Genomic DNA, 70713 nt, shown 5'->3' on the forward strand with positions numbered 1-70713 from the left:
TGTACAATGAAGCCATTTTTAACCCATTGACGCCAGGAAAGCATTACCGCATTTCTACCATTAAAACCGGGAGCGCTGTTGCGTCACTCTAGCATTAAGGCCGGGACAGCGGATATGTCATTTTGTAGTATTTGTATTTTTTTCCACCTTTTTTCGGTCTCTTGGCCAATGAAATGCATCGGAATCATGATCAGAATACATGCGGGAGTGTCGCAATGCAACATCGGACTTTTCCAGAAGACGACTATAGCGGAGGAGCTCAGCAGTAAGTGACGGAAGAGATCTGATAATAATATTATTAATAATAAATATTAATAATTGATTGTGATGATATCAGAAATCATGACTGTATATGTCTTATATTACTTTATGTGTCGTTGAGTACCCTGAAAAGTGCAATATATAAAATGTATTATTATTATTTATTATTATTATTATTATTTATTTTTTTATTACAGTAGGCTAATGAGAACTATGTCTTGTTCTTCCAGTGGTCATATCATGTTTGCATCTTGCTAATGGGCATGTATTAGTATTATGCATATGATTTTTTATTCAGTCAAATGTAACATTTGCTGAGTTTGTTGATTTTTTAAAAAACTTTATTGAAGGTTTGGACAAATAAACTCAACTTCGTATGAAAGCCACCGTATAAGCTCTCAAATACTTTTTGAATTTCATTTTTATCTGCTACAGAGGCTGAAAAATCTATTATTTAGTAGGTGTTGAATTTCCAGAAAAACTTCAGGTTTTAGGGGGTCATTTGAAAATCGCCCATAGGTTTTCCAGGCATTCTTTTCCAGGCGCTTTAGGCCTTAATGGGTTAAATCAATACCCTCAGTTCTACAACTGTAAAACTTAAAAATGGTTTGATTTAATATGAAAACTGTGAATGGTATGGAGGCTGTTTACCTGCTGGATGACATAGATGGCATAGTGTAGCTGCTGCCTCTGCAGAAAGGGGTGCAGGTGGTGCAAGAGGTAGAGGAGGTGTCTCTCTCTGCTGCGGTGAGGGATGAGGATGGCCACGCTCTGCCTCGCTGTGCAGTCTGAGGGCTCGTACTCGCCCTCAATCACTCCTTTGTTCTCACTCTCCACATCCTTCAGTTTCAGAGAGGATTCAAAGGACAACTTCACAGCTCCCTCTGTAGAAGTTAACAAATAAAACCAAAAAGTCTTTGTGATTATTTTGTAATATGTACTTCATAACACAGTAGATATTACATTTTCAACTACAGACAACATGTAGTGCCTAATGTTTCTAGTACAACCCCGATTCCAAAAATAGTTGGTAAAAATGTTAATAAAAGCAAAATGCATCAAATTCAAAATAAGTGTATGTATTTACAAAAAACAACACTTTCCCTGTTCGAGCACTAGCGATCTTGTGTTTGTACTGTATTTAATTTAATGTAGGTCACAAAGGATTAGCAAATTATTTGATTTGATTTTTGTTGTGTTTTTTCACAGCATCCAATCTTTTTTGGAAATGCGGTTATATATTAATCCCTAAATTGTGGGCTTATAAAAGATAACTTTAAGAAATGTGTACTTACAAATATAAATCTCAAATATAAAAATGATAAATGACTGGCACAAGCCACTGTCTGGTTTATTACACAGCATTTACTCTACTGTTCTGTCATCTATGTTGCCATGTAGTCAGTAAAAAGGTGGAGAAATTGCAGAAAGAAACATAAACAGAGGAATTAGTCCTTTGCAAGAGGGCACCATAGTTTTCAAAAATGTTAAATCTAAAAACACAGTTAAGTCTGTCACCTTTAACTTGTAGTTTTGTGTATACTTACTTAGCAATGGTGACTCCTTTTGGCATTCTGCTTTGGGTGGTGGAGTATTTAAGTGATCGGGCGCCGCTGTCAAAGTGTTGAGTTTATCCCTCAGACTGTCCTCTTTGACAAGAGTCTGTGGCGTGGTGGATGAAGCCAGACCGGCTTTCACTGTCTCACCCGAAAAAGTAGCAATCCATGCCAGCACAGAGAGCGAAAGAAGGAGCAGCACAACATACTTCCCCCTCCGCAAACAGAATCCCATGGCTGTGAGACGGTGCTGATGCAAATCAGAAGAGGCAACTGCAGATGCTGTTAGTTCTATTTTAGGATACTTCCTCTGTGCAGGACATTCCAACAAAAATACTGACAGCCACAGTTTAACTAACTGGTCATCCCATGGTGATGAATCATGCTACCGGGGCTATACAGTGAATTAAGTCACTGTCAGTATGAAAACTTACTGATGAAAATCCATCGCTGAACCCTCAAAATCCACTTTCAGCAAGTGAGGCCAAAAAGATCTCTGACAACTGTAAATTGAATTAAAGAGAAAAGATGTTACTGCAATGAAGTGGAATATGTGCTTCATAACCACTCTCATACTACCACGTCATCTGAAACAGAGGCAGGTTCTAGTTTTAGACAGGTATTACAGGCATATCCATTGCATCTCAACAAAAAACACGTCATGAGATGTTATCTTAGAAAACCAACCAAGATACGGTGAAGTGTTCAAGCTGCTCATTGTCTTTTCTTTTCTTTTTGTGTCCAGAGTCATTTATTCGGTTACACATTACTAAAAGAAGCTTCCTGGATGGTAATCTTACCACCAGTAACTGTACACCTGCTTTTTTCTGTTCCCAAGGATCACATTGCGACCTCACCTTTCTCCTCACTTGTACTATATATCTATGAAATATTTAGGGATGCATTTGAGTAAAGAAACTGTTAGTCAACTAATCGACAAATTTGTAATTCTGAGTTTCTCCACAGAGAATCCTGCAAAAGCAAAACTTTGTCCTTTGGCGAGAAAGCATACTTCTCAAAACCGACATCAACTTGGACTTTGATTATCTGGGATGGACATTTTTCACTACTTTTTATGACATTTTATAAAACTAACAATTTATCTAAAAAAATCGGCAATTTAATCGATAATGAAAAAAGTGGTCAGTCGCAGCCCAGAATAGTATAACATGCTACAATGTTAACTTATAGTATATAGAATAGTATAATATATAGTATATAATATATAATATAATATATATAATATATAATATAATATATAGTATATATAGAATAGTATAATATATAGTGTATAATATATAGTATATAATATACTATATATATAATATATAGTATATAGAATAGTATAACTTGCTACAATGTAGCAAGTTAATAGTGAAAGGCAACGCCCCCAAGTTATCAAACAGACAACTGTGACTATCAATACTAATTATTACACCCATTTAGTATTCATTCTCAAGTCTTGGCTGCTGTCTTCAGTAGGAAAACGTGTTGAAGAATAAAGTTTTGACCATTTTGAGTTATTTTCCCGTCTGTGTGCTGGTGGCGTTAATTGTTGGGGGCTTGAGAGTGACAAGATAACGTTGGCTAGCTACAACAGCGTTATAACGTTATATAATACAACCTTTTACATAGCTGACAGCTCCTCATTCTTCTTATTGACAGTGAAAGCTTTAATTTGTTCTGATAACTGGATGCAGATGTGTCCAGATGAGCTCTATGTGCAGTTAGCTGTTAGCTAGCTGACGAATGCGGATGTGGTTATAGAGTTTTACTGCAAAGTGCTGTAAAAGTTCAGGATTAGCATCAAGCTAACAGTCCCACACCACGTAGCCTAGACACTGTTGTGATCTAATGTCAATAAAACGACATCGATCACTATTCTTTACCATATAGAGAGAAAAAAGTTACTGGTTTTGTTGACGTACCTTACCTTCGACACGAGCTGACGTTACGGTTAACGTCAACGGACCCGGAGATAAACGACAACAGAGCGTCAAGGTAGCACGTATACACAACACTTCCGCTGGATGCATTTCAAAGTAAAACTTTATAGTTATAATTTGATAATCTATAATAATCAGTTAATCTGACAAAAGCATGTAGTTAAAAGCAAGACCATTTTTGGGTTTTTTTTTAGTTAAAGTGATTTACGATTTAAAGAAAAGGCACCATACATACACAAGGCCATCCAATGGGTTTTACAGCGGCATAAAAATATATGAAAAATACAGTTAAAAACATTAAAATAGACATTCAAAGCATTTGAAGCCGCATTTGAAGCAGAATAACAGAAATAATAAGCCGTACAGGTGTATTCAGAAAACGGTAAACAATTAGAATAAGCAATTAAAGAGATTAAAAATATATATATTAATAAGAAAGGTGGAGCAAACAGTTATTTTCACCGTTTTTAATGAGCCAACATAGCATAGAACTAAATGTAGATTCGACTTGCTTGATTTTGATCGTGAGAACACTTTGTAACATGTCATCCTCAAAAGGCGATGGCAGGCACTAAATTCTGCAGATACCTCAAAATGTTATTCATCTCAAGTCGTGACATTCTAACATTACAGCCCTTCAGCGTCGCTTTGATTTTGAAGGCAACATCAGAAAACAGGAAGTCAGTGTTGTTTCTTCGTTTGGCTTATGGAGCTCAAAGCATGGTGCATGTTTTGCATGGATACTTCCGTTGTGTACTTTTCAAAATAATGGTCGCCGCTCCTGGTGTGGTTTGATTCATTAACTTTGTTTTACATCGTACTTTTGAAATAATTCAGGGTTATGAATGTGATTTATTTTTGTGGATTTAATGTGTTTGTGATCTTTTTGTTTTTTATTGTAAACATTAGAAGTGTTGGCAGCTTACATATAGTTTCCTTAGGGTAACTACAATGTATATATTCGTTTGCTCAATGCTACTGAAAAACCTAATATCAATGTCATACTGTAAGAAAGGGGGTAAGGGAAAAATGTGCACATAGTCATAACATTTTACAGCTATTTGCAGCACTAATATGAATATTTGACTTCAGCCATGTGTAAATGATATGTGTTGATTAGCCTATGTTGCACTAATATGTGTCCTGTGCCCTCTTCTCTTTCTTATCCAGGTTCACGGCTGTGATAAACATTTCTATCATGTGCTTCCTGGTAATTTTGTCTAGTTTTCTATCTCAATTATACACTGTATGGTCTCATCCCACCCTGCAGAACAAACATAGACAACATGCTGGTCTCTCTGCTGGGCCTCACTGGCTCTGAGGATAAAGATTTTGTCTTCCTGCCAACAGAGGAGGTGGTCGTCCAGCTGCTCCTCAGGTCAGTCACGATACTGGATGTCTAAGCATGTCATCCCCCTGTTGAGCGATGTAGGAAGTTCTGCAGTCCTCAAACGCCTTTTTACCTACTTTTTCTTGTGTTCTCCTGCTGCTGAGAGCTTCCCTTTCTTACATTTTGCTTTTCATTTCGCTCAAGATAAATTTTTCCTTTGGTTTACTCAATGCTATCACAGGCTGAGGCTTCAGACTTCTCTCCACCTCACATGCATGTTGTGGATTTTGCTACTGACTTTTCATTATGAATATTTCCTTGGCTGCAATTCCTCAGGTGCCGTTGTCCAGCTATAAATGCATAAACCTTACTCACATTGCATACATTTAACCATACAAGTTCCCAAGGGCCATGAATAATATTTTCAGAGCATTCACAAACACAATTACTGTAATGTTTGTCCTCTCTCTCAATTTATTTAAGTAAAAATTAAATCATACATAGCAAGTCAAATTTAATTTCAGTACAAAAGTATTATAGTAAAAATAAATCTAATGTAGATTTAGATTTAGATTTAGTCATTTAGCAGATGCTTTTATCCAAAGCGGCTTACAGGAAGAATAGAAGCAAACAATCAAGGTATAGTGCAATAAGAGCTATTAGTGCATCAATAAGTGCTAGTGACAATTCTTTGAGGGGTAGAATTATCGTGTGGTGCTAGGAGAGAAGATGCTCTCTGAAGAGCTGGATCTTCAGGTGTTTTTTAAAGGTAAGCAGAATGGCCCCTTCTAAATATAAATACTATACTATACATACTTCATAGGGCAAGAATCTTTTCTACTCAGGAAAATGTAACAGTTTCTTCACACCTGACGTTCAGACAAAGTGGGTCAGAATAAACAGTGCCTTCCTCAAGCTGCTCCTCCCTCCCCCATACTCTGACTGTGTAATGTTGGCCTATTGCTAGAATGCCATTAACATGTGAGACAGGCCAGCACTGTTTGCAGTTGTCAGAGACCTGTGATAAGTTAGCTGCAAGCAGAGAAAGTTCTCTGAAAGATCTACACCTAAACCTCTCATAGACCTCCTTCAGCATGTTCTCTTTTTTTTTTTATCAGGATCTTTTATTCAGAAATTTCGTAGAGAATTTGGGTTGTAATTATGCTTCAAAGTAATTCAAGTCATTTACATTTTACAAGCTCTCCAATTTTACTTTTTGTGGTTATATTTCAACATTTGTAATTTTAGAAAGAGACTTCATTTGGTGGGGATCAGAAAAATACAGGATACCCCCCCCAACAATCCCAAATGTAATATTACAAAAGAATATTTAAATCATGGAGGGGACACTCTTAATGTTTAGTCTGTGAGACTGTTGACAGCTACTTTTATTAAGCCAAACAAATATATCTAATTTATTTCACACTTTGTATGACCCAAATACACCCTGAATGAGGGGGAATAGATTTTCAAGGCCATGTTGAGGGACTAAACTTATGTTTCTCTTGTTGTCTCGACCATAATAAAATTTAATTACAGGGTATGGGACATTTTGTCGACTTCCTCTTATTGTGTGTTTACACTGTGACTCATACATCCTCTGGGCTTGTCCAGTCAGGCCACTCAGGCCTTGTGCTGGAAGTGGTGTGTTTGTCTGTCAGTAGACTTAAGTTTACTGTCCAAACCAAGCTTTAGTTTTTGTTTACTCTCACTCTGTACTCAGCTGAGATAGATAGATAGATAGATAGATAGATAGATAGAATAAAAAGAAGAAGGTAATAGCTCTACTTTTTTTAAACACATAGACAACTACAAAGGGCCTTGAGGATTATTATAGACATTATCTGGTGCCTCTATCTAAAAAAAAAAGAAAGTTAAGAATGTTTATAAAGAAATAACTATAAATAAGTTAATAGAATAAATGAGATACACATTTCAACCCAAGAAATTAAGCTTCCCTCTAATGTAGGACTTTTGTGATGATAAGAAATTCACAGAAGAGTAAAAGTGTGAAATCCAACCCTAGCCTCCCCCTACTGGTGTTGAAGGAAAATTTAAAAAAACATCTCTTTATGATATTTATGATAATCTAATCAAATATTACAAACTTCAATATATAATAATATCAATTTGAATATGTGATTGTAATGCATTTTTTCTTCCTCAAATTTAAATCTTGTGATTCCAAAACAAGTTTTTTTCTGATCTCGGTACATATCATGTCCACCTATAACATTTTTCTTTTACCTAAGAGAAGAGCAAAAACAAGAAAATGCTGATTTATGGATACGAAACAAAAAAAAAAAGAGGATTTGTTCATATATCATTTCCTGCTTGATATCCATTGTCTCCAATGGAAAAAATAACACCTAAAGGATTAAATGTCATGTTTTTTTATTGTACAAAACTTGTATTATTATTAATAATAGGCTTAGTGTACATCAGGGTTATGCTGAAAATAATAAGAGTCACAGGTATAGTACAGTGGAGTGGTCATCTTTCTGACAAAATGTTAAGAAAATGGGAAGATGAAAAGGTCTACATGAAAATCATTTAAAAATAAAGTCCACAAATACAGCCTATTAAAGCTGACACATATGCCATCACATGAGAGAGCTCCTCCTCGACTCCTCAAAGCTCAAAGACAGAGTAACTGTTCCACTGCCAAAGCTCACCCTCGGCCTGTGCTTTCCTGAATTAGCGTCACAGTCGTTGCCGTTGGTCTTGAGGCTGATGGACGAGGACGGAGTCGAGGCAGAAGATCCACCGATGCTGCCGGACTTTTTCCTCGCAGCTGTGTTGTGTTTCAGTGTAGCTTTGGCGGCTACTTTGAAAGCGTGAGCTGCCGTGCTGCAACGGACTTCCTCGATGGTATTCCTGGACGGTTTGAAGAGGATTATGTAGACCTTGTTGAAGAAGATACAGGCCAGCATCCCAAAGCTGGATGCCAGTATGGCAATGACCTCCACAGCCGAAACAAACTTTCCATATGTGCTAAAGTATGCAGGGATAAAAGAGATCCAAACAATAAAGAATATGAGCATGCTGAAAGTGATGAACTTGGCCTCGGTAAAGTTTTCTGGAAGTTTCCTGGATTTAAATGCGAAAAAGAAACATATAGCAGCCAGGAGACACGTGTAGCCAATCAGGAACCCAAGAGCCATCACAGAGCCTTCATTGCAGGTGATAAAAATGATCTCATCAATGTCGTGGTTCTTGTAGCTAGAAGGAGGGGCGTTGTAAAGCCAGACCACGCATATCATGACCTGGACGAATGTGCACAGGAACACCAACAGAAACTGCAGGTTTAATCCCCACCATTTACGATGGAGGCTTGTGGGGATCTTGGCTTCAAATACTAAAAGTACTCTATTAGTTTTCACGAGGATGCAGGAGATACAGAGAACAAAACTGATCCCGAAGGCAGGCTGGCGTAAACGGCACGTCCAATCCTGTGGCTCGCCGATGAAGATGAGGGAGCTGGAGAAGCAACAGATGAGCGAGAACAGGAGGACATAAGACAGTTCCCGGTTTGTGGCCTTTACTATTGGGGTGTTGCGGAATCGGACAAAGACTCCCATCACAAACGCTGTCAAGACAACTCCCAATACTGCACATATGGCCAAAGCTATGCCAAAGGGCTCTGTCCAGGAGAGAAACTCGATTTCCTTCAGAAAGCAGAATGTGTGGTTCCCATTGGACCAAGAGTTATTCGGACACTTGATGCAAACACTGGCATCTGTAAATATGAAAAAAAGAAAAAGACAATGGGTGTTAAAAGTGTGATATTAGCAAGTTGTAACATCAGCAGACATGAGTTGTTTGCCATCTTACCTTTATGATTACTGTACTCTCCATCTGAGCACTCAGTGCATTCAAAGCAGCATGTGGGCATACTGTCTATGATCCCCTTTCTTGTTCCAGGTTCACAGTCCTCACTGCAGTTAGAGAACGGTACCTAGAGGATGTAAACACACAGAAAAGGTGAGAACTTAATGTTAATGTGTTTTCATTTTTCATGTGTGTGTGTATATATATATATATATATATATATATATATATATATATATACACACACACATATATATATATATATATATATATATATATATATATATGCATGAATATGCATGCATGTGGTGGAATGTTTGGAAAGTGATGCTGTGCACATAAACAAGTTTTTTTGGAGCTGTAAACTAAATTATAGCCCTCTACTATCATGAAACACATCAGTGCTGTTGTAAGTATTGACATTTCTTTCCAAATATATAAAAATTTGCATTTTCATTTCCTCAACATACGATTTTGCAACTTTTAATCTCCAGACTCGAAACAATCTGTGAGTCAATGTTGATCATGTTTGAACAAATCCTTAAGGAACTGGAGTTAAATTATCATGCAATATCTATTTTAAAAAATTAAATAGAGTGATTGACTTTGTAATTGACCGTTGTTGCAGTGAAGCAAAGTTTCTTCACATATTCTTCACAGGATGTGGTACAACACACTAAAGAAATAATAGATAAAAAAGGCTTCTAGGAACATCTGGTGATTCTTCGGCTGTCTACTTGGACATTACCATACTTTTATTGATACATTAATTATCATTAAATTAGAACAACTTAAACTTTTGTTTTTATGAAAAAAAATGACTGTGTAAGACAAACCCATAAATAATTATCAGCTAACTCTGCCATTCCCACCAGCTCTATGAAGTGTTTAAGAATCTTTCATCTCATTGTTTCGGCTCTATTGCCCCCACACTTACTCTTTAGTTGCTTTAGCTGATTAACTTGCTTTAAAACCTAGTAAAACCACTAGATTCTACCTGCCAAGACAGCCACGGTGAACGACTAGCAAATAATATTTGCTGACATTTTGGCCATAACAATTTAATGAGGTGATTATACAGTATGTTATGCTGTCTTTACAGCTGGTTCTGCTGCCCCTAAGTGGACAAAAAAATCCAGGTGATGCAGATTTGATGTAAATATTAGTGCTATTAGTCCAAGGGCTAAGATCATGTTAGTCTGAAGATTGAAAGGGAATAGAGCCCTGAAGCATTTGTTATGATGTACAGTACAGGCCAAAAGTTAGGACACACACCTACTCATTCAATGCGTTTTTCTTTATTTTCATGACTATTTACATTGTAGATTCTCACGGAAGGCATCAAAACTATGAATGAACACATATGGAATTATGTACTTTACAAAAAAGTGTGAAATAACTGAAAACATGTCTTGTATTTTAGATTCCTCAAAGTAGCCACCCTTTGCTTACTAGAATATAAGACATGTTTTCAGTTATTTCACACTTTTTTGTTAAGTACATAATTCCACTTGTGTTCATTCATTGTTTTGATGAATTTACAATGTCAATAGTCATGAAAATAAAGGAAACACATTGAATGAGAAGGTGTGTCCACACTTTTGGCCTGTACTGTACATTTGCAAAAGTTTTGGTGCCTTTCTTCTTTACTGTGATTACCTGCTTATAATTTTAAGTAGATAATGGAAAATCAAAAATACACCAACTGACAGGAGAAAACAGAATACTACTATTACTGGGAGCATCCTCTTCAAAACACCCACCTCAGAGCTGTATCCATTCCACAAAATCTTTGTCTTGTCGATGAACAGCTTGGCTCCTCTCTTGACGTGCATGTTGTAGTATCCGACCTCCTCGAACACCACAGAGGTGTCCTCAGCAGACCTGTGCCAGTTTACGATGGTGTAGTTTGCTGCCAGGTCTGCGTTCTCATCAAAGCACATCTTTTCCCCCATACTGTTGGTGTAGTTCAAATGTCTGAGCTGCTTCAGGACCTGAACACACATTTAAACGATTTAAACTGTAAACTATTCAGTATTTAAGTGTTTGATTGTTTCACTTTGTGGTAATTGTACAATAAATATACAACATTTACCTGCCATGCTTCCATTTTCTTTATATCTGCACAGGAATTGTTTGCAAAGAGTCCACGTCCAGGTGTGCAGGTGAGGATGTCCTGCAGGGCCTGTGCAATGGAATAAACTGCAACATACGCATTATAGGAGATACGGAGGTGTGTGTAGTCCAGGTACGGCGTCTCAACACTTGTGATGTCTTCCTCACCGGTACACAAAGGCCTAAAACTGGTGCTGCCATTCTCACTTTCATCCTGCCTCGGGCTGTCTTCCAGATAACAGTTAAAGGTTTCTTCCCAAAACTCCCTGACAAATTCATTATGACTGTCTTTCTTTGGCTGGACTTGTTGTAAGAACTCTCTGAAGCCAGGAATGTGTCCTGCCTTCAGAGCAAAGCCGATAGTCCCTGCCACAACATTGAGATACTCTGGTTTAGCAATAAGAGAGGAGCTGGACCACGCTTCACTGGCTAACCAGATACGGTCTGTGATGTTTCTCCGCACCATTTCTTTGATTAAAGGCTCGATATCTGGGCCGCTGGCAAACACAACGATGACTTTAGCCGTGGAGTTCTCAATCCTGTCAGCCAGCGATTGGATTTCATGATCCTCAAAGTATTGAGAGATAAGTTCATTCAGGTGAATGCAGATATCTCGCTCCTCCATCTCCTTCTCGAACTTTTCGATCCCTGGGCGTCCGTAGTCGTCGTCTGAGGCCACGGCAATGACCCAGTTCCACTCGAAGTACTCAATGATGTCTGCCATGGCTGTGGCCTGGTACTCATCTGTAGGGATGGTTCTCATGAAGGACTTGTACTGGTTCTTGTTGCTCAGTAGGCGACTAGAAGAGGCATAGCTGATCTGAAACAGTAAAAGTTGCAAGTAAGATTTTGTTGATTAAACACATAATCCAGGAGGCAATTTATGTTTTCTGTAAATTGTGTTATCTACTGCAAATGAGGATATTTTTTTTGGATAAAGGTTTGCATTGTGACTTTTTAAGACTCTCAGTCTGAAAGGGACAGTTCACCCAAACTCAAAAATTCATATTTTCATGCTAAAGATGAGACATAGAGATTTCTGTTTTCTAACAAATACAATATACACTCAACAGCTACTGTATTAGCTAGCAAGGTGTAGAGATGGTCGTCTGCATATCTTGGTTGTAATAAGTGGTTATTTGAGTTACTGTTGTCTTTCTATCATCTCAAACCAGTCTGACTATTCTCCTCTGACCTCTGGCATCAACAAGGCATTTTCACTTACTAGATATTTCCTCTTTTGGCCAAGAGAACTGCCGCTCACTGGATATTTTTTACATTCTCTGTAAACCCTTGTGCAAATCCCAGTAGATCAGCTGTTTCTGAAATACTCAGACTGGCACCAACAACCGTGCCACATGCAAAATCACTTAAATCATCTTCCTTCCCCAATTTGATGTTCAGTTTGAACTTCACCAGCTCATCTTCACCGTGTCTACATGCCTAAATGCATTGATTTGCTGCAATGTGATTGGCTGATTAGATATTTGTGTTAACCAGCAGTTGCACAAGCCAGCTTGTAGAGTTGGCCACTGAGTGTAATTGCATGGCACTTGGCTTTTGGTGTTCATAGCGCCAAGAAATACATTTAAAAAACTCTACAGCAATGTCTTTTTTTAGAAATCATGAACCCCATCCACACCCTTGTTGTCTAAACAATTTCTTTGAACCAGGTCATGATTTCTGGAAAGAGACATTGCTTTAGAACTTTTCAAATGGTCTTTTTTGGCTTGTCTTTGGTCCATTATATTAGAAAATGCAGTCATCTCTCAGGCTGACATCTCCAACACTCAGCAACTCAAACCAATCAAAACAATCAAGATTGATAAAGCACCACAGGTAAGAGAATAAATATATATTTGGCTACGACTGAGTTAAAGTATTGTTGTGGTATCGATATAGCCACTGTTCAGTTTCTCACCTGAGGAATATAAAACAGACCCAGCAGGTTTGCGACTGCTGTGGAGACTGCAGATCCAGCTGCTCCTACTACTGCAATGGTTGCTGGGATGTGATCCGTGCAGTTACAAAATTCATCTAAATTGAGCGAGTCAATCTTATTTTGGGCCACAAAACTGAGCGTAGCTTCCAGGGCCTTTGACACCGTGTTGCATGTGTCAAAGATCCTGTAGCCCAGGGTGATGTTGGGCAGGAGGGTGCTGCTGTTGTTTATCTCATCGATCGCAAAGATCATGGCCTGGAGCCAACGGAAACCACGAAAGTTAAATCTGTACAAGCAAAACAAGGCATGGATTTAGAAGAGTAGAGAACACTTTAATATCATCAAATCATACAAACCAGCGTTGAATTTTTACCTGACACATTGTGTGGATTCAGGCCGAGCTGCAAGGTCTTGGTCTTTGGATGCAACTCCGAAGTGTATGGGGAAAAGTCCTCCGAGCAGAATATCCCCAGTCATCTGTGCTCTCTGATGGGGCCCGTACGTTGAAGTCACATAACTGGACCCCAACAATATCATGTAATGCAGAACCAGCCTCATCTTTCTTGTCTTTTCCTAATACGTAGGATTATTTTCTACAAAACCCCAGAGGTCTGCAAAGGTATTCTCAGTTTAATCTCCTCCCATCAATCTGCCTGCTGCACTGTTTTGTGTTACTCATGTCTGCACTGATGAGATCTTCTCACTGTGGGAAAAATGGGAAAACAAATTGTGATTTTGTAGTAAAAAAGGGGCTAAAATCACTTGAGATATAATTTTGTTTTCTATAAAATAAAACATACACTCACTGGCCACTTCATTAGCTACAAAGACGTACCTAATAAAGTGGTCTTGGTTGTAACAAGTGGTTATTTGAGCTACTGTTGCCTTTCTATCATCTTGAACCAGTCTGGTCATTCTCCTCTGACCTCTGGCATCAACAAGGCATTTTCACTTACTGGATATTTCTCTTTTTCGATCCTTCCTGTAAACCCTAGAGATAGCTGTGCGTGACCATCCCAGTAGATGAGCAGTTTGTGAAATACTCAGACCAGCCTGTCTGGCACCAACAACCATGCCAAGTTCAAATCCACTTAAATCACCTTTCTTCCTCATTCTGATGCTCGCTTTGAACTTTAGAAACTTGTCTTGACCATGTTTACATGCCTAAATGCATTGAGTTGCTGCCAAGTGATTGTCTCATTAGATAGTTGCATTAATGAGCAGTTGCACATGTGTACCTAATAAAGTGGCCGGTGAGTGTATGTACAAAGGAAACTTTGTTTTAGTGGAAAATTTGCCAAGCAGTGAGGTGCTTTTAATTTTTTTTAACTACATATTATTCTGTAGCAGTGTGGATCTAAAAACTCCAATCTCTGAGCTCATTTTCCCACATAAACGTGCACAGAGGGCCAGAATGGCATTAGGGGCCAACATGACCTCAGGCTATTGTTGTCCACTCCAGCAGGACTATGCCGTTACATACGTTTTTAAGAGTTTGGATGAGATTTTTAAGAGTTGACTACTTTAATATTGTTTCTGAAAAGAAAAAAGTTTTAACTTTTCACACCTCAGTAAAGCCGCCGTCATGCTACTTGAAATATCCATTTGAACCGAAATAGATTCTAGATTTACATGAGTGAAGTCACACTCTAATGACCCTCCTTCCTGCAAGCACTCCGTCTCATGCTGTGGCCAGTGAACCCAGTCACCATGGAGAAAAACCTCCTGCATCTGGCTAATACTGCTGGAAAAATGCTGGGGCAGAGCTGCGATAATGAAGTAACTAACGGCTGTGAGAAAGCCACTGTTTGCCATATTGACCATCACTGAGAAAAGTCCTCAGAAACGGCTAATAGTTTTAAAATCTATTTACATTTTTAATTGTCATTAATTTGAATGGAAAGTGTATTAAGCATCAAAATATTTATTTATTTATATATCCGGTTTACAATGTTAGTATCAATTGTCCTCCAAGTCTTCTTTTTGTAAATCACAATAATTAAGAAAAACTACATTACAATTCACACAATTCCTACCTGTTCTAAACTGATTTTTTTTTTTTTTAAATAAACACATTTAAAAAAAAACATTTCAGCAAAGCAAATTAAAAGCAAAGTTTTTGACCTTTATATTGTCTTAACTGATTAAAAAGTAAGCTGGGTTTGAGCAATTCTTTTAAACTTTAAAAGTAAGTAAGTAATAGTTAAAACATCAAACATGGAAACTAACAAAGAATCCAACTTACCGCCTGAACTGCTGATTATGTGATGCTTGAAAACTGTTAATTTGCAGGTTTTACTCAGATTTTGAGGCCTTCTCCTAAAATATCCAGGGTGCAGAGTGAATTCACTGGACAATGGTGAGAGCTTCTGGACCTCTTTCTGCAGATGAATCATTAACAAGGTGAGGGGTGGTCCATTTCCTTCAGCTAATGAAGTCCACTCACAGTTCACTCCTCCTGAACTAAAGACATCACAAACTAAAGGGGCAGAGATTTAGACTTAGAAACCACCTACTATTACCTTAGCATTACAGGAATAAAATCATGCAAACTAGCTCAGTAACACTCATTAGAATATGAGATAAAGGAGAAATGTTTGCATATCTTTGTCGACAGCTTATGCAACCTTCGCAACATCACATCTCTCAATCAATTCAAATCACAACTCAAGACTTACCTGTTCAGACTCGCTCACTCCATTTGATCCTCCGCACAAACTCCCCTCCTTAATTGTAATGTATTTGTAAATATCCTGATTTGTTTAGATTGTATGATATGTATGATGTTCTGCTTGTTTTTTGTTTTTTTCCATGTTGTAAGGCGACCTTGAGTGCCTTGAAAGGTGCCCTATTAAATAAAATTAATTATTATTATTATTATGTTCAAGTGGGGTTGTATGAGACATTTATCCATTGTCAGTGTATTTCTTAGTAGAAGGTGGTCAGCACAGGCTCAGTTTGGAGAAGAAGGCTGAAGTACCGGCGCAGAAGCTAAGAAAACGACTAAACGTTTTTAAGCTACAAAAAAAATCAATATCAGTTCAAATGTTATATATATTAAGAATATTATCATTGCTTTACCTCGCTGACACACAGCCCTGTTTAAGTTCACGTAGGGAGATCGAAGCTCTCATCAATACCACCAGACTCCTTTGACAAAAACAGTCGTTTTACCTCGCACTACACGGACTCACTGGTCTACCGCTGCCTTGATCAGTTAGTTCATTGGAGTCATTGTGGGGTTTTAGTGTTTTCAAGGGCTAGTACAGAGTTTGAATTCATACAATGACACAAAACATTCAAATATTTAGCCAACAGAAGACCAGCTATTCCAGTATTCACAAGCTAAAATGACTGATAAATTGAGTTTGGCGAACACATAGAACGGCTGCAGTTCGCTGTGCATAGACTTAAACAAAGTTGTCTGTAAAGTATTGAAATTATTCTAAATATAGTTCAAGTTCAGTTGCATGTGCACACTCCTGCCTGCTTGTGGGCGTGCCGACTGCCATCTACCCTGATTATGGATAAGTATCATGCACCTCACTTTAACAGAAAACAACTACCTACCAACTTTGGTCACATTCTAGTTTGATCTTCATGTGATGGACATCCAGTGGTCAGTTTTCAAACCGGTTTGATCTTTTATTGCATTTTCCAGAAGAGCTGCAGCCTGGAAGCAGTGGATCGCACCGTTATGTTCCTCAAACAATTAGCTAACTCTTTATGCTCTGATGAGCCAGTCTTCACTTTGTTGCTGAGCAGATGTCTCCAGTAAAAACAATTTCCCTTTACAACATGTTGACTTATCTGTGGCACAGCCCAACACGGTGTGTGTATGAGACATCGGGCACATGGATCCTAAAAGGTTAAGTATAAAAAATCAGCAACTCTACTTTATAGTTTATTACTTGTTTCAGTCAGCTTTACAGCTGTAAGAAAATCATGTCCCCCTAAAAAGAAAAGTTTGATTGAATAAATAAAAGTACATTTTGACGTCAACATGATGACCTCAAAATGTTTCAGCAGGAGAATCAGAAATAAGGCCTGCTAGAATGTTTTCAGCTGGAAACACTGCCCTCTTGTGGACGATGAGAACAATGATAAAACACAAGTTAATCAAGATTTAAGAGGGTTTGTTTTATTTATGAAATATTACAAAAAAATGTACTTATAGTAATTTCTATTTACTATAATTCTAACCGAAAAACCAACTAATTTTCCAAAGATAACATCATTCTCTTAATATCTTAAAAACATAAGCTAGAAATCATCAGCTTTGTTTAACCCTGTGAAGGGTTGTAGGCTTACTTTTTTCTTCTTTTGACACAGAATTGATTAAAAAAAACAAAACAAGAATAGAATACAATTGAAGCTATGTCAAAATGTCTAAATCATTTTTGACCTTGAGCTGAATAATTAACTAAAGCAGAGACCAGCATCATTTTTTAAAGTTAGGTTTAAATTAAAATGAAATGGCAGTTAGTGGTTATTTTATGGCCTGCCTATTATAGTTTAAAACTATTACAATTAATTAAAATTTCAACCATGATATTATTCATATTATTGTGTTTTATTATCAAAATATAAATCAGGAATGAGAGTGAGTTGAATTCATTCATTTTTAAAAATTCAAGTGAAATTTGCCCTTCAGCATTTTATCTGCACACATACATAAAGAAAGTGTTTTATGAAATGTATTTTATTGTTTGACCTGCCCTCCAACAAATCATTCTCATCCCGTCTTTTTCAGAAGTGGCACATACGTCTGAAATGTAATATAATGTGTCAAAAATGTTGAGAAGCGAAGAGTTCACAGCGAATGGATTTATCCTCGCAGGTAGTGTGTGGTCCTGGACACATCAAAACACATCCACACACTGCAGCATTCAGCCGGAGAGGTAAGGAAGACTTTCTTATAAGACTAAGTATAAATGTCAATAATTTATAAAAATCAATTTGTTGGATAAATTTGTTAGATAATAGATCAATAAATGTACAGTAGGGAAGCTACTATCGAAACACAGGCCTTTACAGTGAATAACCAACCTGTTATTCAAACTGATTATTAATAATCACTGTCTGACAAGGATCATTAAAAACTTTAATATTTAATACTTCTCAGTGTGAGTAAAATATTTATTGTGGGTGTTCAGGCTGAAATGTTTCCTGTGTTGCAGCAATTTTACAGCCCAAACAGTAAAATGATATGACAGCGTTGTTAAAATGTAATCACTTTTTCCTGTGTGTCTCTCACGTTTTTACAGTTTCACACTATTGCAGCATTCGTTTTTGAACTTTGATTCAAGATTTCTGCAATGCAGTGAAATTATATAGACTACAGTGAGACAAATGCTGCAGATTGGGATTATATTTCACTCATAAATAAGCGTATTTGTGTCTAATAGTTCTATTGGGAGCAGTGATTACAAATAGCATATCTTTTTTTTTAAATCAACACTTGATATGTAAAGTGTAGTTTGATTTTTTTCCCTCTTCATCTTAAGATTTCATGAAACTAACTTTTTTTACTTAATTGACCAAAACACTGACAAGGAGGAAGATCTTGCGTTGATAATAATGAGAATAAATATGAAACAAGATTTAAATCTAAACTAAAAAGAAATTGAGATTTATCCATAGATTAAACCATAAAGTGCCTCTTTGGATGGATGGTAAAAACGACACTGAATAGAAATGCTATTGACTCTTCCAGTAAAATGTTGTATGTTTTGTGTGGGGTTTTTTTGGAATAGCATACTGCAGGGTACACAATAATAGCTATTAAACAAAAGAAATCTATTTAGTGTCTTGTAAGATCTGAACTAACCATTTTGTTTATTTAGCTTCTAAGCTTTACCATTTCTAAACCATTGTCTACTCAGCTATTTTCTGTTTTGTCTTTAAACTGATTCAAATCCAAAATAACTGCTTCAATGAAATAATGTAAACACACTGCCTTGACTGACAGGATGTCGGCTGCAAAGATCCTGCTATTCCTGCAGAGCCTGTCTCGTCGCAAACCTCTGGAGCCTGAAGGAGAGGTGTCCAACTTTCGCAGATGCCTGACCACCCTCGACCTGGTGGCCCTGGGGGTTGGCAGCACACTGGGAGCCGGTGTGTATGTGCTGTCCGGAGAGGTGGCCAGAGCCGTGGCCGGGCCGAGCATCATCATCGCCTTCCTGATTGCAGCAGTGGCCTCCGTCTTTGCGGGACTTTGCTACGCTGAATTCGGAGCTCGTGTCCCAAAGACTGGCTCTGCCTACCTCTACAGCTACGTGACTGTGGGAGAGATTTGGGCTTTTATCACTGGATGGAACTTGTTGCTGTCTTATGTCATAGGTAAAGATAGTGCATGTGATGGACGTTTAAGTTATCTTGGAAAAAGACGGTGCCCCCCCAAAAAAATGTCCCCCAAGTTGTTTGTAGTGATAATATATCTTGCAGTCCCGCAGGTGTCCTCGAAATATGGTCCTAAAACTGCAGACTCTGGTACTTTATGTGAATTTACGTGCGTAGCTACGTCACGTTTAACGTCATCTACACAACTACCTCAAGTAAACCTACCTCACCTCAAGTTATTTAAAACTAAATAAAAAAGTAATATAAGCTTTTCCTAAGCCTAACCTAAGTAGTTCTGTTTCCTGAACTTAACCGAATAGTTTGGGTTTCCTGAACAAGTAGTTTTCTCACGCTGGTGTGATCAGATCACAAGACTTCTTCAAGACGTAAAAACTAAGCAGTGTGGAGTCCTGCTGTCAGCTTCCCTCTAAAGTACTGTCTGGAAACTCCATGGCAATTGATGATGATCGGCCAAGTAAAATGGAGATAAGGTCAAATATATTAAGTATGAGAATACAGAGCTAAATGTTCTCCTCATTTTACCACTTATATTTTATATTTGAAACCAAGATTAAAAAGTCTTCATTGAGCAAGATTGTTTTTTGAAAGTAAAAACACTCATCCTACTCAAAATCAGATTTCATGATTTTTGAGTGTGTTTTTTGGGTTCAAAATGTTGATACATTAATACCCCTTTTCAACCAAAGCCATTCGGGCCAGTTCAGAGTCGGTCCTAGTGCAGGTTCACTGTTGGTTGAACTTGCGAACCAGCTTTTCCACAAGCTCTAGAGCCACGTCATTGCGTCACTGTTAATGTCTGTATATGTCTACGCCCTCTTGGCAAGCATAATAACGGCACACTACATTTCTCTACAACACATCTGCGCTGCTCATTTTGATCACTATAGACGACGAATACATTCTTATTAACACTGAATGTAAGATGTTAATGTTGGACTTTGTTGTAACTAGCGCTAGCCCGCTAACGTTAGCACGCTTGCCTTAGCCAGCCCAAGTTGGTCTTGTTGGTCAGATAACCATGCCCCCAGCCCCTTATGTAGCGGTTAGCAGTTCAAGACCAGCAAAGAGTTGGAGCCGCTGTGGAACCAAGTAGTTTTTCATGTGTAGTTTTTCCTAAACATAACCCTTTTTCTGTCTCATTAACCAAATGTGTAAAAAAAGTGACGTGTATGAGGATGTGTTGATCTCTTGCCACCAGTGGGGTGCTAATTTAGAAAACACTCACCTAAGTTTACTTATGGTTTGGTGGAGCTGTTATTTGGAAAAGTCTCTTATCTACTCTTTATTAAATACTTTTGCTTTAAATGGCTCAAAAATTGTTTGACAAAGATGTTTGATTTTTATTCTAACACTATTAACAAGGTCCAGCAGGTAACACTACTTCTGTTAATCTGCTCCTGTTGTATCTCCTTTAAAAAAAAATCTGTTTCTAAGGGACGTCAAGCGTTGCCAGAGCATGGAGCGGGACCTTCGATGACCTCATTGGAAATGTGATTGCCAACTCTCTGGGCAAACAGGCTGCAATGAATTTACCTGGATTAGCTCCGTACCCAGACTTCTTTGCAGCTGGCCTCATCATGCTCTTGGCAGGCAAGTTTTATAATCAAAACCCCTGTGACTTGTTACCAAGACTTTAATATTGTAATTTATGTGCGGAAAAATGAAGGGAAATACAAATTCTGAATATCTTTTCTGAATAGGTTTTATTGTATTCATTGTCATGATCAATGTTTTATTGTGTGTGCATTTTCTTTCTAGGGATTCTTGCATTCGGTGTTAAGGAGTCAGCTATTGTGAATAAGGTTTTTACAGCTGTTAACGTCCTGGTGTTGCTGTTTGTTATCCTCTCTGGAGTCATTAAGGGGGACATCAGCAACTGGTACATTAGTGAAGACTCTCTCCTGTATGGATATGAGTATGGCTTCTCATTTCTTTTTAAATATATGATTAACTATTAAGAAGAAAAGTGCTTTGCTGTGATTAATAACTGTAATGCTGTATTGCTGCTACTGTTAATAATATAGATTAAGGTGACCTTTAGGTTTGAAATATGTAGTTATTCACTTTGTTGATTATTGCTGCTTGAATAATCATCATGTCTTCTCTCTGCAGAAACTACACATCACTGAATGACACCAGCATATATGGCAGTGGAGGATTTTTCCCTTTTGGCTTCGAGGGAACATTAGCAGGAGCAGCCACATGCTTTTATGCATTTGTTGGATTTGACTGCATTGCCACAACAGGTAGATTCATTAACAGTACATATGTGGCACGATTAGAAAGACAATAATGCAATAATAATGTGGGTTTTTTTCAGGAGAGGAGGTTCAAAACCCCCAGAAGTCGATCCCACTCGGCATTGTGGCTTCCCTTCTTATCTGCTTCCTGGCTTATTTTGGTGTGTCTGCAGCCTTGACCCTTATGATGCCATACTATTTGCTCAGTGTTCACAGCCCATTGCCTGTGGCCTTTACATACATTGGTTGGGGCCCTGCAAGGTATGCAGTGGCTGTGGGATCCCTCTGTGCGCTATCAACAAGGTATGAAACAAAGCGTGCCTTTTCCAAACCCAACTCACACTTGGCCAGATCAATAAATTATCTTCATTACATGTTTTATTTACAGGAAAACATGTAACGTACACTACATAATGCAAATACAGAGCATTGACATCATATACGGATTAAAACAGAAGCAAATAACATGAATAACCAAATGGTTAATAATGTAAATAAAAGTAATTGGAGGTTTTCCCCCTATAGCCTATTAGGATCAATGTTCCCGATGCCGCGGGTCCTCTTTGCCATGGCCAGGGACGGACTTCTCTTCAGACCTCTCAGTAAAATGAGCGACAGACAAAGTCCTGTTATAGCAACTCTGGCTTCAGGGGTTGTAGCAGGTAAAACTCCCAATACAAGTCAAAAAAATGTTTTGTCTTTTGTCTGTATTTTTCTAATAGCTGAAGTTTTTTTGTTTGTTTGTTTGTTTGTTTTAAATCCCCTTAGTTAGTCCTTGAGTTTACTGATAAAACGATTCACATGCACCACAATGAGTCTTTAATTATTGAGGGGCAAAAAAATTGAAAATGGTTCATGTTTAATTTTTAAGCTGTTTAGCACAGAGCTGAGTAAATCTGCAGAATTAGCCCTCATGTGTCCACAGACGTAGGATCCCAAACCCAAAGACATTTCCTCTGTGATCCGATATATGTTCTCTGCACATTCCAGTTGCATAAATGTTACTGATTAGAAAATGTATGAGTTGATAACCATACAGCTGTTTATCCTCTCTTAATCTGACATTTGGGTGTTAAATCTGCAATTAAAAAGTCATTGAAATGAGTGAAAGTTTAAATTATTAATGTAAATTGTTCATCTTCTTCTTCTTGTAACTGTATTTTCAGCCATCATGGCGTTATTGTTTGACCTGAAGGCTCTGGTGGACATGATGTCAATCGGAACTCTCTTTGCCTACACACTTGTTGCCATATGTATCCTCTTATTAAGGTAAGAGTCATTACAGTGAAAACACGTATAGCACTTTATTTCTCTAAGCTGTTTGTTAGTGATATTAGTCATTTATACCTAAAATTGGGTTTAGGCAACAAACTACTTGTTTAACATTGGGGGAAAATACATAAGCTTAGAAAAAGATAGTTCAAAAAGGAAAAAAAGCTTTGTTTAAACATTTGTTCACAATAGAACAGTGACATTATGAATAAACATAATGTATCATAAAAAATAATTGCATTCCTTACTCAGTGTCTTGAAATATATATACATACACACATGTAAACATATACACATATATATCTACTCAGTCCCACATATATAACAAAATGAACAGAAACAAATAAGGTGCAGGAGCATCAGTAAATAATAGAGTAGTAAAAAAACAACAACAACAAAACAAAAAAAAATGAATAATTAATGAAAATAGACCTAAGTAGTTACCAAGGGCAAAATACAGCATAATAAGCTCAAATTTCTCGAAATAATTATAGTGGATATACCCATACATTAATTATAATTTTAGTTTTGAAAGATTAAAAAAAAAATCCAGAAGTTAAAAAAGTTGAATAAATGGACACAAGTACCAGAAGTGTGGTTACTTCCGCCTCTTTTATGACCACTAGAGGGCGCTGCTAACCACAATTAATCAATAATTGTTTTGCTGGTGGTTCCTTTATTTTGTGATGCATCTCTGTGTGATCAGGACAAAAGAATGCCTGATATGCCCATTTCACTGACTAACTAAAAATAATAGGCCTAATACATAAACTGTATTATGGACCGGAATTCAAATAAATGTGTGTGAACTAGGAAAAACAGAAATACAAGAATAAAACAGACACAGCTAAATCACAGCTCTATCAATATAAAGCGTGGGTGCATTTATTTTTATTTGCTCACATTCACAGGTACCAAGCTGACCTCGGCGAGGATTCAAGTTCCAGCAAAGCAGAACCCTTCACAGTCACTGGAGTCTTATTTCCTCCTTCACAAGCCTCTTCACGTTCATCCAAAAACGTGTCTGTTTTAAGTGTTTTCATGAGTAAGTGATCATCTTATATGAGATAAGAGAGAAATAGGATTATTTTCATTCGAATATAATGCTCATTGGTTTTTAAATTATTCTCTTCAGTCTTCTTAGCTATCATCCTGAGCCTCGTCATATCTCAGGGTATAGAGTCCCTGCAGAGCCTCGAGTGGTGGAGTTTACTTTGTGTCTCTGTTATCGTGCTGATGCTGGTCCTCATTACCCTGATCATCTGGAGGCAGCCACAGAATACAACCAAAGCTGCTTTCATGGTATGCCTCATCTAGTGCACAAGAAATTATATTTTAACAGTTTATTTCAGGCTGTAAGGTGTCATTACTGAAGTCATAAACTTTGATTTCCAAGTGTAGGGAATCAGTGCACCCGACTCATAGCATTTTGTACATTTCTTGCAAACGAGGGTTTGAGTGTTTTTTCATAGCTTTCTTATTACTGTCATAATGTGTCTGCTCTTTCATTTGTACAGGTTCCTTTTGTGCCATTGCTTCCCATTTTCAGCACATTTGTCAATGTGTATCTCATGGTTCAACTTGGGTCAGACACATGGATCCGCTATGCAGTGTGGATGGCAGTAGGTATGTGAAGAATATCACTCTAAAAGCCGTTTCACTGCGTTTTTTTTCTCTTTTTACGTTACAGTATAAGTGGAAACAAATCAAAAATGTCATTTGTGCAGAATAACACAGTTATAATGACATCATAAAAAAAAACACAAGTTGAATTTCTCTGCTAAATTTATTTTTTTTAATTGAAAAAAAAAAAAGATCTTTATATATGCAACACTTTCCAAGTGCCCACAAGTGTCATGAAAATAAATTGAGTTTCCACATGCTATACATATTAAACTATTTGCATTTTTACAACCTTTGCTTGCAACCTCTCCTGTCCTGCAGTTCTGTCATATTTTCAGTGAATACTTGTCACGTTCGTCTCAGCACAATCAATCATGGCTTCAGAGAGTGACTGCGGAACAGAATTTAATGCTTTTAACAGGATCTAGTTATTACAAATGGTTTGTTTGTGGCAACATTTAAATGAGACGTGTAGAATAAAGTGATTTTGACAGAAATATCACAATTTTAAGCTTTGTTTTGGTTACTTTTTGTAATGGAAACTTGCGTACCCTATTATTCGTTCAAGGATTGATGGAAAGTCCAATTTTTGAGGATAAAACCTGTTTTTACAGTTTCTTTCTGTGATAAACAATTTATTTTTTGTGATCTTTTAAAGAAAACACACAGGGTTCAGATGGTTAAGCAAAATATGCAAAAACATCAAATAAACCACTGTGACCATAGAAGATGTAACTTTTCTTTTAACAGGTTTAATCATCTACTTCTGTTACGGCGTTCAGCACAGCGTGCAGAAACAAAGGCTGCAGAATTCACACAACCACGTCAGTATTCACAGCATCAGCACCACTGCAGAGCCTGGACAAGACTCTAATGGTTAAATGATGTGACATGATTGATTTTTAGTTACAACATTCACGATTGGATGAATTATTAAGCAAAGCTAAATGTTATCATTTCATAACAAATATGGCCAGTGTGCAGAAATATCTTAATAGTGTTTGCTTAATGAACTCAGAAAGTTAAATAATAAGCATTTTAGTCACAACCTCTGACCTCTTTTATATTGTTCTTGGTGAAATTCAATGTCCTAGAAAGTGTATGAGCTCGCTGACATTATCCCTGAGTAAAGCTTCATGCAATAATGTGTTTTCATTTAGTTGTTTCAGCTATTGATATTGTTTCATCACAGAGCAATGTTTGATGTTTAGGTGCTACCATTATACCTCTCTTATAGTCAGGATTTTGTGCCAAAAGACAACATTTAGCTCATATGTATACAAATATACCATATTCAGTCAGTGAAAAATGTCAGTGCCCTGCATTTGCTTTATAGCTGACATCATGGTCGTAATGCTCAAAATTATTCCACATTTATGCAGTTTTGCAGTTTCATATTCATAGGATATTTGCCTACACTGCTGGTGGCAGGGATGTTTTTTTTTAGCTGAGCTCCTCGGCTGTATGTTCACTGTAATCCTAATGTAGCCTGATCTACTGTTACAGTGTTTTATTTGTATCCCTTTCTATAACCATGTGGCCTAAATTCACATTTTCTGTGGTAGGAACATGAAATAAACATGACATTTTAATTATGGGATAAGGAAGTCTCCACTTTCTGCCTCCTGTCTTTACTTCTACTTTACCAATTCAACCGCTTTCTTTCATTCTTTCTTAGCTTTAAGCAAAACTTGTGTGATTTAATCCCTTGTGACAACCCGTGCACACGTAAGATAAAATGCCACAACTACTTCCACGGGGTGGTAGGAATTCATGAAAGGCATCTTTGTTTCAGTGGATACTGTTTACTTAGCGCACTAAGACACCAAAGGGCACTTCAGCCTGTGGCTAAAGACAGTTTGGCTCTAGCTATTTATGTTAGAAACTATGTTTTCTGAAGCCTTGATGGTTCACTTTTTGGAAGCATCGAATTTTGACATCCTAATGAAAATGAAATGTTATATTTTAAAGGAGTTAAATTGATTTGATAGATACTACAATACATTGGATGGGTGCAGCCCAAGCAAATGCTTATTTTTTTTAGAAGTAATTTAGTTTTTCAGTTTGCCTAATTTTGTGGCTTTGATGATTTTTCGTTTTTTTTTCAAATTTCAATTATTTCAACAGAAATTCAAATCATTAAAAAAACACTAACCCTTTGTGTTTTTCCAAATTAATATATAACGATGTGATGCTTTTCCAACAGAATTATTTCGTTATTGTATCTAATTAATTACAGAAGATTTAGCCTATGAATGTTAAGATTACTTACTTATACTTAAATGGGAATACTGCTCTTGTACATTCGTTCAATATTGTTCTGAGAAAGAAAAAGACAACAATTCGTGTTCTACAGTCCCATGAACAAGACAAAACGTATCAACCTTAAACTAAACTATCTCAAGTTCCTTTTGTGAATAGAGTAAATAGGTAACCGTGTTATCGCGATACTTCGGCTTCGACAGGTCGACGTTGTGACGCGTGAGATGCGTCAGTCGTTACGTTGTAATTTTAGCCAATCGGTGAGTCGCGCTGCAGGGGAGGCGCATTGTTCAAAAACCAAAACGCTGTCGGGTAAAAACACAGATATATATGTAAAAACAGCTCAGCTGGTACTCAGAGCTCCACACCAAGAATCACACAAGACCTGGGTTAGTTTCAGGTAACTTTTATACAAATGCAACGCATTTTCTCAGTCAAAAATCGTGTTTTGGCGATCTAATTAGTAACTTTGAGAACATTTTGCTAACATTAGCTGACTTATTTGAATCCAGGCGATAATCACGGTTTCGAGGTAAGTTAGCTTAAATTTACCTTTGGTTCAGTTGATGCTAACAACAAAAAGTATCAGCTGGAGTTATAAATGATGACTACACTAAAGTCAAATGTTTTTATTGAACTAACTTAACTAACATTGGCATGATTGTGATCGTTTGGTGGGAGCGACCGCAAAATCCTAAAAATGTTAAAACACGGAAAACAGCTCCTCGTGCACCTTAAAGGCTAAAGCACGTTACCTTTATATCATCACGCGCTCAGCTAGTGTTGTGAAACTATTATTATATTTTATATTATTGTATGAACGAGAATAAACTGTCTGAGTAAGGTTGCACAAAGCTGTAACGTTAATACATCTTTATACAACTTTAAACTAGCTATAGCCTTTTAACTATATTATTCTCTATTTAGCTATTCTAGCTAGTTATTCTATTCTGTTTATATTGTTTAATTGAGTAATATTTAGCCTAATTAGGTTAGATACTAGGTTACATGCCTGACACTTCTTCCTAGAAAACATGCAATTTCTTGCAGTTTTTTTAAAAACTGCATGTGCGATTGATCTTGCTTCCCTTTTTTTAAATACACTGAGTTAGATTTATGTGCACTTTGCTCTCCTGGCTTGTGTTTCAAATGGGGACCGTCGTGCTATTTATAGTGGTTACCTCACTGTTCATAAATGTCTGCTTAACAGCAGTTATTAGCGGGCTCATGTGTTTATTACTACTGCTGGGTATCTGTTTGGAGTCTACAGGTCTGGTTTAACACTAGAGACGCCCAGTGCAGTCAATAACATGCTCTTTTTATTCATTTCAGTGATGTCCATATTCTTCTGCACAAATACTAAACTTGTCATGACAGGTGATAGCCTGAGAAATCATTTTCCTGTCTGACTACTTTCAGTTGGACTGTTTGGCTTTGAAGGGCAAAGTAGGCTTCAAGCAGTTTCTGTGCACTTACTCACTGTACTTACTCACTTTTCTCCTGACACACCCTTATTTTAAATAGTCCTTGCATAAGCAATGAGATGCCAATTGTAGGTTCTTTAGAGGGAAAAACATTCTCATTTGCATGAGAGAGTAGTTAAAAGGTGCTATTTAGTTATTTATGTATATTGTATTTTATGAGGTGGCCTCTATGCATTTCTTATAGATGCGTTAAAATTACTCCATACTTAGAAGTACTGCATTTTCATTACAATTTGTGTTATTGTGACAGGTAAGCATGGCGCTGACTTTGTCCTCCCCGTGTGGATTCACCTACGACGAGGATGAGGAACTGGCTGTGTTTGAGTCCACTGCAGCAGAGCATGGAGGCCTGTCGAGACCACGTCTGCCTGAGATCTCTGTCATTTCCCCCGGGCTGGATAACCGACCATCCATTACAGAACCGGTGAGAGTAGGAATACAGGCTTTTTAGTCCTGCTATTGATACTGATAACTGAATTCTGGGTATCAGCTGATACTAAGTGCTGATCAGATACCAGTGTTTAAATAATAGACTCTATTTCTCACTGTGTAGAAATTATCTACATTTTCTGATTATAGAGAAATAATTTAAATAGATCAACCCCATTGTCTCTGATACCAATCCAACTATATGAGTCTGTATCGGCCGATATCCAAATCTGTATAGGGGCATCCTTAGGCAAGAGTCTGCAGGAGTGTGCTATTTTTGTATGTACCCTGTGCAGTTTACAATGTAAACAGATGAGGTTTACATTCAACTGTCTTCACCAAAACACGGGTGTAACAAAAACATTTGCAAAACCTCTTATCAGATGACTTGTTGTCTTCCCCTTTAAGTTTAACTTTTTATCACCAACAAAACATTAAATATTTTTATTTTTTTATATTTGTCTCTAGAAACTAGCCGTGAAACCTGCAGCAGTGAGACAAGGAAGCAGCGATGGAGGAAATGCAGAGAGGGTGCAGGTTTTTCTGCGCATCCGACCGCTTACTGAAACAGAGAATAACAGGGGAGAAGAACAGGTAAGATTATGATTCTGTGGGAAGATTTGTGCATTTATTGCTTTTAGTACACCTGTACTCTGTGCTAAAAGTTTACCTTTTCTTTTAGGGTTGTGTTGGTGTCCAAGATGAAGAAACTCTGCTCCTCAAAGCTCCAAAAGAATCTCAGAACATGAGGACTGCAGAGCGGGGAATCACCCAGAGCATGCACAAGTTCAGTTTCTCCAAGGTAGGAGGCTCACACCTGCATATAGTGTTAAATAAACAGGCTGTTTATTACGAGGACTGAAAGTATTGCTGGTTAATAAGAGCTAATGAATGTGCATAGCAGCCAATGCCAGTAGTAAACAAGAAGAATCCCAAAGTAAAGCCTCCCTTTTATATTTCTGTTCAAACTGTCATACTGACATTTTCTGGACACCCATCTTTCATAGATTTTTGGGCCAGAGACGACACAGCAACAGTTTTATGAGTGCACAATGAAGAAGATGGTGAAAGACGTGCTTCAAGGAGAAAACCGACTCCTGTACACTTATGGAGTCACCAATTCTGGAAAGACGTACACCATCCAGGGTATGTTTTTTTCCTTGAACACATTAGTATAAAGCCCAGGTTTTATTTTGGAGTTAATTTTTTTCAACTCTGTGATATGGTTTCATAAGATGATAGAATAGTGTGTCAATCTTAAGTTTCAAACTTTAATCTGCAGGCAGCGGTCGAGAGGCCGGCCTCCTGCCCCGTGCTTTAGCATCACTGTTCAGAAAACTGCAGGGTCGTCTCTATGGTGCCTTGGACCTGAAGCCTATCATGTATCAGGATGTGAGACAGCTGGACTCCGGAGAGATCAGAGCAGAGGAGATACGCAGAAACTCACTTCTCAAAGAGGTAAACAGAAGAACACATTTTGAAGGTTGTAGAAAATTTAAAATGTAATTACCTTGTTGCAATCAAGTTAAAGTCGACAAAAACATTTTTGATAAAAAATTATATTTTATATATTTAGATTCTTTTCATATTATTTTTGGCTCAACTGAATAATCACATGACTCACATACTCTCTCGTTTGTTGCAGGATGAGACTTCTCGTCGAGGTGGTACCACGACAATCTGGGACAGTGGTGTCGGAGGGCTCTCCTCTACAAGTAACATTGCCACCCAGCTTGAAGGTAAGGACTGCAGTATATTCCTAATGGATATGAATTTGTCAAATTATCAAAGGCTGTCACATGCACATTTTAAAATATGCTGCAAGTACATTTAGTGGGACTGGTCTGTTTAATAACATTTACAGCTCACATTGTAGAGCCAATGCTTGTTTTGAGGGCTGGATAGTATACAGGAGGGTAAACTGTTTATTAACTGCAGTGAAAATGCTGTTTTTAAAAGACAATACCAAACAGGTATGATTCAAAGCATAATATTTAATATGTATTAAAACATGTCATTTTTAAAATTATATGTAAATATATATGTATTCTTCAATAAATTTGGACTTCTTTTTATACTTCACAACATTCAGAAGTTATTCTAAATGTTTGGAACAAGTCGTATACAATGTTATGCAGCCACCTCTGGAATCTGTTGTACAAATAGTATAAAAAAATATTAGTGTAGCCTAATCTGTATTTGCAGTTTTGAGAAATACCAGGTTTAAACATAGTAAGAAAACTTGCAGAAAAAAAGCTGCACAGCTCTGCATTGTAGATTTAGAATTTAAATCAAGTGCTATGAATTAAGTTTGGTTGAGCCCTGTACAAAAGGTGAGCATGCTATAGTACTTGTGCAAACATACCAAATTAAATTCCATTTATTGTACACATCCAGTCTCATCTGTACTCCCTACACTGAACCCTGCCTCCATAACTTTTAAATCATTGCTCCTAGTGTAAAAGCCTCTTCTTTTGAAACACATGATACATTGAATTTTAACTCTCTCTCTCTCTGCAGACACTGACAGTGTTTGTCTGGAGCCTGACAGCCTGTCACACAGCGGAGGAGATGATCTGGAGGAAGGGGTGCAGTTTTCTATCTGGGTTTCCTTCTACGAGATCTACAATGAGTTCCTGTATGACCTCCTGGATGCTTCTCCCTCCCTGCAGCCCAGAAAGAGGGTCACGCTGCGGCTCAGTGACGACAAGCATGGCAACCCTTATGTAAAAGGTGACACTTCACAGAAATCCTACTAGTCTGAGCCTCCTGAAGTTCACTCCGAGCATGCAGTTTTCTCCTCTGATGTCCATTAAAAACTATTGAGTGCTTCTTTCATTCCCCTCACTTCCTTCAGCACAGTCTTTCATGTGCTAATTAGATGTTCGTGCAAGACCATATTATAAGCAACACTGTGTAAAGATGATGGAATACTTGTAAGAGTGTTTGCTTTCTTTAACTTTTCATGATTACTTTGAAATCTTTACATTAGCCAAAAAAAAACATGTTTTGTTGCTGCTGCTTGTGTTCATTAGCGTTTTTTCTTTTTGTTTTTCTTCTTACACTTGAATATATAATATCAGACCTCACCTGGATCCAGGTCCGCAGTGCCGAGGAAGCTTGGAGGGTTCTGAGAGCTGGGCGTCGTAACCAGAGCTTCGCCAGCACTCACCTCAACCAAAACTCCAGCCGTAGGTAGGATGATTCATCAGTGTTTGTGTTATGAGTTTCCAGCTGCAAAATTGGTAGATCTTCCTTAACCCAGCGCTGGCATTTGCTGAAATGATGAAACAGTTGGAGTTCCCTGGCAAATTTGATGTATTGTTTGATTGATGCGCACTTATTTCATCTCTGATCATAAATTTATCACCTACTCAGCCACAGCATTTTCTCCATCCGTATCCTGCACGTCCAGCCGGAGGCAGCCCCTGCCCAGGCCATGCACATCAGCGAGTAAGTTACCAATTCTAAAAATTTCAGTGTTTTTCATACATTTTTTAGTTTGCAAAAGCAATAAAACAATGCTGTGAACTTTCTCCTTTTAAGACTGACCCTGTGTGATCTGGCCGGGTCTGAACGCTGTAAAGATCAGCGTAATGGTGAGAGGATGAAGGAGGCCAGCAACATCAACACCTCGCTTTTAACACTGGGACGCTGCATTGCTGCTTTGAGGCAGAACCAGAACAACAAGTATGTGTTTAACCATGACTTGGAAAGAGGCTACACACTTTTTAAAAAATATTGATTAAAGTGTTGCAAGTTTATTTACAGTACAGGCCAAAAGTTTGGACACACCTTGTCATTCAATGCGTTTTTCTTTATTTTCATGACTATTTACATTGTAGATTCTCACTGAAGGCATCAAAACTATGAATGAACACATATGGAATTATGTACTTAACAAAAAAAGTGTGAAATAACTGAAAACATGTCTTGTATTTTAGATTCCTCAAAGTAACCACCCTTTGCTTACTAGAATATAAGACATGTTTTCAGTTATTTCACACTTTTTTGTTAAGTACATAATTCCACATGTGTTCATTAATAGTTTTGATGAATTTACAATGTCAATAGTCATGAAAATAAAGGAAACGCATTGAATGAGAAGGTGTGTCCAAACTTTTGGCATGTACTGTATATAGAAGAACACTGCACATGGAGAGGCTGTGTTATCAAGTGCTTCATATACAAGAGTGATGTTTTAAAAACTTCTAACACGTTCACAGATCACGCCCCCCTCAAGTGGTGCCCTTCAGGGACAGCAAACTGACCCGGGTCCTGCAGGGTTTCTTCTGTGGCAGAGGAACCTCCAGCATGGTGGTCAACATCAACCCGTGTGCATCCATCTATGACGAGACCCTCCAAGCCCTCAAATTCTCTGCTATTGCTACTCAGGTAAAGAAAAAAAAAAGCTTTTGTACTTTACATCTGAGCCCTGTGATGTTTAGAGACTGATTTTAGTCTTGCATGTCGGGATGAAAGAAAAGGAAGATAATAGGATATCTCATCATTTCAGCTGGTCCATGGCCCGTCCACAAAGACCAGAGTGGCCTACATCCTGTCCCTGCTGCGTGAGCCAGCAGCAAATGGTAACGAAAGCACAGTGATGGAGGAGGACGAAGATGAGAGTTTTGTTGAAGACGGAGATATCACCATGTTAAATACTGAGGTAACAGCTGAATATGATTCCACAATCACTTTTTGTTCTTCACTGTCTTGCGAAGTGCGATCACATTAAAGATCAATGCAAATGGGGCGTCCCGGTGGCTCACACTGGTAGAGCGCTTACTACATGGCCGTGTGCTTACTGCAGCGGACCCGGGTTCGAATCCGGCCTGAGGTCCCTTTGCTGCATGTCTACCCCTCTGTCTCTATCAAATAAAGCAGTAAAAATGCCAAAAAAATAATCCTTAAAAAAAAAAAAAAAGATCAATGCAAATTCCAGGTGATGCTGCATCACAAAAGCCTCTCAACATTGAGCTTTCTTCTGCATATAATGGCCCTCATCATTCAGAACTCCATCTGGCAAACAAGCATTTTAGAAGTTGTTTGCTTGTTTTCTTGCAGACATACCTGACAAAGCATGAATTCTGGCTTTTTACAAATCAGAATTATGATGTTATTACTTCGGAACTCTTTTGATTAATTCATTGCAATTAAATCCCAGTTTATTTTGGGTATATACCGTAAGTACCAATCTGTATTCATCTCTGGATGATGCTCATGACATGATGCCTTTACGTTTTCTGATGTATCAAACTTCCACAACAGCTGCAAAGCAGAAACGGGGATTATTTCAGCCATGGTTGAAGCCGCAAAGAGACGTTTTTTGGTGTTAACACCAGTGTCTCATGCAAGTCTGATGCAAATAAATTATCCCACATTCATCACCTAGACACCTAGATATGATGCCTTGTTCCCCCAGCACTTTTTAAAAACAGACTCTTGTCCTGTCTTCCTAACTAACTGCTGACTGTGTTTTATTAAGGCTTTGCTGCAAGCCATTGATGTCCTGAAGAGAGAAGTGCAGCGCCAGCGGGAAGAGAAAGAAGCTCTCGAGGGAACTGTGAGAGAGCAGGTGGTCTCTGAGATGATGGAGGTCATCAATGGAATGCAAGAAGGCTTCAGGTGTGTGCTGCTTTGTTTAGATTAAACTTTTCTAGGATGTTTTTTAAATGCAAAGCAGGCTTGATTTAGGGCAAGTTCAAGAGAAGCACAAATGATTACCATTCTTTGTATTTTTTTCTTCAAAGAATCTGATCTCAACTGTAAGCTGTAATGTTTTTTGAAGAGCAAATGCTGTCATTTTAAATGAATGCAGCTCTTAGTTTTGATTTCTTTTCCCACAGTGAGACCTTGGAGGCAGAAAGAGCTCTAATCGAAGAGAGGTACGAAGACAAGATAACTAATGTGCAAAAACATCTAAAGAGATTCTACAGCCAGGAGCTGAAGGTGAGAGCTAAATCATAAGCAGCATTCAGGCAGTGTCTGTCTCCATGGTGTGGTTTCAACACACAAAATCTGCACTTTTGTTGAGATCTTTTTAAAGCTGTTGCTGTATCTTTGCTTAGATTGTTTTCTTGTCATCCTTTCTTTAAGGAGCGTGATCAGGAGATCGAAGCTTTGTCTGCTGCCCTTGAAAAAACCAAGTCAGCTGACTCAGTCCCCACGTCGGTGCCACATGAAGACTGTGAGGGGCCTCGTCGTTCTAAGCGCCTCACCACTCGGACAGACTACAGCAGACTGCAAGCTGAGCTCGACCAGTGTCGCGCTGAGCTGCTCACCAAGACCCAAGGTGCCTGAAACGCCCCCCTGATATGAGTTAATGTTGTAGGATGCTGTAAATGATATTTGACCGTCTTATTCTGCTTGTATGTGCAGAGTTGACAAAGCTGAAGATGCAGCTGGAAGTCCCAGGTTCAACAGGCACCCTGACCTCTGCTGCTGACCGCAAGCTGGAGGACGGTCAACGGGTCAGTCCCATATGAAACGCACCATTGTTTTTGCTGTACACAAGTCTCTTTAATATCAGAAAGGCTGAAATTCAGACGTTTTTTCTAACAGAACCTGCGTCAGCTGCGCCTGGATTTGCAGAGGCTCGGCTCAGACCTGCAGTCTGGTGAACGAGCCTGCTGCCGCAACACAGGAGGAGAGAAGCTGCGTCAGGCACTAACGGCTGCAGATGAGACTCTGGCCAAGCAGGTACAACCACAGAAATGTTTAGTGTGTCATGTGATTCTTATTATTATGATCCAAATGTTTCTGTCAGTCATTTTTATGCGATTTTGAACGACATGCTATGACTTTTTTTTTTTTCTTCAAATTTTGGACATCATATAACATGGATATTTTTCTGTCTTTTTTGGGACAAATTGTGCTATAATATGTATTAACAGAGAATAAACAATTTTTAGCATTTTTTTTTTTTAATTACTTTTTTGTCAAAAATCCACATACAATGCTTCAATACTCAAATTTTGGACATCATATAATATGTCTTTTTTTTTTTTTTTTTGACAAATTATACTATGACATTTCTATTAAATGAGAAGTGGATTCTCCAGGATATTTTTAAAATGCCATTCTCAATTTAAATGACCTTGTTTTTTTCTCTCCCTCTACTTTCTTCACTAACTATCTTGATGCACAGCCAGCTTTTAGACTAAATCTAGGTTTCTAACACCTGCACCAGGTGACTACTTTGCAAACGCATGTTGAAGGGTTTCACTTTGTCTCACTTTTCCTTCTTTTCCTCCCACCTTATACTGCACCTCACCCTCTACGGTCTTGTCTAACCCTGTTCACTGACTTCTTCTCAGGACCAGATCCTATCGGAACTCCAGAACGGACTGATGCTTGTAAAGGCTGACTTGCGGCGCAAAGCAGAGACCCTCGCCCAGACACAGGCCATCCGACCCCAGCTGCCCCCCTCAGGCGTTGCCTCCACCGCACCAGGTTCCTGCAAGAAGAGGGGCTGCGGGGCTGCTCCACCAAGCGAGACTGAGAACCGACCTCCGCAAAAACGGCCCTTTTTCCAATCTCTTTTCCCGACGTGTACCCCAACACGCAAATACAACACTCGTGCTGTTGAAGGCTCAGACGGCACCCCTTACTCACGGATCCTGCGGTCTCGCCAGCAGTCTCCACCTCGCAGCCCCGTCCCCACCCCTCGTAGTCTCAGGGGGAAGTACTGAGCTCTTCAGAGCGTCATCTTTTTGATATTATGCAGTAAAGTTTTATGTGCTTGTAACTTTATAGTATTTTTTATATTGCTTTGTATATATTCACTTTCTGCCGTGAAAAACTCACTTTTTTGCCAAATACAGTTATGCTTTAAATAGGGTTTCAGTACACTTTTAAAGGTAAGCAGTAAAACTGCTCAGTGGTTATTAGTTATGGACTGTATGGTAAGAAAAGTGCATGTGTGTGTTCAGCCTCTCTGCTTGCCTTTGCTGTAAGTTTCTTTTCTTCATTAAAATCTATGAAACCATTGTTTTGAATTGTTTCAAAAGTACTTTTGCAGAAATATGCTTTTTATTTTGTGCTGTCAGTGAAAGGACAACTACAAAAAAAGTCCTAGCAGGTATGCTTTATGTAAATACATTGAGGCATTACTACAAGTCAAAACATGATTTGTTTGTTTACTGTGTGTTATATGTAAATAGTATCTTTAAATGTTTGCACTTTAATTACAGAAACTGCATGTATTTTCTAAAATTTAATTAAAAATCCTTATAGATATGTACATCAGACAAGGGTTTTGACTGTTTTAATATTGGCAGCAAACTTGTCTTGTCCTGGACAAAAATAAGCAGAATTACAAATTTTACAAACGTTATTTTAATGTCATTAACAAATCAATGCATCGAAAAGTAAATCCATCCAACGCTGTCTTTTGGCAAAGGCAAACCCCCCAAGCAGTTGGATACACAAATTGTCTATTTCAAAGCCAGTGAAGAAGAAGGTGGGTGTCAGGGTGTAAAAGAGATGAGGTTCAGTGGAGACACCCTCCTGACGGGAGTGTTGTTGTTTGAGAGCGGAGCAAACAGATCGGCCGATGGCGTCTCGATCTGATCTCTGACCCCAGAGATCTGCCTCAACAGAGCCTTTCCCTCTTCACGAGCCTACGACCAGAGTGAACACCGACAACAATTAGTGTGTAACTACAACAGCAGCTGGACCACAGCGCTCACATTATGCAGCCACACTTACATCATTGTAGTCGCAGCAGCGCTGAGCGCAGAGGGAGGCCTCGTCGTAGAGCTTGTTCTTGAAATAGTACTGACCCAGGTACCGCAGGGCCGTGCACACCTCCAAATGCTCCTGATGTTCCTATTAGAGAAGGTTCAAACAAATAAAACAAAAACAATACATGGCTTGTAAATATTTGTTTTATGACATTTTAATGCAAATTCAAACTACAAGCTATACTATAACCATGATCAATGTACTATTGTAAAGCATTTAAAGGCATTTCTGGACAAAAAGCGCAATGGCGAAAATTTTTCAAAAAAAGGCCATAAAATTTTAAAGTGCCCCAAATTTCCTAAAATTGCCTTATTATATCCTATTGACACGTTATTGTATAATCGTTCCAAATATGACAGAAAACCCCCATATTATAAGATGTCCAAAAATTTAAAGAAAAAACTCAAACGCAATACTAGCATGTCAATTTTTGTCATAAAAGGTAATTTCTTGAAATGCCTAAAATTGTTAAGATTTGTTTTATTAGGGTCTGTTGATCTATATCATAATTTGTCCAAAAAAGTCAGATAAACACTATAAGAATGTCCAAAATTTAAAGAAGAAAAAAAATGCCATACTATAGTATGTGGATTTTTGTAAAAAAAAAAAAAATCAAAACAACGGTCTGTTGATATATGTAGTATGGCATAATTTGTCCAAAAAGACAGTAAAACATATTATAGGATGTCCAAGGAAAAAAAACCCACCATACTATAGCATGTTGATTTTTGTAAAAAAAGAAAAAGAAAAAAAGATGTAATTATTTAAAAATGCCTAAAAATGCTAAAAGAAAATGGCCTCATTATAGTCTATTGATACATATTATATTTGTCCAAAAAATGACAGAAAAACCCCATATTATAGGATGTCCAAAATTTAAAGAAAATTTAAAAAAACATACGTATGTCAATTTGTCAGAAAACGGTCATACAATTTAAAATGCACCACATTCCTAAAATTGCCTCATAAGAGTCTGTTGATGCATGTATTTTTATTTTTATGGCATAATATATTTTAAACGCTTACCCCACAAGAGAAAATGTCCTGGATGTAAAGCATGTAACAGTGGGCAGCATCATCAGACTCATTCAGCTGTTCATGGAGCCTGCCGAAATAAGAAGAATTCACATTCAGCACATATCTGCGAGATACAATCGACATGTTGAGAGAAAAAGCTGATCAGATCTCAATTTTGTGCTTTAATGTTAAAAAAAATGTGACTACTCTATTTTTGGACCACAAGATGTGTTGTTTCCTTCAGCTCTATTTATATTTCATAGTGACACTTACTTTGCCAACTTGAGTAGAGCCATTTTCTCTACATCGCCAACAGAGTATGCCCTCCAGTAACACTGGACAAAAACAGAACATGTCAAAGAAAAACTACAAACCTTAATGAAATTATTACAGGGAAATGCTGGCAGTTGTAACATGCGTACCTTCTTGGCTTCCACTTGCTGTGATAGTTTTTCGTAGCTTTCCCCCAGTGCGACCAACATGCGCGAGTCATTTGGCCTACAAAAATACATCATTGTATTTCAATTTTTATGGGCATTGCATTTAACACTTTTTCCTTTCTAAATAGTGTTCATTCTTAGCAACACATGCATAAAAATACTTTAAATATTACCTGAGCTGGTGAGCCTTTCGATAATAGTACAAACAGTAAAACGGCATCTTGAGGATCTCATATGTCTGACCCAGGCCGTACCAAGCACGGTAGTCCCGCTTGTTCACTTCAATGGCATGTCTGATAGAAAGAATATATGTAAAACAGACAGAAACCACACAAGAATAAAATCAGGGACGTCTATGCTTTACTACAACTTCGGTCTGACCTGTAGGCCTGGATGGCAGCTGAAGTGTTCTTCATTTCCATGTATTCGTGGCCCATGAGGGTCCAGGCACCGAGGCATCGAGGGTTCAGTTTGAGGGCCCGCTGAAAATACAGAGCCGCCTTCTCATGTTGAGAGCGTAAGCTATAATAGTTACCTGTGGATGACCCAAAAACTTATTACACAAATGACTTCACTTAAACAAGTGAAACAGGATATAAAGTAGAGAAAACCAAATCAATACACCTTTGAAGCTGTTGCAAGCCAATATTTTGTAACTTAACTAGTACTTTATAAATAACTTATGGCAAGGTATGATGCATTTCACGTATTTATCAATAATTTATTCAATCGCTGTGAAACTGTGCTGGAGAATTAAACAATTGCATTAGTAACAGTATCAGATTGGCTCAACACTTACCAATAACACAGCACGTCTCCACTCTGTACTTGTCGATCTCCACAAGGTTGTGGGCCAAGTAGCTCAACTCTGGCTTCATGCTCTGTGGAAGCATTCATTACCAACAGCGACACAAAACAAAAATCAGAAAAGCCAAATTTTAGGATTTATAATTCACAAGAATATAAATCTGTTCTAGACCAACTATTTTTTTAGTAAGAGTCTATGCTAAAAACTAGACTCACAGAAGTCAAATAAAACATCAAGATAACATAGTCTTAGATCATATCGTCTTGTGCAAAACCCTTTATCCGTACTGTCTGATAGAATTAGGTCTCTAACCCTCCTGTGAAAACACACTTCTTCTCCGCTAATCAATAAGGCATCACATTACAAATGGTGAACTCACTTTGACATAGAGCAGGTTGGAGAAAGTGTCCATGTTGTCGATGCGATATGGATCCTGCTCCCTCAGCTGGTTAAAAAGAGCCAGCGCTTGGTCAATATCTGAAGTGAATAGAGACAGTGCTGTGAGGTGAAGCCGTCGCCCATCACATTTTTCTGACAGTCAATTCATACTGAAAAGGTAGAAAATAAACCTCTGATGTTGTGGTAGGCGACAGCAATCTGTGAGATGATGTAGGTGCTCTTAGAAAAGCCAGACTCAATGAGGTTCTGGTATTTCTGCAACGCTTCTTTGATCATCTGCAGCTCTGTGTACATGTGGGCCATGAAGAAGTCTTTAATCCAGCAGTCTGGCAGAGACAGGGACTTCAACTGGAGAGAAAGAAAGAGAGCAGGAGAGGAAGGTGAAAACATTTTTCTGGCATTGTTTAAAACATGAGGGAGCTTTTGTTTTATATTCTGTTTGTTGTGGGACATACAGTTCAGTTTTTAATGGTCCCATATTGTAACCCCCCCCCCCAGGTGTAGGTACCATATAAATTAAAGCTTCAAACATGAATACATTTGTTGTCAAATACTGAATTAATCAACAAATGTTGTGATAATCGATAATTCTGAGTCATTTTTAAAGAAAGACTAAATTAACTGATTAACTTCATGATTAACTTCATATATATAAATATTTTGTGCTTTACTTGCTCCCCTATGATAGTAAACTTAATGTCCTGTCATCTTGGGCTTATGGAAACACAGATTTTTCACCATTTTCTAGAACAAACAACTCATCAGTGAATAAGGAAATAACCAACATATGAATGACAATAATAAAAAAAAAAATGAACCTGAATAAGGAGCATAATACGTTCCCTTTAAAAGTCTGAGGCTCTGTGGTGTGAATTGACTTTGAGTGACTTTGGGCACATGCAGTTAATGACACACTTCCATTTACAATATGTGTACATGTAAACAAAAAGTAGTTACCATTTCAATGTTGGTGACAAGGTTACTAAGCTCCAGCCAGGCTCCCCAGTGAAGAGGAAGTGCATGAATTGCCTCAACAAACACCTCCACCGCCTCCTTCAGCAGATCCAGCTTTCGTAGCACCACCCCATACCTGTGTTCCCACATCCACAAACACACACGTGGACAGGTTATGAGCAGTCCACTGTACTGTTCTGCATAATCTGAGTAAAGTATATGGAGGAAAGGTTCTTACAGGTACAGGGTGAAGCCATCCAACTCTCCTGCAGTGTGCTTCTTACTGAGCTCCACCCTCAGTTCTCGCAAGGCTTCATTGCGCACCTGACCCTTCTCCAGAGGACCTAGTACCACCGGAAAAACACAAAGAAATTCAGTGATAAAGGGAAACAAAGGTAAAGTTACCTTTTAAATGTCTAAACACAAAAGTCCTCACCTAGACTGTCCACAGTCTCATCATCCTTCTTTTTCTCACCCGACTGTGGAAAAAGAAGGAAACTTTTAACACGATTCACAAACATTACAATCAAAGTAAAAGCAGTCTTGTCATGAAATTAAATCAGGACTCAATGGATGTGGGCATTGAAGAGATATCTACAGAATCTTACCAAATAGCGCGAATACATATAGAGGAAATAAGCCTTCTGACTGCAGCAGCCTTTCAGAAAGTAAGCTGCTCGGTCATACTCTTTCAGGTCAAAGTAGGATTTGGCCAATGTAAGTGCATCCAGGTCTTGTGCATCGTCCTGAATTTGGAAAGATAAAAAGGAAAAGATATTAAAAACATTGATCTCACAGTATTACTTCTGCACACATGATTAACAGCCATTTTCATTATCTACATAAAACCTGTCTCCAGAGGGCAGTATAACTTTACCCTTCCATAGAGATGGACACAAGTGATGAACATTAAATGGCAAAGCAGGTGCTGCTGCTTTGCACCTCATATTGGTTATTTTCCTCGTGGAGACCGTAGATCACAATTAACGATTTAAAAACTCCTACTAAAGAGTATTGCATGTGTAACTAAATTCTGATCTAGCCTTTTCATCTGTGCCATAGACCATCATTGTTGTCCAAAAACTTCTAAAAATATCAATGATCACACCATTCCTTGGGAAACCTTTCCTAAAACAACATACAAACACATATTTGTAACCAGTTTTTAAAGAAAAATCTTCAATTGGAACTAATGTGGTTGGTTTGGGGGAGATTGACGGATATTAGGCTGGATGTAGTGGTGATTTGTATAACATGATGCACAAAACATCCAGTATATTTCCATCTGATGGACTGATAATGAAGCAGTAAAAACATGGATTTAATGAAGAGCTCAAATAAGTGGATGAAGAATATTGTGTTTGACACTGATTGACAACATGAAACATAACACATTTAGAAAATGTCCCAACTGTTTTGGACTGGACTTGTACTTGTGATGGGGTATTTTTACTTTTGTATATCTACTTTTATTTAAGTAGGCACGTCTGCCTCTGCCGAGCAAAAATAATAAATCAATGCAAGTTGTATATTTTTCACAATATTTTTATATAGGCCAAACCATTAAACAACATCAAGCAAATGCTTTAATTAAAAAAACAAGATCAAGGGCAGCATAATGATTGTCCAGAAACAACGACATAAAAAACAACCAAAATCTGTTTTAAATAAAATGTGCTTTAAAAAATAATGTATTATCTTGTGCAAATGAATTTTGGCTCCAATGGATTGCACCATTTAATAGATCATCCACCCCAACATATGTAATGTATGTTAAGGTTCTCAAATACCAACATGTGCTCTGTGGTTTCTCCAGAAGAAATAAAACTAAAGAGGGTTCACTATATGAAATTTCACACACAATCAGCTCTGTCAGTATAAACTCAGTTATAATCTGTTAAAAAAAAGCTTCTCAGCACTATTGCAGACATATCAAGATGTATTGTTTTGCCCTTATTCACATTAATGTATCATAGTAATTTCTCTCGCTGACAGTTTTGTGTTAAAAAACAAGTAAAAAGAGGTGATGCACTTGAAATTACAAGAAGTGGATGCAGAATACTGTGTGACAGTGATAGACAATGTGAAATATAACAATTTTAAAATCGTCACACTGTTAAAATAATCGCCCTAGTTTTGGCTTTTTTGCCTAAATCATCTCCTCATGACGCTGGCCACCTATGGTAAAATCACCTACATCCTCAGTTGATCAGATCATGTGATTTTACCCCTTTAAGATAATGGCCGATGTCAAGTGTGTGACTTAAGCAGATTTTTTTAATGCCTAATTCAAAATAAAATGTGACTTAGGCAATTTTTGAACATGCCTGTGCTTGTGACTTGAGCAATATATGGTAACACTTTATTTTGAAGGTGTCTACATAAGAGTGACATGAGCATGTCATAAACATGACATGGGATGTGTCATGGACATTAATGACACTTTGAAGTCACATTAATGCTCATGATACTTGTCATTTCATGTTTCTGACAGGCTTTTATGACTCTTATGTAGACACCTTCAAAATAAAGTGTTACTATGTCTTGCTTAAGTCACAAAGGCATGTTCAAAACATTGCCTAAGTAATTTATTTCTCTTAAGTTACATAATTTACACACAGTGTTATTACTATGCCAATAGCCATCCTTTGTTACATCCTTTTTCAGTGAAATGATCAATAAATGTCATATGTTACACTTTTGGTGAAGTTTTTGTGTTTCCTGCAAAACTTGAACAAATGAGTTAGGCGATTATTTTAACAGGGTGACGAAATGAAGCATACAAACCTCAGTAAAGGGAGGTGACGGGGGTAATTCATCCTTGGGAAGAGGGACCAAAGCAAATGCCAACTCAGAAGCCCTAAAATGTAAACACAGGAAGCATGTCACCTGACTGTCATTCTAACCCACACCGGATTTCTTCTTGCAGCAAGTAAAAACTGCAGAAAGCTGCCTCCTTTTAGTCCAACATTGTCCATTAACGTTAATGTTTTATAGCTACAAAACTACAGACTGAACCCAGTGACGTCAAGGGTTAAGGAGGAAAACGTTAACGTGATGCAGCGATGGAAACAGCAAGGCATTAGACTTTTATGGAGGTAATAATTTAACGAAGCTCTTAATAACTCTAGCTAAATAGTGTTGAATTTAACTTATTGATCAGCGCTAGCTAAAACGTTGTACCGAGACTTGTCAACAGCGTTGCTAACGTAGCTACCTGCCCGGTAACTAGCGGAGAGGCTGGTTAAACACAAAGACAGGCAGTTAACGGCACATTGGTCGCAGTCACTCTCACCACTTCGCGCTGTGTAACAGTCCTCTTTCTTTACAAAGCGATATCACTGATATTAGCTGTTTCTTTATTTGTACTAGGTCCCCAAACTCACTACAGAGAGCCGCCATTTTCATATTTTACCCAGGAAGCCTGCTATTGGTGGACGTTACAAAGAGGTAGTCCCATCCGCCAGGAATGACATCACTTCCGCTTTCTCCTTGCTGCCAAAATAAAAGACCACTGTCAACATTTTTGTCCTGTTAGAAAAAAACATTTGCTAACATTTATAACATATCGTCACACTGTTAAAATAATCGCCTAAGTCATTTTTTGTCAAAATTGTTTTGTTTTTTTGCCTAAATCATCTCATGACGCTGGCCACCTATGGTAAAATCGCCTACATCCTCAGTTGATCAGATCATGTGATTTTACCCCTTTAAGATCATCACTTCTTTGACAATTTGCCACATTCATAGGCATCAGATAAGAACCCAGGAAAGAAATGCTAAAGGGAGATTATTTAGCTATCAGTTTAGTTTATCAGTGTTTTATTGTTGACACTAATATTGGTAACACTTTACTCTAAGGGCTCTACATAAGAGTGACATGAGCGTGTCATAAACATGACATGGGATGTGTCATGAACATTAATGACACTTTGAAGTAACATTAGCACTCATGATGCTTGTCATGTCATGTTTCTGTCATTTATTTCTCTTAAGTTACATAATATACACACAGTGTTATTACTATCCCAATAGCCATCCTTTGTTACATCCTTTTTGAGTGAAATGATCAATAAATGTCATATGTTACACTTTTGGTGAAGTTTTTTGTGTTTCCTGCAAAACTTGAAAAAATGAGTTAGTTAAAATTAGTTAAAATTTATTAGTAAATTTTAACAGGGTGACGATTTATAACATATAGGACTTTAAATAACCTTGATTCCAAAAAAGTTGAGACACTGTGGGAAATGGAAATAAATACAGAATGCATTATATTATATTATATGCAGTATATTTACAAAAATCAAAAGAGTATCAGTTGAAACATTAAATATATTGTATTTGTGCAGTTTTCAATTGAATATAACAGAAAAGATTAGCTTACTGTTTTATTTACATTTTAGACAATGTATCAACTGTCTTTGATTGAGCTTGTACTTGTGATGGGGTATTTTTAGACTGTTGTATGTCCACTTTTACTTAAGTAAAGGATCTGTGTACCACTGCTGCCTTTGCAGAGCCTAATAATAATCAATGCATTTGTATATATTCCACACAATTTTTCATATAGGCCTAACCATTAAAAAATATTATCAAGCAAAGGATATAATTAGGAACAAAATCAAGGGCAGCATATTTAGATTTTTCAGTAAACTGAAAAATGGCACATAAAAACCTCACGAAAGTATGTTTTTGTTTTTTTAAATGTACTTTAAAAACAACGTATTATCTTGTGCAAATGAATTTTAGGTTCAAGGGCATGCATCATTTCATAGAACATCTCTCTAGAGACACCCCGACTTATAAAATGAATGTCAAGGTTCTCAAATGTAGACATGTGGTTTCTCCAAAGAAAAACTACAGAGGTTTCACTATATGTTATGTCACACACACTCAGTTCTGCTAGAATAGCCTCAGGTAACATCTGTTATACAAAGATTCTCAGCACTGTTGCAGACATATTAATGAGAGCTGCTATTTAAATAATTATTTATTTATTTGCTTAAATTAGCATTAATGTCTCCTCAGTAATTTCTCCCTCTGACAGTTTTGTGTCACAGGAACAAATTCTGCAGTAACACAAGTAAAAAGAGTTGATGCATTTGCAATTACAACAACAAATGGGTTTTGTAACAATAGAGACCTAGCATGCACCAATATTTGTCATTTCCATCTAGAGTAAGAACAGAACTGCTTTGTTTTCTTCCCTTGCCATCATATACCGGATAAAGACATCACAACATCATAAGGATTTTTCTCTCTATATTTACCCTTTGGCTAAGACCCCTGTTATTCCTGGGCTTACAGCTCTGTTAGTTCTGAGCTTACAGTCATTTCACACCCACAACTTCAATTGTGGGATATCCCTACCCTGAGCCCGGGGCTTAACCCTGCCTCAGAGCAGGGTTATCCACAACTTATACCCAGAAGATCAGGGTCAAAATGACTGATGTGAACTGAAGTTAGAGCAGAGCAATAGTTCATTACCTAATGAAATGATGAAATGAAATATTCTGAAGATGTGGACCCTGAACTCTGAATTTCAAATGAGAATATATAACCTAGGGCTTATTTAGTTTTAGAATTTTTTTGCATAATTCAAGTTTGGAGCTGGTAAAAACACATTATTCCAGTATATTTATTATGTCTTCATGGTGATTTACACCATTTGCACAATAATAGCATGACTTAGAGCTTTTAAATGCTTGTTGTTGACCCCTATAATGCCCCTGTTACTATTTACAGCAACAACAATCCTGACCTGCAGTCTATTTTCAGACCTGATCTCGATCTTGTGCTGCTGAATAGTTAGACTACAAACCATGCCTGCACGGTTCTTTGAAAGGATCAAAGGACTTTGATCTACTTTCTTCTAAGATCGTCATATCTGAGGTGCAAAATGTTACATAAAAAATTCAAAAGAGAAAAGTTCTGCAGCGTAACAACCACATGGAATGTGAACACCCACTACCATCCAAATCAGGGCTGTATAAAACCAACTTTACTGAATCCAAGTCAAGTCCAACTTAAAACCGAGTCCAGAGCAAATTGTAACCTGTTCAAGACCATTATATAGGCAATAATTAATTCTAATGTAGCGATTAAACATCCATTAACAAGACTCTTCTGTCCTCTAACATCAAACTAATCCAATGCATGCTGTTGGTAGAATCAGCCAATCAGATAATGTTTTACAGCTAATAACAAATCAATAGAGAAGAACAATTTGGTCCAACAAGGCCTGAGACCAAGACAAGCACAAGACTAAAAAGTGGTCTTGATACTAGACTTGAAACATCGGACAGCCCCGATTCAATTGGTTTCTACATCAATTTTAAAAGCATTGCCATAAAATGTAACAGTTATCAATAGTTCCTGTAATAATTGTACATTTCTTAGGTAATAGAAGAATATAATCTGGTTCAAGTATTCAATAACTATCCAACCTTCTGGATGTCTATTGAAGACTAAAGCATTGGTGAAAATAAGAGCCTGCATGTCACAAAACATTAGCTGCTGTCAAAGTCTTTATTTACATCTTTAGAAAGACTATTTTTATGCACTGCTAAACCTTCACTTCTATTCACTTCTGTCAGTATTATCTGCCTCTACTTTCACAGCTTCAGCTGCTTTCAACTGTTACTTATTTAATCAATATCTAATTCTAAGTAGTACATTTTTGAAAGAGCAGCATTATGACTCTTTCTTTTGCCAATAATGTGTCTCATTTGATTGCCTGCCCAGCCTCTGTCACTGGCCTCTGAGCTCGGCCTTGCTTCACTGGTGCAGAGCTGACATTGCTCATCATGTTCTTGTCTGTCAAAATCAGCAGCATCACTGGCTTTGGGATTTACTGCACTGCAAACTGCAAGTACAAGCACAGCTTCAAACTCTCACTTATTTCCCTTGGTGTAACAGGACAATTTAAACAATTTAACAATATAAACAATTTAAATCACATTTTAGTTAAGTGAATTTAGTGACACCAAAATAGATCTGATGAACTATAGATAAAATGCCTTCAGCTGAAGCAAAAGTTTGAAAGTTTTATGTGAGAGAAATTCAAAATCCACCCCTTCAAAGGGCTTAAAGGAGCAGCATGCAGCCTTGAAACAGTAGAGCGACAGGTGTTGACACGCTGAGCCACTAAAACCCACATGACAACTGCCAACTGCACTTGGATCACAGAGAAGGTCTTTTCTTCAAGTAGTATTTGGCCTAGATGTTTCTCTTATTGTCTCTTTAATGCACACAGCAATTAGAAACAGCACAAAGCAATGTTTGTTCACAGACCTTGAACATGTTGATCTACACAGTTACCTTATTCATCAATAACAAAGAGTGCAAAATAATTGAAGATCTCTCTTTACTCTCTTCTAATTGGTTTTATGAATGGCTACTCAGTGATAGTAATGTAAAGCATAAACCCTTGACACAAGTGCTATTTGAGAATAGAAAACATGCAATGCACTTGAGAAAAATGTATGTGCATGTTATTGTAGGTATGATGTGGAAAAGATCTGTTCTTAAAAGGTTGCAGCAATAGAAGTCCTTCAATGTAAGAGAAACAGCTTTGAATAGAAAAACAGGATAAAATAAATGGGGATAGGAACGGTCTTGTTCATTCAAGTAATTAAGACAAAACGAATTTCGTCTGTGAATATAGAGCTTACTTAGTATTGGTGCCTAAATATAGACAGTGCAGGTGCAGTTGTCACTGGGGCGGGTGGAGAACATGCCACCTCAGATATACATGTGTGGTCAAACAAGAACTCACATTAAATCAGTGAAGTGCCACTTTCTTTATATGGCCCTGAAAAAAACAAACCCATGTCATTGATTTCTTTGTTTTATTCTTTCTTTCTTTTTTTCCCATATACAATATCTGCAAACTAATAGCAAGAAAGAAAAAAACGGGGAGAAGTTAGCAAAGCCCCCTAAAATATATTCATATTTATTTGTGTTTGTGTGTATATGCTGCAAAATAGTGTGCACTGGGGCCCTTCGTAACCTTACGCAGCTGTTTAGCATCCCTGTTTGTGGCTGTACATGGCATTAAGAGCATATTGATTGACTGCACACAGCTCTAAAACATGGCGGTGGCTCAGCTGGTGGCTAGCAGTTAACAATGCTAACACAGTGGGACAGAGCTACAGTTGTAATTTAAGGGGGAAACGGTGGGTGGTTTCAAGACATTGCGTGGATCAGGAAGATGTTAATAAGCAATATGAGCCTTGTGAGAGCAGCAGCGAGTGTGACACACACACACAGCGACGTGCTGCTGGCTATCACAACTTTGTCGTCAACAAAGTCCAGAGAAGCTGGGATTTAAATACACATGGAGGAAGAGCAACTTAATTCTGTGGTCAGGATGCCATTACACCACTATATTTTATATTACATTACATTACATGTCATTTAGCAGACGCTTTTGTCCAAAGCGACTTACAATAAGTGCATTCAACCTGATGGTACTAGACATAGACCACAGGAATCAAGTAAGTACATAACTTTAAGAGCTAACTGTCATCGCTAAAGGAGTGCTATATGTTAAAGAAGAAAAGAAGAGAAAAGAATAAGAGCATTTAAAAAAAAAATATATATATATATGTATATATATATATATATATGTATATATATATATATATATATATATATGTATATATATATATATATAATTATTATTATTATTTTTTTTTTATTATCTGCTGTATTGATTGATTGATTTTATTTGACCATTTTTTATATAAAAAATATGAAACAGCAACCTGTGTCATACATAATATAAATAGATAAAAAAAATAGTCAGGGATGACACAATAAAGCCCTAAGGCTTATTTCCATTGTGGTCCCTATAAGGCAGGTATTAATGTTCTGAATGTTGTGTACAGCACCTTTAAGTATAGAAATCTTCCAATCACAACTTAATCAGTGGTGCAGCAACTCTATCTAAGACTAATACTCAACTTTCATAATATCAATCATTTTTTCTACAGCAGGTGTCACTGAAGTTAAACAAACCACTATTTGCACTGTCCTTCTGCACTGCCTCATAGCACCCACATCCTATTGGACTCAGACTTAACCCACTGACTCATGTGTTGTCTTCAGGCTTTACTTGTGTTGTACGAACTCTCAAATGTGCGTCTCTTTGGATAAAAGCCTCTGCCTCTGATTACATTGTAACTTTTTAAGTTATTTATGCAGCATGTACTTAAATATAAACCTTAACATTATAGTGCATTATTTCATTTTAATTATTTTCTCATTATATCTGTCTGCACTGGGCAGCAGATCGGGATGGATTGTATAAAAACGTGAGTACTTAATTTTGCCAAGGGGTGGCACTGTCTCACTGGAGTCACCTCGGGGTTGGATGAAGAAAACACCCAATGTGTGTTACTGTAAAACAGGTGTTTTTTAAACTTTATTTTAGACATATAGATCAAATCATCCAAGTAAAATAAGTTTAATTTTAAAAATTTGATTTCCTTGAAAGGAAATGGGCTAAATTTATCCTCCGGTACCATCATAATTTCTCTAGAAACCTGACAATGAAAGTGACCATCCTCATCCTTCTTCCCCTCTCCTTAAAATGGGCGATTTAGAATGAGAAATTAATTGCATCTGGTTCCCTTGGGTCTCCCTAAGGAGATGTGAGGGTGACACAGAATAGGTTTTAAATATGTACACGGCAGAGACAGATTGGATCCTCAGAAGTGCTGCATGATACTGAGGTTCTGGTTGTTTGGTTTGAAAAAACTTGACATGGCTGATGATACTCCATTATTCACTCACAAGACAGCAGAGTATAATTTCCCTTCATTTGGATGCAGCGTCTCCTCTCACCTCCCTGCACTTCCTTCTCTCCGTTGGACATCCTCTGTCTGACATGTCTCCCTAGTTTCTCCAAAGAGCAAAAGCCACTTTAGAAGACTGACAAAGTAATCAAGTAGCACTGCGGTTTACAAGGCCGGGCACATGGCTCACTGAGCAGGTTGAAAGAGGTGCAGAGACGGGGCATATATAGTCCATCCCTTTCACTCAGCCCCTCCTCACTTTCTTGTTTTCACTTCTCTCTCTCTCTTATTCTCTGACACAGACAGTCACGCACACACCCATTTTTGATGTCTTCTTTTCTACTTGCCTCTATATTACTTCACTTAATCATCACACACACACACACACACACACACACACACACACACACACACACACACACACAACACACACACACACACGCACACACACACACACACACACACACACACACACACACACACACATATCCTGCAGGTATGGGGCAGTGGAGTGCATGATGGAGCTGCTGAGACTGAATTTTGAGACAGCTGTGTAATTGAAAGGGAAAATATATAATATAACAGTGTGCTTGATTGTTATGTGTGTGTATGCGCCTTCACCTTGGGACTCAAAGTTGCTCATAAAAATACATACAATGCATATTTACTTAACCAAGTTTTGATTGACTCTTTGTTATGCTTTTTAATAACTTTTTGACCACTTTTTCGTCTCTCAATTACTGTAAAAGCAAATATATCTCTTCAAAGGCAGAGATTAAAGGTTGAAGTTTAATGTATTTAAATGGGTGGGTTTTTATCTGTTCTCGACCATAAAATAAATACAGGAAAGGAAGCCTGGATACTGTCTATTTCTGCTTTTTTCTTCTTTTCTTATTTCTCTTTGCAGCTGTATCATCAAATCCTCATCTTAGATGGTGGAGTAGATTTGGTATGGCTAAGGAAGAGATGGTAAAAAAAATACTTGAAAATAATCACAGAATCACAGAAAAACATCTCTCTGAGCGATGAAAAAACAGCAATATTTTCCCCTTAAAGCGAAACATTTCTGTACATCTGTTACATTTGTGAAAGTAAGCGTGAAAAAGTTGCTTTACAGGCATGCCTAGTCCCTATGGTTTTGATCTTCAGGGCCCGGCACGGGACCCTGTGGTTGGCTGTTGATGATGTTGTTTAGTTGGACTGAGAACAGCCAAAAGCCATGTCTCATCAGGACAGCCACCACCTGAGCACTGGGCACTGCACCACACAGCCTTCACAGGGACACAGGGACACACACTGCTCTGCACCGGATCATATTTATGGCATTAGTTAAAATATATATGGAAGAATTAGTTACAGTCTTTATCAGTAAAATGATTCAAAACACATTACAAGTAAATGTCCTGAAATAAAAATAAGTAAAACACAGACGTTTTATCAGCTTAATGTCCTTACATGTTCTGTTACATGGTTACGAAATAGTCTCAAATTAATACTGATGCCTCTATATGACCTACATAAGCAAAAAAAGACCATCAGCAAGAAGATTGACTATTTTTATGTAATTATTCTTAAAGCCTGTAACCAGATACGGAATCTTTAAATTTTTTCAGGCCAAGTGTTGCACTGAATAGAACATCAGCTAGTTAAAAGGAATTAAAGAGTAGATATTTCTGAAGATAATTTTTTTCTGACATTATATTTTGTGGTTATGGCAGGATCAGCAAGAGAGATAAAGTAAAGTATTGACCGAAGAACAAAAAAACAGCTAAAAGATGAGAAGATATGAAAATAAGAGCCAACCTTGGTAAGTCATTCCAAAGGTGGAGGGAATTGCAGGATTTGAAAGGATTCAAAACCGATCCAGAATTGGCCTTCTTCCTCCTAGACGGATATATAATATGTCTATTTTATTCATGAAATACATTGCAAGATGTGGGCTTTTTTAATCAATATATGAATTTATGTTGGTAGCTAAAACAAAGGGTGATTTGTTTCACTGCCAACATATTAGAGTTATTAATCTTACATGGCCACAAATAGACACATGACCTCATCGCTGTGTTAGAAAAAAGAAAAACTGTATGAAAGATAAGTCTTTGTGGCCTTCTTTCATTCACACACACTAGCCCGATCAAGATCATAAAAAACTACAGCTTCTGTCCACAGGAGCCTAATTAAAGTACTTTGTAGTTGCTTTAAAGTAAGATTTAAGGTGATTGCAGAGAAATGTCCCCCCTCTAGGAGATAACTTTGAAATCTGCACGTATCATTCTGCCCAGTGAAGGTCAAACATCCAAGAAATTAAGTAAAAGCACCGATTCTGCAGCAAAATGTAAATCTGTAAGTTTCTTTATGCAGCATCTTAGACAGAACATCCAGATTTCATAACAGCTTCCTTCCACAAGCTACCAGACTTTTAAACTCTTAATAACGTGTCTATGTAAGTGAATGATGATAAAGTCTGTCTAAGTCTAGACTAGTAGGTACAACACTGATTCCAGCTGTCAGATGAATGCAGTGCAGTCAACTGTAAAATATTTCACTCTGAAATGTGGAGGAGCAGAATTAGAATTTATCAGAAAATACACAAGTTAAGTACTAATACCTCAGTATTAAGGAGACTGCTCACAGACTTAGTATAAAGAGCAACAAAGTCCATATTGTGATGAGATCTGTGTTAATGGATGGGTCGAAAAAACAGCAGACTTTTGCCCAGTAGACTGCTGTTCGTGTCACATTTTACATAACTGAACTAAAGTAAGTTACATAATGAATGGAGCTATTTTAACCAAACTGCAATCTTTTGCTAAACATACGTTTGGTGGAACTGCTAACCACTCATAGGCATTTAAAATGTAGCAACAAATCCATATTGTGATGAGATCTGGGTGAATGGTTAGGTTAAAAAAAACTTTTGGGACTTTTACCCAGAAGACTGCTTACATAACGTACATTCTTAACTAATGTAAGATGCATAATGAATGAGTTATTTTAACCAACTAAAATCTTTTGCTAAACACACCAAGTTTGTGTGCACTACATTGGCTTGCACAGGCAGTGATTGCTTGTGTTGCTGGACATTTGTTGCATGAAATAATGATACCTGACCTTTTGCACAATATCATTTAAACCATTGAACCAACTTTAAAAATAGATTGGAAATAAGTACAGTACTTGGGTAAATGCACTTGCTTTTCACCATTGAAAAAACTCCATAAATTCCCCATAGCAGCAGGAAAGCAGGCTGTTCGGTACATGATAATGAGGCAATTTCAGGATCTTAAGTCTCTTTTCTTTCCACCTTCTGTCTGATGTCTATTCTTTACCATGAAGAAAGTGTTTTGATTGAGGTTATACAAGGAGAAAAGGGTGAAAGCAAGGGAGGTGGATTCTTCAAAAAGAAAAAAAGCACTTACATATAAGTTATTCTCTCTGTGACTCAGGCCGAGTGCTGCAGTAACCACATCCTTCATGACAAGGTGGCATGTGACGTGTTCCAGAAACATGTCAGGCCGCGGGGTAAAGTCTGAGACAGATGTGTCAGATGGGGGAGAGAGGGATGTGTTTTGGGTATGGGATTAATTTGCCTTTTGGGACAGGTGCTGAGAGGAGCGGGAGCAGACACAATAAATCTAATGTTACGTGTGACCCCCCTCCATCCAACTTTACAGGACTCTGGGAACTGGTAACTGTTTGATTCATGTGGAAAATCTCTGTCAGCGATATACTTTTACATCAGTGTTATTATTTCCCGTAATGCAACACCCTTCTCACTCTTCGGCTTCTTTGAGCAATATGGATTTTGGCTGGCCGCATTCATGTTACCAGCTGGTGATTTTACACCCTTGAGTCACCCTTGATTTAAATTTTTTTTTTTTTTTTTTTTTAATAAATGCATAACACATGCTCCCTGGTCAACTGCAGGAGTTATGGTACATGGATGAATTTAGGCATGTTACAAGCCAGTCAAACATAATTATCAACAGCTATAATTCAGGTCAGAAATGGCAGCACAGAGCGAGGATGGGCATGATGGATTGCTACACCAAAGGCTATGTAAATACATTATTTATTATTTTGTGATTCATGACTTGTACATGACTTCTGATACCAATTCAGACATATCACATATTTATAACAAGACTACATGGTGCTGTGCTATCAGGTGGCTAAAAAAATGTGTCTTGTCATTACACATTAACCAGCTTGTCTAATACTGTAAGGGAGCTCATTTTTCATGGGATGGTCCCAAGGATTATTAGACAAAAATCTTCGAACGGTTTTAGAAAACAAATTGTTTCTTGGCAACTGCTGGAGTAGAGACCGATGATGATGATGGGAACTGAGATCAATTTAAATGTAATGCAACAACCAGCTTGTCAAAACAGATTATTTAGAATTCCTAAACATCTGCAACAAAGTGCGTACACAATATTAAGACCATCCGTCTCCCGTCTAGGCCTGCAGAACTCCAGGAACCAGCACTGAGGTTAAAGATTTGACCTTTCTAGCTTCTGAAACTGACACTTTTCAACAACTCTGACCTCTTAAATCTCACTGAGCTCCCTGCATTCATTATAAACCCACGCTGTTGGAGCCACACATTGTTCAAACTCACAAAACTCTATTGTAAATTCTACAGGAGAGCCCAAAGATGTTTAAGAAATTATGCACAAGGCATGTGGAATATTTCTATTTAATGTAACTGTCCAGCAACAAAAGAAAGAACCTGGGAGAAGTGGGTTTGAATTTTTCATACAGTGTAAACATCATAGAGCTTTAATGAAGCTGATATGTCAGACAGCATGAAACAACAAAAGCGTTGGCCAGTTGGATACAGCAGGAGCACTGACACATCATCAGGCTGCTCTCATTAACTGTTCAAACTTATACCTATGAAAAGCAATGCACTCTTCAAAACAAAGTCAAGAGGCACAGTTATTCCAAACCATAAAGACCAATTATTTCTATACAAACATTGACAATGTGCATGCATGCCGGTTGCAAAAAACAAAGGACTGCCAATAAAAATACTGAGAATGATTTTCCCAGATAAGTTCTGACGTAGCGAACATCTAACTCACATGACTGATCAGCTGTTTCTGAGCTGACATGAAAAAACAATTATAAGTTCCACAATTGAATCCAATTCCTTTATTTACAACTACAAACTCTCAACCTCCTTAACCTCAAATTTGGAGTGTAATTAATTGACAAAAAAAGAAAAAAGGCACAATAAAGAAGTTGAATTTAACAGACAGAAAGAGCAGCTGAAACTTGCAAGAATGACAAAAACACACCAAGTAAAGGCAACTTGCAGCATGTGCATAAATGTTTTTACGCTTGCTTGTGGTGATTTTTGTCTTTTGTCGAAAAATAGTTAATGTGCTAAATGGGAGATGGAAACGATTTTTCCAGATAATTTCTGACGTAGCGAAAATTTAACTCACATGACTGATCAGCTGTTTCTGAGCTGACATGAAAAAACAATTATAAGTTCCACAATTGAATCCAATTCCTGAGGACTTCCCTCCATTTTCTCTGGTGGGTGGATCAAGTTGTCCAATTAGCAACCTCTTTTTTGTTGTTTTTTCTCTGTGACACAATCTCTACATCTATTATTCACTGATGGACTAGCCTACAGTGATACATTACACTGCTATCTTCTGACCAAAGTACGTTGATGCAGCTTTGTTGATCGCTCTAAACCAGTTGATGGAAACATCCCTAATTTGCATTTTCTTGAATGCAACATTCGAAATTAAACTTCAAAATTTGCTTCCACTTTAATGGAAATACGGCTACTGAAGTTTGTCCATGTGTTGGGAAGTATCTGCTTCTTTCTAAGCAATTGCATGGCTGCACTTTGCTGCTGCTTGATGTGTTTTTGGTAAAAGCTCCACAAAGCAGAGAGGAGCTGCAGATTCAGGTTGTAATTCTCTGTAAGTTCATCCGCTACGAGTGACCTCTTTCACACTGTAATTTGATTCATCATCATTATTACAAAAATAATGAATGTAGCTACTTTATAGCTACAGAAGATTAAAGAGGGTGTTGGCAGAAGACCAACTATTTTGGGTATAAAATGAGCTCCTGCAAACTTTTTAAACCAGAAACACTAATCTGTGCCAGAGCTTGAAATGACCCTTTGAGAAGTGTGCAGAAATACCCTTTAAATCTAAAGGTGAAGTTATTTCCTTCATGGTTATGTACACATCTCCACATACTGTACTGCACAGCAAACATTAACAGTTTTGTTCACCTCGCTGGAAACTCCATTCTCTCTCTGTGGACAGTTCATTTCCATTGTTGTAACAGATGTTTACATCCAGCTGGACTGCCACTGCCTTTTCTTTTGTGAGCTTTTTCTGCTCCTCGCCTCAGTGGAAGGTTTCCCACGCTAAGCGCTGTTTGGTAACATTAACCGCACCAATCTGCCTTTTGAACTCCCAAATGACAAGCAACAGAAGACATGCCCCTATGGACAAACACTCGAGCAGAGTTTCCTGTCAAACACTGATGCTCGCCGCCTGCTCCTACAGGCTCTGCTGGGACTGACTGACCATGTCACGCTGCTCCTCTCAGGGAGTGTTTCAAGTGTACAAACTGGGTTATGTTCACTGTGGTTTGAGACACTTTTGATGAAGTCGCTGACATGAAGATATCACACAGTACATCGCTGTGTGTGAAGATGCACCACTGCAACCGCTGACAGGGAGCTGCTCTTTTTTTTAGATCAAGGCCCAGAAGAAGCAGCATGTTAGAGACCTCATCAAGGCTCGAAGAGAGCCGAAACATCACTGAGTTCCTGTTTTGCCGCTATTTTATCCCTCCGATTCAGACTGTTACTCATGCTCGTACATGGCGAGACACTTTGAGCTTTTAAAAGCTGAGGAAGCTATATCAGTTTGAAAAAAAAAATCCTTCCTCTCTTTCTTTGTTTCTAGCTCTTAAATACACACAGTGGCCTTGAAACAAAAATTAATTAAAAACTAAGCAGAATAATTAAAAACTGATGTGAATAAGGACAAAGGAATCATTCAGATAGCTTGACAGCTGATTTCAAAAAAGCCTCACTACTTTGTGGGTGTTTTTTCATAACGAGTTTGATCTACTGCGCATCAATTAAAAAATTAATTTTCAGCGATGTTGTTTAAAATATACTAGGCAAATCTAATGCCAGCAACTGTCCTCATAATTGTGTTGGTTTTTATTTTACATTATTAGCTAAGATACTTTACCTTATATCTCTTCTTGTTCTTTCTCTTCTTTTTTCTGTGGTTTTGTTAATCAGGCTCAATCAGCAGCATGTGACCAAACATCTGTTTTAAACTCAATTATTTTACATTAATGACTTACAGGCTCTGGTGGTGTGTGGAGAGTGAAGGGCCAAATATAAAAGTAACATTACTTGTATAGCAGCTGTCATTCAAACGAGCGACCCAGAGACGATAAGACAACAAAAGAAACAAAGAGAACTGCAACAAAATAATTTGCCAATGATTGTCGTTACACCATTACTTCCATTTCCATACACTTTACACTGTATGTGTATCTTTTTTGCCTTCGTTGCAAGAACATGCAGCAGTAAGCCCTTAATGAGGTCTCTGAAACTATTTGGAGACACCAGAGTTTCGGGTTTCAGCGTCTCTTGTAAATTATTCCACTAGGATGGAGCAGAATATCTGAATTCCCTTCCGTCAAACCATCACAATGTCCAGAACTGATTAAAAATTAACTGACAAGAAGAAAATAAGTCCCAACTTTTGATGGAAGTCAGAAATTAATTCATATAAAACTCAAAAATGTGAGAAAATGTCCAAATACACATATATACTTTAAGCTCTTTAGTTAATATGACGTATAGTTGAGTAACATCTAAGTCTTTACATGTAAACACACTTAAAGAGATGGAGGAAGCGAGCAAGGGAGGAGAGAACGACAGGATATTAATTTTTCATGTGTCAACACTGGAAAGTGAGTGCATATTTTATAGTGTTCTGACAATTCATGATTTTGGTGTTATGATGTAGCAAAAAGAACACACACATTAATATATGCACAGCAGTGGCTTACATTTCAAATGTAAACACACAAACAGTCGCTACAGCAGGGTCCTAATACTGCAACTTATTCATGATGCAACTGTGATGTGATTACAGCGTCTTTCTGATGTCAGGAGCAAAAGATTATTCTTCATTAACTCTCAGAGGAACAAAGAAGCATGGTGTGAAACATAGGACGTCCTTTTCTTTCTTTTTTTTGTTTATATCCTTTTCTTATTGTACATATACATGGTGCGCACATGCGCCATGGAAAACTATAAAAATAATGAAAACAAAATAATACTTGTATTTGTACATAAAAAAAAAAGAAAAGTAATTATATATATATATATATTCAAAAAAAAATATTTTGTGATGTAATTTTGACTAAATTCACTAAATTCACTTTCAGGATGACTTTAAGTGTGAATAACCAAAGCGGGCTCTTACTTTATTCTCTTACAGAGAAAAAATATATATATATACAGTACAGGGCAAAAGTTTGGACACACCTTCTCATTCAATGCGTTTCCTTTATTTTCATGACTATTTACATTGTAGATTCATCAAAACTATTAATGAACACATGTGGAATTATGTACTTAACAAAAAGTGTGAAATAACTGAAAACATGTCTTATATTCTAGTAAGCAAAGGGTGGTTACTTTGAGGAATCTAAAATACAAGACATGTTTTCAGTTATTTCACACTTTTTTGTTAAGAACATAATTCCATATGTGTTCATTAATAGTTTTGATGCCTTCAGTGAGAATCTACAATGTAAATAGTCATGAAAATAAAGAAAACGCATTGAATGAGAAGGTGTGTGTCCAAACATTTGGCCTGTACTGTATATATATATATATATATATATATATGTATAATGGCTTCCTGAGGACACGTTTGGTCTGCTCATGACACAGTGATGCTATGCTGAATCCTTGAAAACTTGTCGAGAGAGGCGGAGGTCTCTCTGGTCAATTAATGTGGTGCCACTCTGAATGTCAAAAAAGTCAAATCTAAAACCCAGCATCGCATTTTTTTATTTCAGTCTTGTCTGCAGAAAAGGTACTCTAAAGGACAACTCTTGAGTCAGCTCTTGATTAAAAAGATCTATGGATCAATTTTTCATCCTCAAAACTCTTTTTTAAATGACTCGAGGCAATTACTGCAGAGATTGCCAAAGGTCTCCTCTGTCTTCCCTCGCCCTGTCTCTCCCCGCTTTGCTTTCCCTTTGCTTGCATCACTCACATCTGCCTTTGTGGAGTGAATAAGTAAAAGACTGCACTAATAAAAGATCAGCCAGCCGGAGCTGACTGATTGAATTAATAAGCAACATAATCATAGCTGATCTGTAAAGTTATCTACAAGCCAAAGCATTAAGAGCACTGGGTGTTGCACACTGGAGAGCGTGTGGTTGCCTGTCACATCTCTACATCTGCTCCCCGCTGCTGTCAATCCCATCTTCACCTAATTGCTTGAGATGGAGGGTTGCAAATTGTCTTAAAGAGCTCCCCCTCTATTTAATTTCGCTCAAATAAAAACTTGGGAGATGCTCAGTTTGTTTATGGCTGCCTCTTTCCAATGTTTACTGCAGTTGAATCAAAACAAACTGAGATATTTACAGTTCTGTATACATCCTGCAGTTATGGTTTGAAAAGGATTTGATAACATGACAAACTGCAGTATTTCACTTTTACTTAAATGTCACAAAAACTCAACATACGGATCAATGCAGCTTTCAAAAATGTGCCATGTGGCTGTTACATAAGTTCACACATTGTTCACATGTTTTTTATGTGGTGTGCAAAGTATAGAAGCCAAAAGAATAGTGTATCTCATTAGGGATTTGAATTAAAATTCATGGTTTCAAGGATTATGGCTGAAACCCTGGTGGGGCTCGATTTTATTCATGTGTGATGTTAGTCCCTGTAGTAGCTATTTCATTTCAGTGAGAGCCTTTTCTTGAAACTTGACCTCACTTTATAAAATGAGCTGCTGTGACTTCTAGTATAATCACAGCCTTGTGAAACGTTACAACCACAAACTAGAGACCTAGAGCCTTCAGAGGCTGTATAGACAGATGTATAGGTATATTGACAAAAAGGGGGTTTCTCAGCAGTTTACATAATAGAGCTGCTCATCATCCAATCACAGAAAATACAGAAATGTCCAAAAAGTTTTTGAAATCAAATCACAGCCTGAATGTGTCAATATGTTGTTCCAAAGGTATTGGTGTGTTGATGTAATATTCTAGAGGGTCTGTGTGTAACACATGTTATCAACCCAAAAATTGCTGTAACAACTTATGGGACATTGTTGAGCAGGAAAATATATTTCAGAATGCCAAACATTGATGTTCTTAACTATTACACACCTTCATAGGTTTACTAAATTGATTAATTAAGTCATTTTTATTTCAGATTTCTGACCAGAACAACTAGGCACACAGTGCTGAGCTGCATCTCAAATTAATCTTCAGATCCCCAGCTTGTAGATGATTTAGACCCCCAATTATTAATAAATGGGGGCCGAGTAATAAGCGGTTGGAAGTAAAAGGACAAAGCTACAACCAGCTATTCTTCTTTGTATTGTAATTGGGATGAATCACATTAAATTGCTTTCATTAAGTACAGTGTATTCAGTATTGTTCAGCTCCGTCGTGACTCAAAACACAAAAGATTTCTCAGCGAGGCTACCAACACGTCAAATACTGGGATTCAGAACGCATACTGGATATTTTTAGCCGTGCTAGCAGCGCGGCTCCTGGGATGGTAATGCCAGTCTATCCGCCATCCATCTGTCAGTGGTCGGCTGAAAAATCTCAGCAACTGTTGAATGCATTGCCGTGACAGTCTGTGTATAAGACATTCATGGTTCCCAGAGGATGCATCATACTGACTTTAGTGATCCGCTGTTGTCGGCATGAGGCTGGCATTTTTGGTTGGGAGGAAAACAACTTGATACGTTTTGGACAAATCGGCGTGAACATTCTTACAGTTGGGGGCTTCTCCTACAGTCCAAAGACATGCAGCTCAGGTTTAATTTGTTAATTTTGGTCTAAATTGCGAGTGTGAATGGTTGTCTCTATGTGTCAGCCCTTGTGATAGTCTGGCGACCTGTCCGGGTGTACCTCGCCTCTCGCCCAATGTCAGCTGGGATCGGCTCCAGGCCCCCCTGAACCGAATTCTGATCAGAGTCAGAATCAGAATCAGAATTGGCTTTATTGGCCAAGTATGAGTGCAACATACAAGGAATTTGACTCTGGTTTTACATTGCTTTAAGAGGTACTAAAAAAGACAAACTGAGCTGTGCTAAAGACATTGAATGAATGAATGAATGAATGCATGCATGCATGCATGCATGAATGAATGAATGAATGCATGAATGAATGAATGAATGAATGAATGCATGAATGAATGAATGCATGAATGAATGAATGAATTCCTACACATAAACTTGTTCATCCTCCGACTGTCCATGCAGCGCTGTCATGAGCTTAAAATGTCACTTTGTCCTACGCTGTGTCTTACATGCATACTGACATACAGCTGTTTTGAGTACACTCAGACGAAATATTACAGTAAATTAATAATAACAACAATAATAATACATTTGTATAGCACCTTTCATACATGAAATTCAACACAAAGTGCTTTACCACAAAGAAACTACAGGCATCAAGTGCTTCACGTTGAACTGACATTAAAATGAACATATTAAAAGCATTCTATTCATTGAATGATAGTGAAAATATGGATAGTAAAAAGTGCAGCAGAGTAACTTAATGAGTACACTTGTGTGTGTTGGAACTGTTCCGTGTGCATGCAATGTCTTTTTTTTCTTTCTTTTTTCCCCCAGTGCACTACAAGTACAAGTATGGTGTACTTACAGTCACAAAGTGAGTTAATGCAAAACACTTCTCACTATAAATGGGCGCTATCTTGGCTATGTACCTGAGGGGGCGGGACTAAATGACGACTGAGAAAACTGCAGCAAATCAAACTGTGATTACAGTGTAAACAGTGTTTCAGATTGGAGCTCATGCTGCATCAGTACCAGACAAAAACACCAATAAGAGAGATTTCTGTCTCAATATTTCCCATTTCACTTCAAATGGAATTGCCTTTCTCCCACTACATGATACCCTACTGTTATTTATTTTAATTATCATTCCCTACATTATGTTCTTTTCCTACATTCTACATCAAAAGAAAATCAATGATTTAGTTGAAATATGAAGTACTACTACTACTACTAATAATAATAATAATAATAATAATTTCATACAAGGAAGCACTTGACAATAAGGGAATTATGTAACATAAATAGACATAGTGAACACAAAAACAGAGATAAGATGCCATAATTCATGTAAATTAAGATAAATTATATAAAATAAAAAGCAAATATAGATAACATTAAAAAAGATGTAAAGAAAGGATGAAAATAAGATGAAAATTGAATACAAAGAAGCCCTAACTGTCACATAAGATTGAATATTAACCCAATGAATAATAATAAAATGAAACATTTTTAATATTTCAGTCGAGATGTGAATTTTTAAGATGAAAGCTAAGAACATTTTCAGCCTCAAGCGAAATCTATACCAATGGACAACAGATAATAAATAAGATAAACAGATTTATTCTCCAAAGCTGAATTTCTTCTCCATAGAAAACTGACAAAGAAGCTCCAAGACCCCCCTCTGACATATTCGCCTCCACAGAAACGGCATTAATTAAACACCAACGTGGTCGTCATGCCTGACACCCTTCGATAAACACACTCAATATAAGCGCACACCCTTGGCTGCACCTACGGCTGCGGCCATGTTATTAATTTCCACGTAGAGGTATCTGTGTTTATTTATCCACAGAATCCCTGTAAATAATTGGTGTTTGTGGTGGAGAGCAGCAGTGTGAGAGAGTCACTGATACCCAGTCTATTAACTTGTTGACACTTTGGGGTCGGCCTGACTCTGGGCTAATGTGGAGTGTGACCGAGCAGAACCGTCTTCATTATCCCGCCGTAATGTTTCATCGCTTCAGGCTCGTGCACTGATGGCCACCCGCCCACTTCTCCACTTCAACCCCTCTTCTTCTATTACCCCATGTCTCTATCTTGTGTAAATGGAAGGGGCTGCGCGACATCCACCACTTTCTCAAAGAATTTTTTCCCCCGATTTCTGGTTTATTTCACCCCCCGTCCATCCGTCTCGTTCTTCTACTCCCGTCTCTGTCTGTGGTGTCAGAGCTTTATTGCATCATCTTTCTCTGCACTCATATTTCCTCCTCTCATTTTTGCTTTGCCTTGAGATGTTGCCATCTGTCTGGACTTGCTGGCCTGAATGCTCTTGTGTTATTTGTACATCTGCACGATTTTGTTGGACCAAATCACAGCTGCTCTCTGTGATTTTCTCTTTCCTCAGAATTGTTGGAACTCTGTAGCACATGGAGTTTTTTCAGTTGTTTTTTTAAGGCAGCGTCTCTTGATACCTGAACGAATTTTTGATTGATTGCTGCTTGAAAATGTTATACTTTCCATGTCAATAGAGACAGTTATGCATTACAGTTATGTGAGAAAAGCAGTGTTATAAGATTCAAAATTGCATGCTTTGCTTTTAGTAGTAATGAATTTTCAGCACTGTGCTGTGACGGGGACTCAGGGGAACACTCTGGCTTTTGATACACGTCCCAATTTTACTTTATTTGCATTCTTGATCCTTATTGTAAATCATTGCACATGTAGCTACATGAGCTGTGCCAATTAAAGTTCAGGGAGTAAACAGCTTCGGAATAATTTTGCATTAGAGGAATAACAAGTAAAACGAAGCTGTCCACAACAATCTCTCTCTCTGCCTTTCCACTCGTTCCACACACTGTCATTTTGTCACTTGCTCTGTCAGGAGTTTTTAAGTCACGCTAGCATGGAAGCATGAAGAAAGAACTCCACTTTCTTTAGTAAGATTAATTGAGGCAGATGTGAAAAAAAGCAGAAATCAACCAGGTGCAAGCTACTGATTTAATTCAAAAAACATGACCTTTACAACACAACCTTCCCAGTTCTCTTTTCACTTCTCCACACTTCTCTTTCCACACGGCCTCAGAAGGTACAAAAGCCGAATCCTGATCTTACAGCAAAACCTTATTTTACTGGAGGATTAAATGCAAGTTACTGAAAGAAAACTAAAGGGATGTGTAAAACTTTCTTGTTTCAGATATGTAGACTTTCGGGAAAGATATGCAAGCATTAACATAACATTATCGGATGTAAGGGAATGGAGGAGAGGGAAAGGCATTGTTATTGTATGAATATTTTTGGTGTCTAGAAATCTCCAGATCTATAAAACAAGACGTGCAGTTCTGGGGAGGATCTGTCCTTAGAGGTCCTGCATTAGAAGCTGAAGGTTATGACGAGCTCCAAACATCCTCCTGGTTGTTTTGCAAAATAGTTTGCAGGTTTGAAGACCCTGAAATTTTTGTTTTAAATCTACTATATTTACACTGACCTCCCATTATATCCTTGTGGATCGTTTGTACAAGCAGCTTATTACAACCCATATTTATGTTTTATTGCTAGGCAGCTACCTCTAGTGGCCGTAGTAGTTATTACAGGAGAAAAGGAGGAAGTCAGGTGACAGAGTATGAAGAGCGACTTTTCCTGTGTGAAACCAAAAGGTAACGGTGAGTTATTTTAACCGTAAGTAACTACATAACAAATGTAGTTAACGTTAGCTCAACAAGTTCTTGAGTAATGTAATTATTTTAAGCCACACCATCACCTTTTATTAAACCTAACCAAGTAGTTTGTTGTGGAAACATAACCAAACTGTGGCGGTTTTACAATATTTGCCACATTTCTTAAAAAGTCTTACGTTAACGTATAAGGTATGAATTTACGAATCACTCCTGTGGGCAGTGTGTTGCACGTTCACTTCACAAGAGCTAGCCTAAATTTAAATGAACTAGTTTACGTTCATCGTTCACAATCCGAATTTTGAACTAAGTTCACTGTTTCAAAATATGAACTGCTTTTACTGAATGTGTCGTTTTAAATTTGTTGCCGACGTGACTGCAAACATTTGACTTGTTTTTTAGATTTTTTTTTTTTTTTAGGATATGATTTGCATAAAAATGTAATGCAGTAATGATAAGTATTGATAATGCAGTGCTTGATAATAATCATGCACAGCACAAAGAACTTATTTAGTCATATGATTTGGAGGACTTGTATATTTCTGTAGCATTATTAGCCGTGTTTCCAACAAAGTCAAAGCAAATTGGAAGCAATTCTTCAACAACGCATTAAAGAAAATGTGAATGAGGAACGTTTCCATCAACTGATTTAGAGCAAATAGTCAACTATTACATTTTTTTTAAAAAAAGCAAAAACCCCTCAAGTGAGCTTAAAAACTTTTATGCACATTTCGAAAGGTTTATTGAATTTTGGTGTTTTTTTTTCAGATTGGAGCTCATTCTGCTTCAGTAACCAGAAAAAAACACCACTCAGAGAGATTTCAGTCGCTCCCTCTGCTTCCCACTCTCACTTCAAATAAAATTGCCTTTCTCCCACTACATTATGTCCTACTGAAAACTTTTTTACTACTGAAAAAAACGCTGAGAGAAAGAAATGTTTTTTGTTTTTTTTAAATGGGTTTTTAAAGTCTCTATGGTGTGCAATCACCTGCTGCCTTTAAGTATGAAGTGGTCTAAAAACAGCTGGAGTGGCTGTGTCAACACATCCCCCCACTGGGCTGCACATTCCCTGAGCTCTCAGCCAACGAGTGTGAAGAGATGGAGACCATCCGTCTCTTCTCTGCTGAGACTGGAGGTCCAGTCTCCCTTGAGGTCAATCATGTTGAGCTCGCTGAAGAAAAAGTTCAGCTGGATGATAATGGACAGTCAGAGTGACCTCTGTCTGAGCTTTAACCAAGATTCTCTCACGTTATCTACCCATTTATTTATACATTTGTTTGTGTAATAATCAAATTTAAAAATATACATATGTAACATGTATAACATGTCTAGACTAAACCTGTTGTCACTCGCTTCCAAATTAGACTCACTTTTTATTACGTCAGTCATTTAAATGGAACCATTTCATTTGACGATTGAAATACTCCGCCCAGTTGCCAGCAAAAAGTATTGGCATTTTACGTCTCTACAAACCACAGATACATTAATCTGAAATTGTTGTTTTTTTGTCCAGTAATTAAGCAATGTGTTAAAAACCATTACATTGCTTTCAACTGGGAGACCAGTGTTTATGTATCTTTGTTGGAAGTTATATCTGAAATGAGTGTTACATTAAGCCTAACCCTGTTCTTTTACCTAACTTTAAGTGATTTTACAGTATTTTTGAAGTGTTTGAAAAAATAGTTGTCACACATTTTTCATTCCCTTCAGACCCTTTAGGGCGCCCTCAAGTGGCTGTGATAGTTGTGACAGAAGCATAGACTGTATATAAATAATGGACGTAGTCACCGTGACGTCACCCATTGGTTTGTGGACTGCCCGTTGGAAGCCTCGAGTTCAGCGTTACACTCGCCGCCATCTTGCGTCGTCATCTTGTTTCGGATACGCGGAGCAGACCATATTTGGACTGTGGCAGAGCGCGAGGGATCTGACGACACTGACTACACGCCTCTCTACAACGGCAACCTGACTGAGAAAAGCCGCTGCTAATTCATGTTAGCATTAACTGGAGCATTAACTTAGATGTTAGTTTTGGCTAGCAAAAAACAAAAACAAAATGTATCTTTCTTACCTCAGAAAACTGAGCAGCGATTCCTTGGAGTGTCTGTTAGTCCAACCAAACACTGAACAAGACATTTTTACTGAACAAAACGCTCAAATAAACTGTCATTAAGTGAAAATACAGTGAAAGGGTCAAAGATATGAGACCAAATCGGTAAACGTCCTCTTTTCTATATAACGATATATATAACTTTATTGACACGTTGCCGTGGATACGCATTGCTCTGCTTCTCTCCTGGTGAATCTTCTATTTTCTTCTAAATGGGACCATTATTAGAACTATTGACATCAAATTGTCTTGAAGATGATTTTTTACTAGCGATTGAGACCATAGTGTTGTTCTGAATAATTTTTCTGAGGTAATAAATCAAGTCAAAAATTTTCAAATTTTGCACTGAAATGAGTCGGCAGATTATTTTGCAGCCAAATTTAGCACCCCCTACTGGAATTTTCGGTAGATTGCAGGCTTAAGGCATTTCCTGGTTGGCCTCCATGATCAGACACGGAGATTGCCGCCTGGACAGAAGCCAAAGCAGAAATGAGGAGTGTTTTTGGTGCACAGGGATTATTACCACAACAGATTATTATCACATCTTTGTACAAAAAAATTGAAAAGCTACTGGAGAACAAATAACAAATAAACAACACCTGAAAGCCGGGAACAACCTGGGAGTATAAAGAATGACAAAGTCCTATATAGGCTGCAGAAGGAATGTTGGATTGGTGTTCATGTCCCCTGTTAAACCCAAAGTCAGTGTCAATTTACACTTAAACTCTGTTTTGCTGAACCTAACGGTGTAGTTTTGTTGCCTTAAGATAACCAACTGCAACCGTGTCACAGCGTGAAAGATGGCTGTAAATATTAGAAAGAAAAACGCTCCTGTTTGTCATATTAGAGGGTAGAAGAAATTACTTTAGTGTTCCTATGGATAAGAGGACTGTTCACTGTTGTTTTTCATCAAATAGATGAGAGATTATGAGTTCATAATTCTACAATGATAACAACAGAGTGTAAACAAACAGTTGACTGTCATGAGATATGTTCATAATGTCTAAAATTGGTGGTTTAAAGGTCTGAATGGATTCTTGATGGATGACTCCTGCTATTTTCACATTATTTTCTTTTTATTTCCCAAAGTGGTCACAGTATAATTTTTCCAACATTCAATCAAAATGAATCTCAACATCTTAATGAGTTCCTCTTAGTGTGAAATAGACTGAAAACAACATCCCCCGGTGTAGATCGAGGCTACTATGCAGACTCCTGATGTTTTCTAATCATTTTCTGTCACAATCCACGCGTTAAGGTCGTTTAGAAGCGAAGACAGTCTCTGTACTGCCAGGCCTTGTTTACAGCTAGTACAAGCTGAACCTATGTTACCCTGACAATAATTACCTGTTGTAGTTCTGCATCATGATCCTAGATTTTCACATTAGCTGAAATGCCACAATGGTGTAATTGTACTGCTTATATGTTTGCTGCAGCTGTCACAGACATGTTAGCCATTCAAGAGTAATGCTCCATGATCTCAGAATGATTAACGGAAAATCAAAACATTTCTTGTTTCGAGAGAAGTCTTTGACCTTGAGATTGTTTGTGGCCTCTTGTCAGACAAGATGCTGCTTTAATTTCTTTAAAGCGCTTGAACCTCTGCAGTATTTCAACCTCTTTCGGTTCAGGTTTACGTCTGGTCTCTGTGCTGTGATTTCTTTGCACGAGGCCCCGTAGCTAATCAAAGCCTCCCTTTCTGCTTAGCTGTCATGCACACAAATTCCCAACAGCACATCCTTATTAGCCCCGAGTCTAAAGCGCACCAAAGTCAACTGACAGGCCCTCCAGACCCGGCAAGAGCAATTCTTAAGAAGTGTTTCATTCTGTCTGTCAGACACATGTGGATCTGAGCTCATGACTTTGCATCTTATGTCTGAGTTTCTACTCCCACCTCGGCGTCTCTGTTCAGGGTGTAATGATTTCACTGGAGGTGGGAGTCAGCTGCGTGTGTAGCAGCTGCAATAATTTTGACCCAGGAAAAGGCCAAGCTTGATCTGAGCTGTCGATCAAGCACAAAATGTTCCCAAAGTCGCTTTAATAACATCTCATCATTAGTATGTGTCCTACTTGTCCAGGTTTCAGTTTTGGGAGACAGGTGATAAGCTACTAAAGGTGCATGGATTTCTTTTCATACCTCGGGGTGTAGTGAACTGATGTTGCTGTCACTGGATAAACTCTTAAAGAATGAAATAGCTTTTTCAAAAGCTAAAAGCCCCAAACTTTAGGATCCACTGCATGTTATTGCCATCTAAAGCCGAGAGAGACATTATGAACTCCAGCAAATATCTGCAGAGTTATTGCGGGATATTATGAAGAAGCTTGCTGTTTATTTTGAATGTTACATTTGAAGGATAAGCCCTTTGAGATGCACCATCCCGGGTCCTTATATCTGAAAGATGTTTCAGTTAAAGTGCCATACTGAGTTAATGATACTAAAATACACTTTACATTACACTTAAAATTTAGCTAGTAATCATATGAGAAGCCTCGTATTTATGATGCAATAATTCAAACAGATATCAGATCTATAGCACCAACTACACCGGTCAATCCTGCAAAACACCACAAAAAAGTTAATATTAAAACTCAGTATCATTGAGTCTCAGAACCCCACATCTGTTTTCTTTAGAGAAACGCCAAAAATACAAAGTTTATTGTAGAAAGAAACAGTAAAACAGGCATTAATGTCAGAATTACAACTTTCTGACAGTCATTAAACGTCAGAAAGTTAGTTTTACCATCGACAGGAAGTCTCTTTTCATCCTTTCAAAATAAGCGTCAGTTATCAAAACAGGCTTTTGCATAGTACTGTATATACATCTTTTATTTTGCTCATGTATGCATGTTTTTATACATACTGGAGTTTGTGAAAAAACATGGCGATTAATCGATCGTTTACGTTATAGATGCTCAGGTTTCTTTCAAACGCCAGTCCCTAATGTGGAGACCCAATTTTCCATCCCAATATTGATGATACTTGTGGGCACTTTACAAAAATGTTGTAAATATAATTTGGAAAAAAATAAAAATAAAC

At 37.7% G+C, this 70713-nt stretch overlaps 5 protein-coding genes across 10 annotated transcripts in view; 2 read left to right on the plus strand and 3 right to left on the minus strand.

Annotated features, from left to right (window-relative positions):
* Positions 1–3771, minus strand: part of b4galt4 (UDP-Gal:betaGlcNAc beta 1,4- galactosyltransferase, polypeptide 4) — a 10777-nt gene extending 7006 nt beyond the window's left edge. The window contains exons 1-3 of the mRNA XM_059351792.1: positions 3746–3771; positions 1809–2320; positions 913–1145 (exon numbers count right to left, since the gene is read on the minus strand). Coding sequence (XP_059207775.1) covers positions 913–1145; positions 1809–2052 — 477 coding nt within the window. The 5' untranslated portion in view covers positions 2053–2320; positions 3746–3771. The remainder of the gene's footprint in view (positions 1–912; positions 1146–1808; positions 2321–3745) is intronic.
* Positions 3772–7696: 3925 nt separating this feature from the next.
* On the minus strand, positions 7697–13575 carry casr (calcium-sensing receptor). Its single transcript, XM_059351979.1, has 6 exons — positions 13355–13575; positions 12961–13267; positions 11020–11859; positions 10688–10918; positions 8928–9051; positions 7697–8832 (listed from the first exon to the last, which is right to left on the minus strand). Exons 1-6 carry the CDS (start codon positions 13537–13539, stop codon positions 7697–7699), a joined length of 2823 nt encoding a protein of 940 aa, XP_059207962.1. The 5' UTR covers positions 13540–13575.
* A 1516-nt stretch (positions 13576–15091) lies between these two features.
* zgc:175280 (cationic amino acid transporter 2 family protein) lies at positions 15092–26070 on the plus strand. Of its 3 annotated transcripts, XM_059351531.1 has the most exons (15): positions 15107–15169; positions 15274–15384; positions 16643–16849; positions 17735–17882; positions 18953–19323; positions 20779–20934; positions 21103–21259; positions 21457–21590; positions 21665–21887; positions 22110–22246; positions 22751–22853; positions 23768–23901; positions 23992–24158; positions 24374–24482; positions 25230–26070. In XM_059351531.1, exons 4-15 carry the CDS (start codon positions 17776–17778, stop codon positions 25358–25360), a joined length of 1929 nt encoding a protein of 642 aa, XP_059207514.1. In that variant the 5' UTR covers positions 15107–15169; positions 15274–15384; positions 16643–16849; positions 17735–17775; the 3' UTR covers positions 25361–26070. The 3 variants fall into 3 exon arrangements, with proteins under 3 accessions (XP_059207516.1, XP_059207514.1, XP_059207515.1); XM_059351532.1 differs by lacking the exon at positions 16643–16849 and having other exon boundaries at positions 17822–17882; XM_059351533.1 differs by lacking the exon at positions 16643–16849 and having other exon boundaries at positions 15092–15384; positions 17822–17882.
* A 950-nt stretch (positions 26071–27020) lies between these two features.
* Positions 27021–36644, plus strand: kif20a (kinesin family member 20A). Of its 4 annotated transcripts, none has more exons than XM_059352273.1 (19): positions 27021–27141; positions 28476–28649; positions 29123–29248; positions 29337–29456; positions 29662–29800; positions 29937–30112; positions 30300–30393; positions 31175–31387; positions 31738–31849; positions 32033–32107; positions 32201–32344; positions 32881–33049; positions 33171–33323; positions 34143–34282; positions 34504–34606; positions 34754–34949; positions 35036–35127; positions 35219–35356; positions 35974–36644. In XM_059352273.1, the coding sequence occupies exons 2-19, from the start codon at positions 28482–28484 to the stop codon at positions 36346–36348; spliced, it is 2733 nt and encodes a 910-aa protein (XP_059208256.1). In that variant the 5' UTR covers positions 27021–27141; positions 28476–28481; the 3' UTR covers positions 36349–36644. The 4 variants fall into 4 exon arrangements, with proteins under 4 accessions (XP_059208256.1, XP_059208258.1, XP_059208255.1 ...); XM_059352275.1 differs by having other exon boundaries at positions 27077–27130; XM_059352272.1 differs by having other exon boundaries at positions 27136–27273.
* A 249-nt stretch (positions 36645–36893) lies between these two features.
* Positions 36894–44443, minus strand: cdc23 (CDC23 (cell division cycle 23, yeast, homolog)). Its single transcript, XM_059352277.1, has 16 exons — positions 44316–44443; positions 43808–43880; positions 41629–41766; positions 41457–41499; positions 41259–41364; positions 41024–41156; positions 40237–40414; positions 40047–40144; positions 39659–39740; positions 39241–39394; positions 39033–39152; positions 38842–38917; positions 38693–38754; positions 38429–38507; positions 37367–37486; positions 36894–37278 (listed from the first exon to the last, which is right to left on the minus strand). Exons 1-16 carry the CDS (start codon positions 44426–44428, stop codon positions 37126–37128), a joined length of 1728 nt encoding a protein of 575 aa, XP_059208260.1. The 5' UTR covers positions 44429–44443; the 3' UTR covers positions 36894–37125.
* Between the last annotated feature and the right edge of the window lie 26270 nt (positions 44444–70713).

Source organism: Centropristis striata, chromosome 15, assembly GCF_030273125.1.
Source record: "Centropristis striata isolate RG_2023a ecotype Rhode Island chromosome 15, C.striata_1.0, whole genome shotgun sequence".
NCBI classification, from domain to species: domain Eukaryota; kingdom Metazoa; phylum Chordata; class Actinopteri; order Perciformes; family Serranidae; genus Centropristis; species Centropristis striata.

What these genes read in the sequence shown, in the direction of transcription:
- cdc23 (XM_059352277.1), bottom strand. Translation starts at nt 44,428, where the DNA reads ATGAAAATGGCGGCTCTCTGTAGTGAGTTTGGGGACCTAGTACAAATA. An exon ending in CCAACCTGCTCTATGTCAAA is followed by an intron (nt 39,741 to 40,046) that starts GTGAGTTCACCA and finishes ATGCTTCCACAG; the next exon opens with AGCATGAAGCCAGAGTTGAG. An exon ending in GCTGCCATCCAGGCCTACAG is followed by an intron (nt 39,153 to 39,240) that starts GTCAGACCGAAG and finishes TCTTTCTATCAG; the next exon opens with ACATGCCATTGAAGTGAACA.
- kif20a (XM_059352273.1), top strand. Translation starts at nt 28,482, where the DNA reads ATGGCGCTGACTTTGTCCTCCCCGTGTGGATTCACCTACGACGAGGAT. An exon ending in ACAAGTTCAGTTTCTCCAAG is followed by an intron (nt 29,457 to 29,661) that starts GTAGGAGGCTCA and finishes CATCTTTCATAG; the next exon opens with ATTTTTGGGCCAGAGACGAC. An exon ending in TCTCTGCTATTGCTACTCAG is followed by an intron (nt 33,050 to 33,170) that starts GTAAAGAAAAAA and finishes TCATCATTTCAG; the next exon opens with CTGGTCCATGGCCCGTCCAC.
- casr (XM_059351979.1), bottom strand. Translation starts at nt 13,539, where the DNA reads ATGAGGCTGGTTCTGCATTACATGATATTGTTGGGGTCCAGTTATGTG. An exon ending in AGAAAATGGAAGCATGGCAG is followed by an intron (nt 10,919 to 11,019) that starts GTAAATGTTGTA and finishes ATGTGTGTTCAG; the next exon opens with GTCCTGAAGCAGCTCAGACA. An exon ending in GGAATGGATACAGCTCTGAG is followed by an intron (nt 9,052 to 10,687) that starts GTGGGTGTTTTG and finishes TACATCCTCTAG; the next exon opens with GTACCGTTCTCTAACTGCAG.
- zgc:175280 (XM_059351531.1), top strand. Translation starts at nt 17,776, where the DNA reads ATGTTGAGAAGCGAAGAGTTCACAGCGAATGGATTTATCCTCGCAGGT. An exon ending in TGACTGCATTGCCACAACAG is followed by an intron (nt 21,591 to 21,664) that starts GTAGATTCATTA and finishes GGTTTTTTTCAG; the next exon opens with GAGAGGAGGTTCAAAACCCC. An exon ending in TGCAGTGTGGATGGCAGTAG is followed by an intron (nt 24,483 to 25,229) that starts GTATGTGAAGAA and finishes TTCTTTTAACAG; the next exon opens with GTTTAATCATCTACTTCTGT.